Source organism: Trachinotus anak, unplaced genomic scaffold (assembly GCF_046630095.1).
Source record: "Trachinotus anak isolate AG129_WGS33_773 ecotype Australia unplaced genomic scaffold, CSIRO_AGI_Tana_v1 ptg000021l, whole genome shotgun sequence".
Lineage (NCBI taxonomy): Eukaryota > Metazoa > Chordata > Actinopteri > Carangiformes > Carangidae > Trachinotus > Trachinotus anak.
The window spans coordinates 25154782-25226870 of NW_027273872.1; the positions used below are offsets into that span (position 1 = coordinate 25154782).

The window sequence follows — 72089 nt, forward strand, 5'->3', positions numbered from 1 at the left end:
TTTGATAAAAGAGCCTGATGAAGACAGGAGATGAAATGCTGTGGCTCACTTCAATGAGTTCACTGATGCTCTAAAGAACAAATATTGATATGAAACAGGTGTCATAGCATTTTTTTTGCTGTTATGAACTATTTCCTGAGAGTTGTCTAAAAATATGCCTTCCCAAAAGAATGGAAGACCAGTACCTGCTTCAGGAAAAAAAAAATAACCGACAAGGTGAAAAAAAAAACTCTGAAATGTTGAAATTATGCAGAAATGTTGTTTCTTTCTGGAACACAGTAACTACGGCTACAGCAGCTATAATCAGAGTCTCATTATTTTGGTTTTCTGATGCACACTCTTGCTGCTCCCATCAGTGTTGTTTCCAGTAGCAGCAGACAGCTGGTTTCAGTAAAACAGCTCTGGTGCTGCACACGACCTTCCCAGCAGAAAGGCAGACATTCGAAATTAGTGACTAGCTGCTGAGCACAGTGGAGCATTTAGTAGCTAAAGAGCCAGACTTTTCTCTCAGGAGTTAGTGAAGTTAGTTAGGAGTCAGTGAAACAGGCCTTAAAAGGAGAATGAATGTTGGATTTACATTTGCCATTTGGCCGGAAACACGAGTCCAATTGAAGGCCGATGTTGCTCTGTGTCTGTTGGGTGTAAGACTGCCCTGTAAAAAACAAGCCCATAGGTCATCTTTGGAGCAGGTTATTATGACCCATAGTTATGTTCTGTTGACAGAACATGACAGGAGCAAAGGTAAAAGTGCAGTGACGTAGTTTATAGCGCAACAGAGTCCACGCCAGAAGGAGGTTGAGGTGATGGATGACACAGGAGAGCTGTTACAATCCCACGCTCCCTATTATCCATCACCATTCCCGCAATGTTAAACACGTTGTTATTATTGTAATCATGATGACAAAGATTGTCCAATGTTGAGGAAGTACTTACTTTAACCCAAATCACCATCTTTTCCTTAACCTAACCAAGTAGTTTTTGTGCCTAAACCTTACTAAGTCATGACCATCACTATGGTAATCATGGTGACAAAGGTAGGGATGCTGCTGTTGGTAAAGTACGCATGTTCACTCTTATAACCATGACAACCAAGGTCTGGTACATCTGCCACCGTAGGGGATGCTATTTCAGGAGACACTCCTATGGGTGATATCAGAGGGTTGAAAACAGGTCGAAGGACTTGTAGAACTGACAGTAATACAGAAAGATAAATTACCACTTTAGTGTTACAAAATCACTCTACAATGTAGCTTCACTAGTGTGGGTGGTTACTGACAGTTTTCCTATTGGGTTTTGTGTAGCTGTACAACCCTCAACTGCTTGCTGCCATCAACAAGTTTATTCTAAAACTTTGACAGATTTGTTTCTGTACTAGTATTAGACACTGCAGTCAGTGCTCATTAGGCTGTGGATACTATTTGTAGCTGCAGGCAAAGTTTGGCAAGATTCACTGCCACAGTTTGGTTGATTGTCTATTGTGTTTTAGAGTTTAGCGTTACACTGCATTCATTGATTATTTCTGATACAACACACATAAGTATTGGTCTAAGACTCCAAAACTCTGAAGTGTGACACATTCAGAGGTCCACACTCAGCTGTAGTGTAGGTGACGGAATTCGCTGCCAGATTCAAAGTGGTACTTCACTTGCCTGTGCATGACGTATGTAGAAGAGCAATGGAATCGGTATGAATAAGTGTTAAGCTTATCAGTTTGAAGAATTTCTGGCATTAATATAACTAACAGAATTCCCTCACACAGTGGCATGCAGGTTTTTGTGGTGAAATTTTTGCTGTTTTCAAGAGGCACACACAGAAGATAATTGGTTAGCCTTTATATTTCAGCTCCGGCTGCATTACTGTCAAAAACTGTATCTACTGGGTGTAGATGTAATTTTTCTTTTTTTTTTTTTTCTACATATATTTTATTTTTTACAGTATTTAGATTTATCATCGGTTGGGATGTTACTTTTTATCTGTAGCATTTTCTCGCCTGGTTAAATAATGCTTTTAAATCAAATATATGTGTGTGTGTGAGGGCGTAGGGGGAGAGAGGATGGACTGTGTAGTGAGAGCACACAGCTTTTCACTGCAGTGCAAATTTGTGTTCATTTTAGAAATAGTGAGATATTCGGTGATGTAACTGGACTTATTTAAATTTCTAGAAGCTTCTTTGGATGGAGTTAATTTGAATAAGAGGATGCAACTCTAAATGTAATGATCCTTCCTCCAGCTGCTCTGCTGTCACAGCAATATTTTCCCTGTCTTAAGTCTTTATCTTGCAAGTAGAAAAGCTATTCAGAAACTTGGTAATGTGTGAACATGATCAAGCAAAAAAAAAGCCCTCTTGGGTTTCTTTAATCCTCTACACCAATTATGTAAACTGTGTACATAAGTGTAAAGACATCACATCTGCGTCTATTTTTCAGCATTAATTCATATATCACAATCATACAACCAAAGGTCAATCAGGATCAATATCTTCTGTGGGTTTTGTCCTGCTGTCATTTTGGATACATACATTTTAAAGTTTATTCTGTAAAAAAAAAAAAAAAAAGCTGTAAAAATCAGGTAAAAGGTGTGGTTTAAAGGAGCCATTTGTAAGTTTTGCTACTGCTACATAGCCAGCATTACCATTAGCAGCTGTCATTGTTGCTCTGTCAGAAAATGTCAAGACAGTCCGACCGGTGCTAACCTCTGTGAGAGGACCAGAAGCAAAATGAGACTGTTGCTTTGCATTGCAGTACACAGCTCTTGGAGAGTAAAGGAAAGAAGTTTGATGCTGAACTCACAGCCTTTCTTCTAGACTGGTAAGTAAAGGGGTAAACAGCTGTTAATGCTAACAGGGGCAATGTAGCAATAGCAAAACTCACAAACACCTCCTTTTCTTTTATCAGTATTAAGATAATTGTCAATAGATCATGATAGGGCCAATGTTACATGCACTTCAAGTACAGTGTACCTCTTGGGGTCCATTAGACACACCATTAATAAAGTTTGGCAGGAAGTCCAGATTTTCTGCTGAGGGTGTCACAGACTTAAGCCAGTATTTGCCATACTGTAAATCATATGTGCATTAGTCTCTTATACTCTAAGCATCATTTTAAACAAAATAAGAGACAAACAAAAACCAGACTGTCAGTATATGAAGAAAAGGTAGCAAAGGAAACAGAGACAGGCTGAGAGCCTGCACTCCGCCAGCCACTAGTCAGTAATTTGAACTAAAAAGGTCAGAACAGCTGATGGCTCCATCCATCTAAAATGGCAGCTGACCTGTGAGAGTGGGTTTGGGGTCAGGGTGGATTACAGGGAGAGAGTGAGAGATACACAGCAGCTTCACAACAACGGGTGTCTACTCCTGTAGCTCCAATGCAGATCATATTGCGGGTGTAGCCATTGTTTTTGCTTAGAAACCTGAATGTGTACAGCTTCTGACACACAGGCTTGTCTTTCTTCATTTTCTGTTTACTTTTCATTAGGTCGATGACGCGTCCTAATACCTCTCCTTCATCTCGTCTCCAGTGAGAAGTCACAACAGGCTTCCTGATGGCTCAATCCATCTAATATGTCAGCTGACCCCTATGAGTGTACACCTAAAGAGGGAGGTGGGAAGAAACAACAAGAGAACACAGATGCACACCTCATGTCAAAAGATGGAGAATAAAACATGAAGAAGAATCAGTACAAGAAGAGTCAGCCAGTTGAACATGAAACAAAATCTCCTATTTCAGAGAGAGATGTGGATTTTGAGTTTTGTTTAAAGGTGTATGTCCTGCACCTCCATCATAACTAATACCCCTCTCTACCACTGGCTGTCTGCTGATGGCGCCATCCATCTAACATGACAACCAGCCTCTGAGAATTGTTTTGGGGTCATGATGGGTCAAAGCCAGAGAAAAGGAAAGACAGAAATGCAAAGGAAGAGAATGAAGAGTTAATTGTTCTGCAATCCAGCATTGATAATGATTCAACCAAGGATCAGAATTAACATGATGGGGTCATGTGAAATCTGGTTAGTGTTAAATTAATTCCCACCTTCAAAAAGAATCTTAGAGTCTACCATTTTGTAAATAGCATGGAAAAACCGTGGAGTGCTGGAGGCGTTGGTTTCATTTTTAATGCCAGTCTTAACCTCTCCATAAAACTAAAATTCTACATTCTCATGTGTTGTGCTCATTATGTCCACCTCAGGGATCATGTTGGTAGTTCTCCGAGGCCACTCCAATCAAACCATGGTCAGTCGAAGTCATGGAAAGAATTATTCATGAACAGATGAAGAGTACATATTAAGTCATATCTTAATACGAATTACACTTTTTAGAAGGCAGCACTGCGTTTTGTAGCTGAGCAACCAAATCTAGAAAAGAGGTTGATACAGGCAAGCTCCGTGGCATGTTCATGTTCACTTATAGCACATACTTTTAAATCATGGCAGTTCACTGTGTAAAATAACCATTGGCTCCTGTGGAGAAGCCATCAAATATATTCAATCCTTGATGACAGGTAGGTTTTTAAAAATGTAGGCTTTCCAATTCTAAGTCTGTAACTTGTGGAAGAATCCTGGAGACATGGTCCTCTTTTGTTGATGATTTTAAATCTGCCTGCTAACATGATCTCTCTCTTTATGCAGATGATGTTACTATAAAAGCGTTATATATAAAGATGAAACTGAGAATGCATGAAAAGTGATATTTTAGTTTCATATAGTGGCTTTTACTTACTCAAATGGAAGAGAATTAAAGAGTATTTTCAACCTTATCATAGAGACATATTTTTAGCTATATTAGCTATAATAAGCATTATTAGGAATAACTTTCATACTGTAGCTCTAATAAGCAGGGGTGAAAGTATTTTTTTACTTAGTGGAAAAATCAAACGCCCCAGTACAATAGATCAAACACACCGATCCCCTCAGCAACCGCTGTGTAGACGCAATGTGCAGTCACGTACTGCAGAGAGTGAAATGCCCGATCGTTCGCTCACACACAGCTTGTTCCAGCTGTTCTCTGTGTTGTTGAAACTGAACGAAATAACATGAAACACAACTGCTTATTCTGCTGTTGATTTTACTTGGGACATTTTGCAATGAATGGAAGGACATTAAACGTAGTGTTTCACATCTGAAAGGCTGGGCTCATAGGAGACCACCGGACTCCATCCAACATGGAGCAAAACACAGCACGGACGGTTCAGAAGCAATTCAGAACGAGTTAAAAGCAGTTTATAAACAGATAAAGAGATGTTCAAGACCGCATATTGCTAGCAGATCTATTTTCTGGCCTAAAGTGTGGCCGTGACTGGTTCTGAATTTGGGCTTTAGCAGGCAGCCGCTCTCCCCTCTTCCTGGTACTTCCCACTGCCACTGAATCTTTTAGTGGTACGCTGTACCGGACCATACTGGCTTACTTTCACCCCTGCTAATAAGTAAGTGGCATTTATCTGTTTGTGCTTTTATACTGTACCTCTTATAGAAGAATTTACAGCACATTCAGGGCTTAGATACAGAATATTGCAATATAGCTCAGATAATAAACATTTTTTTTTTTTGTCCTGTCCCAATATCATTGGCAAGCAGTATGAGTGGTCTGGATGCCTTGTGTTGTTGGGGCAGATTTACTGTGCGAAGGAGGAGTGTGGGATACTCCTCCTATCGCATATTTTAACTATATTAAGACAACCAGACCGCATCAGGAATGAGAGTGGACAGGAAAAGGAAAACAGAGAGAGTATATGGGGAAAAGGAAAATGGGAGTGGGGAGACGGGGAAAAACAACAATAACAACAACAGAAAAACAACCACAGTAACAATAACAATAACTAACAATATCCACATTTATGGTCACTCTATAGTTCTTAACCATTAGATGCTCCGTATGTGTATTTGTGTATATGTGTGTGTGTGTGTGTGTGTGTGTGTGTGTGTGTGTGTGAATCTGTGTGTGTTTGTATGAGGGGAGGGGTAGGTTTGCGTGTGTGTATGTGTGTGTGTTCATGTGTGTATGCAAGTGTGCGGCGATTTGTCATTGGATGTGGTGGGTAATTGATGTGGGGGCTGCAGTAACAGCGCCCCCCCCAGACCAAAGGCACAGGTGGCCAGAAACCAGGCCACCGAGACTCCCAGCCACCCCCAGAGCCCAAGGACCTGCAGCAGCATGCCCCCCCGGCAGCCACGTGCCCGACCCAAGGAGGAGCACGCAAGGGAGTACAGAGGCAACAGCCCCCAGCGCGAGGAGGCCCGCAGAGGGACAGGGGGCAGGAAGCCCCAGAGCCAGCCCGCGACCACCAACCCCAGCGCGAGCCGGACCGAGAGCCAAATGGCCCCGGCAACCGAAGACCTGCCCGCACCCCCGGCGGAGAGCCACACACCGGAGAGGCCCCAACCCCCCAGCTCCCGTCCACCCAGCAGGAAAGACCCCAGCCAGCCGCAGTGGCCTGGTATTCTGGCCCCAGTGAACCTGCAGGACAAATGGGGGAAGGAGGGCAGACGGAGTCCCCACCCCCCGGCCAGGAAGCCAAGCCCGGGGGGACAGAGAAGAGCAGGCCCCCCCGCCCAGCCCCAAACCCAATCCCCCAATTCCGCCGGCGGGGCCCAGGGCATCCCAGAAATGCCCGGATTACCTGCCGGAGCCTCGAACCCCCGCAGCATGGCCACAGCCCCCACCCAGCCCGCCATTTTCTTCCCCCACATGGCAGGCTCCCCGCACATACCACATGGCACCAGGGACAGATAGACAGGGGGGCCCACCAAGCCACCCTCTCCCCACCCTACGTCTGGTGTGGGTGCAAAGTGTGTATGTGTGGGTGTGCGTATGAGTGCGTGAGTGAGTTGGGTGTGTGGGTGACTATAGTGCCTTAAGATTGGGGGAACGGTCAGGGCATGGGCGCCCCACCGCTAGCAGGCAGTTGGGTCCTACCTTGCCCTTCCCTACCCCCATAACCCTAGTGTCGTATGGCTTGTGGGTCGTGTGGATGACTAAGGTGTATTAAAATTAAGGGAGCAGATGGGGCATGGGTACTCCACCGCTGGTAGACAGCAGAGTCTTTTTTATGATTTCCTGTTTTATTTTGAAAGGATTTTCCTTGAATCCAATTACCCTTCCCTCCCTTATGTATTTAACGCTGGCCTTACATCAAACAACCCAAATTCTCATGCCTTCATGCCCCCTGTCAACTCGAGCAACATCCACGCAACTACATTTTCATTTACATTTCATTTACATTTCAAAACGCATCTCTCTTCGCCTCTCATCCACACTGCTCCGCAGTTTTCAAGCCCTGAAAACAATGCTGGCCCAGTTTTAGTTTAAAAACTCTGGGGCTGCATTATAGTGTGGACGGGCAAAACAGACCTTTGAAAACGATGACGTAGTCACACCTGGTCGCTCATTGATTGGGTCTTATCAGCCTCAACTACCAGTGGTGAAAGCAACATGGATAATAAATTACAAATGTTACTGACCTTTTTGCCTTTGCCAGCAGCTGTTGTGCAGTGAAATTCTGCATGTTAACCGTAGAATTGCTTCTGCTGTTCCTCGTTCGTAGTATTTTCTGCAACTAATCAGCTGAGTACAACTGAGAGTAGACAATCAGCTTTCTGTTTACACCGACTAGCACACGCCCAGTGTATGTGAATAGTCACGTTAGTCATGTGTATGTATGTGAACACAGCTCGGACAATCATCCTACAGCAAATGACCAGGATGAGGGGAGCACCCTGTAACTCTCGTGTCTATGACAGTGAGATTGCTTGAAAAGTTGTTCGGTGTCAGGCCGGCATTAGTCCACTATTTCAGTTTTATCAGAGTGCAGATATTATAGAACAAGAGGGAGCTAAGCGTTAGGGTTATATAGTACATGGGCAGTGTTCGGAATAATATCAGATAAAGGATTGTTTTAAAGTATTGTTATTAAGTAAGGAAACTGAGTAACCACCCTGACATACCATCACTCAAAGTGTTTCACTTAAAAAAGGACTCCAAAACAGTTATGTATGAATGTACAATAGTAAGGCTGAGTTGTTTATAATTGTCTGAGAGGTTTTTTTTTAATCCAGTTTCATCTCAGGCCCTTTTCACTATTACTGGCATTTTAATTATTAAAGGCGTCAATATTAATCTAAACAATGCATCTGACCTCCTCAGTGAGCAGGTGTCAGTTATCGACCCATTTGTCTGCAGTCAATTTGTACGTGTAAAAAATCTGCTAGTACCTTTGATCTGGTCCAGGCTCACAGCAAAACCATTTCTGATGTAATGGTTTCATATCCTTCAGCTCTGTCTGACCATGTTTTCATTCATTTTTGATTTGAACTTTGATATCAACCATAAAATCTGTTTAACACCATAATCACTTTCTCACTCATGTAGTTAACAGGGCTACAGGTTTTAAATCTCTCTAAATCTCTACACCAGGGGTCAGCTTTTTCCTAACCCATTACACGTCAGGCCAGAATATAATCAAAGGCTAATGGTAACTTAAATTTACTTTATTGTGTGGCCACAGTCACACACATACATTTGACTGATTCATTGAACTAGTGTTATTTTTTTCACATCACATCATTTGTCCGCTATTTCAGAGGTCTATCAAGCAAGCGACAGAACCTCTGGAACTTCCTGTCAGAACTTTTTATAATAAAAGCTAAAAACTTGTGTGAACCATTGAATTGCAGAAAAAAAACAAAAATTCTTGCACTTTTATTTTGTAGACAAAATCGTTGAAGAGGAAGTGATTCTGTGGATAACTGAAAACAGAGATCTGCTGTAGAACCAGGTGCTGTGCCTGATGTGACACGGTCGTGTCTGTCATTCACTCTCAACATGGATAAAAGTATAATAAGCATCTTCAGGTGGGGGGAGATTCTCTATTTCGACATTAGCTACAGCTTAATGTGAGACTGTCAGTTCGATATTGTAAGGTTAAAAAAAATCAGATTATCAAAATAATACGGTGGGCCTGATATTACTGCTGGTGGGTTAGTTTTGTTAGTTTCTCATCCGAGATGCTCACCAGAAAACAACAAGGCACTCATCTCATCAGAAACTAAATTTTTAGAGCATTAAGTCACATTAAAGTTTAGATTTCATTTGCTGTTGCGTTGTCTTCTTAGGTGTTTATCAATCAGATGAAAATTGTTTTGTAAAGAGTATGTAAACCCTTTTAGAATCCAAACTGTGATGTTTAGTGCTCTAAAAATAAGCTTAAGTTATTTAAAAAGTCAATAAAAACAAGATACAGTATGTTCCTATTATCACAGGATTACGAAGGTAGGTTGATTTTTATTTCTTTTTTAACAACTGAAGATGTAATTAAAATAGCATATTAAATATTTATGATCACAAATTTAATGAGGAGTTCAGCTTGAGTTAAAATGACTCTAACACTAATGAATTTTTGTAACAAATGAGTGTAATACTTACATTTGTGATGCCATTTAAGAAACAGAATCACTGAATTTATGTGAGCATGTTAATTTTAGCCCTGTGGGTATGGGTTTTTAAACTTTTTCATTGCAAATGTCTGGGTGGCTGACACAGAGCATAGCTAATTATCATTGCCTGAGAAATATTAAATCCAGCCTTGCAGGATCATGCAACATAAGTGAAAAAAACATTAAATTACAGAAAAATAAAATATGATCAAAGGTGTAGTGAAATTGCCTTCAGCTAACCAGCATGTGTTACTTCGGCTGTGTAGCATTAAGCGAAAGTACAACCTTGTAAAGTGAGCACCCCTGGAGACACAATGACCCCAGCTCGACAGTGCCAACATTTCACAACAACACTGCATTTGCATGTAAAAATAGATGTGTGCAAACTGTAAAATGTATTTAGGAACACAAATGAAAAATATCATAAAATATGGTCCAAGTAGCCTCAATGTTTTTTTTTTGTCTTTTTTTTTCCTTCAACAAAAAGGTTAACGTTAACATTAGCCCCTGATGGTTCCATTTCTGTTTATATTAAGATAATGCACATATACACACAGAAGCACACACACACACATTAAGGGAAGTAAAGCTATTTATAGCCGTACAACACAAAAACCACTTTTGTTTATTTACACAAAACACAACTTTAAATGTAACAACCTGACAAATATACAATTATGAAGACACTAGATAATTAGATACATGAGCCCTGTCTATGACACAAAATGAAAAAAATGCCATATCTAAGTGTGGCGGCGCGAGCCCTAGGGGGAGGAGAATACACACACACACACACCTCTAGGTTTTATACATTATAAATACGGTAATCCGACAACGCCACCCTGGGAATTTCACCCAAGGAATTGTGAACCCTCAATTGATACCAGATATTTTAAAAAGGCATACAGATTCGTTCTACTCAGGAGGCCGGAGACGTGGTTCCATCCATCAATAATATTTATTAACAATTTAGTAACATAAGGATGATCATTAAAAACACAATTCACTCAGTAGCAGGGTAACTGAAAGTAACTGGAGCTTAGGGGCTTACTAGTGGTAGGGTAGGCCCAAAAAAAGGGAGATCCCAGGAGAAGTCACCCGAAAGCACACGTACATACACATCCACACAAGTGGAGTCAATACTGGGAGACTCAAAACACTGCACACAAAAAGAGGGCTCCACCACCGAAGAAGGACACCAGCCCCACCACCACCACCGCAGGTCCCCAGCTCCTAAAACAAACAAAACATGATTAGGGAATTACAACTTCCAACATAAGATATAAACCATTCAGTGGCCAAATGCTGAAACCTTGACACTGGTTATCAGCAGCTCTCAAAATGGCCTCATGCCAGTGGTGTAACCAGAGAAAAAAAAAAGGAAAGTAAACTAATAGAAAATAGACTAAAGAAAAGAAACTAATTAGTGCTAAATGATCAATTCAATTAATAAATCAGCACATATATAACGATACATAAATTAACATGAAATGAAAGGGTAATCCCACCTTACAAATCATATGTATAACAAAATAAACTACACAAGACTATTTGTGAATGAACAGCTGTGTGACTGCACTCACACAGCGTAAACCATACCTGAATAAGGCTGCTTAGATGGCAGCTGTATTACTGAAACGAATAATAAATCACAAATAATACAAACAATAAGAAAAGTAAACAACCATACGGAAAAGTAGATACAAAATTACAAATAAATCAGAACATCGCAAAATAGAATCCTGCACGATCACATTTCTTACCATTCACACTTAAAAACGGGCCCAAGTTAAAATAAACACAAAACAAACATTAAACGATTACAGGCCGAACAACAGCCAGAGGCAAAGCAGCAGCGTCCCTGTGTGTGCGCCACGGCAGCAGCCGTCGCTCCAATAAGGCTGCGCACGCCAACAGCAGCCAGTTCCTACAATGCATGCAGATCAAATTAGACCACAATAATAAATAAAATAGAAAACTAATGTTAGAGTAGGCTACATACCAATCGGGCAGCGTGAGGTCTCACCCGCAGGAAGACAAGGGAATCTGCAGGCGCTAGTCTGATACAGCAGTCATTACCTAAAGCACAACTGTTTGTAAAATGCCACCGGCAGGAAGTTTGCGGCACAATGAAACTGGGGAGGAACCTACCAGCGGTGATCAGCAGAAAGGTCACTGCTCAGAACACGGGAAGCAACAGCCAGGAGATCTATAAAGTCATAAGCAACCAATATAAGCAGCCTCGCAACAAGGCCATGCCAAATTGCAAACGGAAGCAAGGGGCACCGGAAACGAGGCGCGCGCTCTCAGCAGGAACGAAAGAGCACCCGAGAGTGACCTGCTTTTATAGTGCGTCCCCTTATGGTGATTGGCCAATAATTACCCAGTGATCTAACAGAAAGATCCTCTTAAGCCAAAAGCCGCTACAACAAATCTTTATTCTGCTACATAAGGTCATAAAATGTCACTTAAGTATAATAAAGAGTTTGCTTGGTAGTTTAAACCGTTTTATTCGTATCAAAGGGTGAGGTGTGCCTCCTCGGCCAAAGTAAACATCTATGAATGGAAAGTTAGAAAATAAACACACCATAACAAACTGTAGCAGTGTTTGGTCTACATGTAATGAATAAAACATCAATGGGCATGCTGGTGGACTGAATTAGATATACTGAATTCAATATAATTGGTCTGGTGTCATTATGTTGACATTTCATAAACACAAATTGTCATACCCCCTTTTGGAGAAACTGTCAATCTCTTGCAAGATCTCTTCAGCATCAGGCATAACTCAAAGAGCTGCATTTTTGTGGTTTTGCCATGACAGGCGCAATCAGCATATCGACTTCACTGACCACATTGTATCAGTATCAGCTGTGTCTGTATCTGAACTATCTTACAATTTTGGAGTGTTTCTTTAGCTACATTTCTTCAGTTGGAGTAAATTATTTGATGTTTGCATGTTTAGTTGCATTTACCCATTTCCATTTTTGTCTGTGGAAATTCCTCTTCAGCCTCACTGTCTTCACTTTGCCCAGAATCAGTCAAGCTTATGTAATCCAACAAAAAATTAATGATCTGAGCATCAAATAGGTTTAACATTGGCAATGTTAAAGACAATGTAGAGTAACAAACTTAACAAATAATGATTAATCAAAACTTTGATGAATATCACATTATTACAGTGAAGTTGTTATGAAGAAAACTGTAGATTAGGCATATCTGAAAACCTTAACACTGGCCTACAAAATACAATTTACAACAGCTTTCACTGTCGGGTTAAACGGCAATACTCACTTTCAATCTGTGTTTTGTCCTGAAGATTTGTAAAGAACTGTTTCTCCATAGCAAGAAGGAGATGTGATATTTTGGCCAGCTGGGTTGGAGCCTGTGGAAGCCTGTAATATCCTCTGGATGTGAATATCATGGCCCAGAAAGTCAGCAACTTGTTGCAAATTTATGTGTACTGCAGTGGCCCCTGATGGTCATTCAAGAGCTGTCATTGCAGAGCAGGGAATTTGCCTCAGAGGTACCGAGACGAAGTAGACAGCACATGTAAGTGCTTTGTCTGCTGCAGTTTGAGATCTTTATTTTAACACTATTTGTCCGTGGGTATTTTATCTATTTCCTGATACTATACATGCATAATATATTATTTAGAGCAACATTTTCTGCTGCTTACTAGGTCTAAAGTGACTTAACTTCTAGCTAGTAAAGGTGTAATCTGTTAGCAAGCTCAAGAAAAGTCAAGCTTTGTCGTTATTTCACACTGTTAGCTAACTGTCTAGCTTTGAAAGAAGGTCTGCTTTTTCAGGATAGTATATTTGTGGAGACCTGAGGAGTTCAGGGTTTTGTGCACCACACCAATTTGCATACATCCTCAGACAGTCCGGTCCTCTGGATGGAGTCACACAGTTGGGACTTTCAGCCAGCAATGAGTTTCCTTCTGGGGCTTCACGCTCTTTTCATCTGCTGAGTTGTGTTACGGCATCAACCATTTCTGGTCATAGCAGCACAGCAACCTCTTTACCCCTGATTTCCTCCATCTAGGAAGCCTTTTAGTTGCATCTTTGCAACCTCTCCTCCTGTCTTTGGTGAAATTATATTTGTCAAAGTTGCTTTGCAAAGTTCTCCATGGACTTATGCTGATGGCATCTTTTTCAGGTTGTCAGATGCAAACATACAATCGTTTCAAGATGCTTGTGGAGGCATCGCTTATCCTCTGTGAGGGGAGCACTGATGGCTTTTTCAGGTGCCCCTCATTCAATGTGGTCAAAGCTGTGTATGAAACAAGTTCAGATTTGAAAGTTTGGGTTGCCTTTATTAGCTCACTGTCTTCTGCCATTACAGATCTGCAGTGTATGATGTCATATCCTTTTTGCAATGACTGGCCCAACTTAAGAGCAAGGCTTGGAGTTTAGTAGAAGAGCTTTTCTTTATCAAATCCTCACATGTTCATGACAGCTTGGATATGGATACAGCTTGGTATGTATTGAAAATTCTCTACGGAGTGTCACCATAAGTTTCCAACTTTGCATAAGCTTGAGAAATACTCTTATTTTGTGGAATCCATGTTAATTGAAAAATGTCGGGCCAGCAGAAGCAGAAACATCACTGTCTTTCATCACAGTTAATAGCTTCCAAACTTCCTGGGATATCTGTTGATGTGATGATGATTCCAACATCATGGCCAAATGGAAGACTCTAGTTCCTGATTTGCCTTTTGCTGGTTTTGAAAGACATTTTTGAATGTGCTGCCAATGATCTCTGCAGAGAAATGCAGCCAGTACAATACACAATACATCCAATGCACATACCCTTTTGGACCATAGTTTAATAGCAGTGTTTTGGCAGTAACATCCAAATTGTTCTTCACTTGGAATTTTAAATGACACTCAAAACTGACTGGTTTTCCACAAATGTAGCACGAACAGTTGTTATGTACTGAAGAGGATGTGTTTGAAGACTGTGTGCGTGGATCTTCTCCAGCTCCTGTGCTATCCAGATGTGTTCAGCATTGCTAATCCAAACTCTATCGTGAACTCCCTACAAGACTTTTCAAACTGTGATATGCTGACTGCATTTTTAGGCAATGGCTCTTCACCACTGAGGCTTCTGTGGTTGTGTCTGTTTTTTTTTTTTTTTTGAATTTCTGAAGAGTCACATTAATATTTTGTACTTGTGGGCTCATACTTTGAAGCCTCTGATGTGCTTTCTCCTGAACTGTCTGAATGACTAAGTTTTGCTTTTACCACTTGCCTTTGTTTTTCCCCTATTTCTTTTGTTTTTTTATCCTATTGCTTTTGCTATTACTTTAAGGGCCAAGTTGTCAATCATCTGCCTTTGGGCAAGCTGTCCTTTATTTTGTTGTATAGAGTCCTTATCTAACAGGAACCCATCACTTGAAATTTGATTTGCTCTTTAGAATACTGATAAAAGAAAAAAAACAAAACAAATAAATGAAATAAATAATAAAATGTAAATTAAGGGTATTTCGACAAATACAGACTACTTGCCAATGGTATGGGTAGAAGGAAACATTGACTTTGGAGTTGGTGTGTGTGCTTCACTCTACATATATTTACATGCATTTAAAGGATATAAACTATGCATTTCAGAGAATATTAAAATGTTAAATATTAAAAATATCAGAAATACTGTATAAATATATGAAGTAACCACAGGTTCCACTCTCACAGGCAGTAAAAAACAGCAGCAGGCAGTTGTTGCCTTCTGTAAAATATAACACATTTGTAGAAAACTGATTTTATTTATTTAGTTTGTTTTTACACAGTCTGTCTTAAAACTGATGTAGAGTTTCTATTGGATTCTGTTGAACCAAAATCTTTTAAAGAAGTCAGACATTGCCACCTTTACTGAAATAGAAAAAATAAAGAATCATTTATATCCCAGAACAAAAAACCTCACACCACCAGTCCACCTAAATCAGAAAAAGGGTACACAACAGCTGGCACATTCATCCAAGCTTGATACCACTGATGAAAACTAAGTAATATTCACAGTTCTGGTTGTGAGATTTACATTATGAATATACAATGACATTTAATTAGATCAGGTAAGGAAACATGTAACATTTAGTGTCAAAATCAGTTTTTTTGTGGGTGATTAAACTCCTGAACAGACCTGCAGTAGAGGTGTCCTAGTATGTGACTAATGTGTTTTCAGTGGTCATGGTATTATATGTGATAAGCCATGCTCAACACGGGTGTGGTCCCCATAGGATAAATAAGGCAGTTGATCAAATAAACTGCTAATTGAATCAGGTCCGTATTCACATACTGCAACAAATGTGCTGAAGGCATAAAAACAATCTGTAATTGTCTAATGAGGAAGGGTCCTTTCTATCTATTCTAATTCTGCCATGTACATCAGCCATCCTTGGGCAATATGACAGAATGTGTGGTGTAAGTGAGTGTTGACATCCACATATGCCTGGGAGCCACACAGGGAGATGATATGGGAGGGAACGAAGGAAGGAGAGGAGGAGATAAGGGGAAAGCAGCAATAAAGCTTTTGCTTAGAGGGGGGATCAAGGAGGGAAGTGCAATGGAGGGAGGAAGGAAAATAAAAAGTAGATGTAAAATTCCTCCTTGGACTGGTTAGAGGTAGCGAGGGAGGAAGATTGATGGAGAAAGGAACAAAAAGAGGGAGGAAAGAAAAGCAACACAGTCCAATAAATATATGTGAGAGGACCATAAACCTTGTAACATATCAATGAAGGAAATTACTTCTTGAAGTATACAATAATTTCAAGTCCACAGCTCATCTTCGGCAGTTGTGCCAGTGGTATTTCAGGTAAACAACTGGTAAGGGTTTAAATTTCAGCAATCAAAAATGTAGTTAACAGTCAAACATTTAGTAAAATGTAATTCTCATTGTCTTAGAGTCAGATCTGAAGAAAGATATCATTTGAGTTAGATGTGTTTATCCTCACATAGCACAAAGCCAGGAACCTGCAAAACGGCTAGCCTAGTAAAATAAGTAAATACAAATTCCAGCGCTTCCAGTGTCTTGATGTGCTCATACTCTGGGCCTATCTCATTACTAGCATGGTATTTGCTAATACATCCAAGAGTTACTGAATTGTTCAACCCTAACTATAAGGGAAGGACTTCTGAGAATCTGCACATAGCCAAACTGTCCTCCACTCAATTCTTTAGTTGTGGTAAAATGTACCTTTTTCATTTTGTGCAAAGGAGACATTGCACTGATTTGTACAGTCAAGAAAAAAAAAAACAGAAGGTACAATTGGGAGGAAAAAAAAAACAAGTGGAAGCAGGATGGTTACTTGATGTCCCAGGAGAGCGCGGTGGCTGCGAGGACATGACAGTCGTCTTGGAGGAACGTTTTCAGTCCGTATGTTGCCTGTCAGGCAATAAAGCTTCACCCTGTTGCACACACACCCAGGAGAACAGACATTTATGACAGAGCTTCTCTCAACATGGAGAGCACACACACACACACACACACACACACAAATTAACGGACTCACACACCCTCATTCATGCATGGAAAAACCATACACACACACACACACACAGGAGAGGAGGGATTTACAACTGAAATGTTGTTAACACGGGGCCTCTTGTGGAATACACACACACGGCTGATTTTAACTCCAGAGCGCTGCTGTACAACCCTGAAGCCATTTCAAATGCTCCTTTTGTGCAGCAGCCTGAGTCTCCACTCAGCTGTTACACGCTGTTGAGTAACAAATTTCACTCTTTCTGTAAGGAGGGATTTTATTATTACATTAGTATAAAGTCGTGTAGTTTTGTAGAACTGTGATTTATCCAGAGAATCCAGGATTCGAGACGCAGCGGCCTGTCAGTCATGACAGCGTCACACACCTTAGAGATATCCTTAATTGGAACATATGTCTCCTAATACTGAGCCAGAATCTGTCTTTCTGTTTTTGTTCTTCAGCCAACTGCAAAAATAAATGTTTTCCATATATGAAGCTTCACTGATATCATAAAATATCATACATGTCTGTATTAATATAGAATATAATAGTAACAGATTAATAAAAGATTACGCCTAGCCTACATCAAATCTGTTGCCTGTGTGTCACTGCGGTAGGATTCCAGCACATTTAAAAATATGCAAATTAAAGTAGAGGATTGTGGGATTAAAAAAATAATCAACATAACTTTAAACATTAATTACTTTCGCTGGAATTGTGGAAAAACGTAAATAGCAGGCCTGGCAGATGGGAGAACATGCATATTATGATTGACACTCATTTTGTGTGTGAAAGCAGGAAATGCACAGGTGTAAATCATGATATTAATTATTATTTATGCTCCGTTCCATGAAGTTCCCCACTACACCATGTCAGTGAGGGAGAGATGCACAATGCCAGAACCCTGGGACTCGCTCACCTAAATGGAATGGAGCTATCATTAAACTTATAAATTTCACCTGTGATACTCCTGCTTCACCGAGTCAAAACGCCTGCTGTGGAAAGGGCCTGTCAATTGCGAACTGATTTCATAAATTCAAAGTGTTAATTTTGCTTTCACTGGATAATGTGCCTCACTTTGACAGAGAAATTCATCTTTTGTTTTTAATTGAAATAATGAGAGACAGCTGAATTTTAAACAGCATGAGTCACAATTTTAATAATAATAATAATAATAACATATTTGGCTCTTGGTTGATATGCTCTCTGCATGTCGTAGCCTCCCATTAATGCTCACCCACAGGCAATTTTCTTTAAAACTGATACACAAATGACAGCTGAAAAAGTAGACAGTGGGTTATGTGTTGTTGTTGATGTTGTTGCTCAAATACACACTAACAGAACAGCGTGTCCAGTTCGTGAGTAACTGAGAGACTGCTAGGTGTCTGTATTATCTAGCAGGTAGTTTCATCCTATTAGCATATCCTGTCATTACCATAAACTGGTAAATGAAGGTTTTTATTTGCTTTCATAATTGAGATTGAGGCCACTATGTGTGTTAAATATGAAGCTAGAGCTAGCAGGTGGTTAGCTTAGCTTAGCATAAAGAGAGAGAGATGCTAGCCAGCTAGCCTGGTCCCAGAGGAAAGGGAAATACAAAAATAAGATCTCTCATTTGTCTCGTGTATTTCTCCTCGACACAACTGAACTCAATGTAAGAGCTATACAAGATTTTTAGCTTTTTTTTGTATTTCTTTATCTCAACTCCTAAGATCTTAAGAAGTCTGTTTTTCTCTCACTGCTCTGATCTTTACTTGTCTGATATAATCAGCTCTTAAGACAACAATAAGATCTTAAAGAGAACTTGATTGGCTCATAAATGTGCCTACACAACACCTGAAATTGTGATTGTGATCAGATGTCTCCTGCATTTCTTGTGTTTCTCCTGTTATCCTCAAATTGGACAGGATTGGTTTCCCAGATCCTGATCTCTTCTTCAGCTCCTTATTTCTCCTAAGGAGGGGTTTAGGAGAAACAGGTCAGAATTTAGTGATCTCCAAATAAGATCATATTTATTTCCATGAGACAAAGAAAAGACATCATCTCCCTCTGGGGTGCTACCTGGCTGCATTTTGCTAAGCTGTAGTTACAACATGCAGCTTCCCGTAAAACCACAACTTGTTCATTTTTAAATTTCTATTTATTTAACAAACAGTGTAAAAGATGACTGAGCCTTAGAAGTGCTGTAAGGTGTATTTTCTAATTTTGGATAGAGACAGACTAGCTAACACAAAGCTCCAACAACAAACAGTCTATATACTGGGCAAAATGCTTCTCTGCATGCCCTCCCTGAGTGGCATCACTCTCCTCATCTAACTAAGCAAGAAAGTGAAAAGGCAAATTTACCAAAATGTTGAACTAAATCAGCATCCCCGGGAGTCAGGATTAATTCTTCCTTTAATTTGGTTTAAAGTTTAGTTAGAAGTTGATTTTTGTCAAAGTAGTTTTTGCCCAGGGAGGAGCTCAACAACAAGAAACTTTTTTTTTTCTTTTTTTTTTTTCATTTGATTCTAGTCGTTTAGATACAAGTTTGTGATTATGCCTGGTACAGACACAGCTTGTTAACCACAAATTCAGGCCATGAGTTAAATTTATAGAAAATAATCTCAATTTAAACAGCAATATATGTTGAATGGATGTTGAAAAAATACAATTAGGTATCTTGCTCCAATGGTTCACCCTTAGAATGTTCATGTTGCAACTGCAAATCATTAAACACACTTTTAGCTATTTTCCTGCATTAATTGGAAGTGTCCATGGTGATAAAATTGTAAAGTGAATTTCTTTGCCCTCCCCCTCCTCCCCCAAGGTGCCTGAATCCTGTTAAAACAAATCTAAAACGGCACTACAGGAGCATCAATGAGCTGTCAGAGCTTACTTTGTATCCCTCAGCTGTGAATCATGTAACCCTGCTACAGGCTTTAGGTTTGCTGCAATAAAATTAAACGGTTGTGCTAATTAGACTACTTATACTAATAATGTGTAATATTACATGAACAGGGCCATAAATTTTATTACAATAGCCTTCACTAAAGAACTGAGCCTTCAGACATAAATCCTGTTAAACATGAAATATCTTTTAAAATCGCCTGGGAACCTTCAGCCTCCTTTCATTAAGTGCTGAGGAACACTGCTGTCATACACAGTTAATTGTCAAACCAAGCTAGCAGCCATTAAGGTTTAAAATCAAAAAAATCTGAATTTAAAATACAGAGAAAAGGTAGAAAGCGTGGTCAAGAAACCAAAATATGAAACTAATCAAGCCCTGAATCCTGCACTCTCACTATACAAGCTGTAGAGAGCAAACTCACATACTCTCTGACTCACATACTCTCTGACACACACACGCAGAGCAGGGCCCTAATATGGGGATTATTAATTGACAAAATGAGTTTGACGCTGGTTTGATAGATGTGTAGAACAGAGCAGAAGGCAGACCTAATCACTCGGGCCCTAAATGGATTCATTATGACGAACAGCGTGACATGCTGCTGCCGCCACTGCTGCAATGCAGAGAGAAAGGCGGAGGGTGAAGGAGGGAGCTGGAAGCCCTAATATAGCACAATGACAGCAATAAAATCAGCTTTTGCTTTACGACAGGACATTACACCAAGCTGAGAGTGGCGCACAGTGAGGGAGAGGCAGTAAGTACTGGTTTTATATGGTCCCTTGGGCATTTCCTGGTGATGGCATGTAAATGGAACTAATTACCAGTTTATCTGAATGTGATTTCAGCTCTCTGGTACATTATCTGGTACAGTGCATGTAGCCCTGAACAAATGGCACGTAGTGGCTACACGTATTTTTGTGCAATCTGCAGCAGCATTTGGACACACTTCAGATGGGAGATTCGAATCATCAACACAGGATAAAATCAGCTGATTATATCAGCGCAATTTAACACTTTAGCAGTCTGTTCCTGCATTTACATTAAATTAACTTTGATGAATGGCTCCCAGCTTCAGACACTTGCTTCTAATTTTCCTGATATAAGAAAAAACAAGAGCAGCGTAGGGGAAGCTACTCTGAAAGCATAGCTTAGCAAGTGACCAATTACTTCATACTGGAAGATGTTGAATTACAGCAAAGCTACCCCAGGGAGAAAATACATTTAGTTAAGTAAAGCTATTTATAAAAAACAGTGAAAAAAAAATGATGACATTGAAATTCAAAATTTAGTTTGTTGCAAAAAAGTGCCAACTTCTTCACAGGTCATAACATAAACCAAAGAAATAAAATACTCCACTGTTCATGGGAAGGTGCAGGAATGTCATCTTTGGTTGTGTAAACAGTAAAGTATGGTCATGGTGGTTCTTTCACAGGCTGAGATTCAGGAGGTTTATCCATGATGAAGCTGTCGTTGTGTGAGCAACTCAGCAACACCCGTCTTAGGCTTTTACACATGCACCACACCAGTGGGTCTCAACCTTTTTCAGCTCAAGCTCACCGAAGCTGACACAAATTACACCACGGACCCCCATCTGAAAGTTTTGCCTTTAGATGTTTTATTACAAAAAGTGTTTGAAGATTTTTTTTGAGAACCACTGCACAACACAAAGGTTATGTATGTGGTGGAGACTCCGCTGCCTGGGCAGGTCTTCACAGCAGTCAGTGTAATTAACAACACAAAAATGGCAAAAAAGTAATATAACTACTTGAATCACTATGCACATATGAATGTAGCTGAACCATGAGCAAACTGCTGCGAAATGTAGTTAAACGACTAGTTTGATTACATGTATTCCACTAACACTGAACAAGATGTGTGTTTTCTGTTACAAGTTCTTAAAACAGCATTGATATTTCACCTTGCCTTTGAAACTGCCATCTTTGTAATCTGGGTAAAGGAATAAAGGAAATAAACATTGAAGGAATACGTCAACATTTTGGGAAATATGCTTATTTTGCATCTTGCTAAGTGTTAGAAGAGCAGATCAACACCATCCTCCTGTCTGTGGACTGAATATGAAGCTGAAGTTAAGAGACAATTAGTCTTGTCTCACATAAAAGCATGAAACACATAATAATAACAAGCCTGGTTCTGTCCTAAGGTGAAAAAAAAATCTGTCTACTGACACCACTGAAACTCACTAGCATGGAAATGTTAAAACAACAAATCTTATCTGGTTGTTGTCAGCGTATGGTTGCCATGCAACAAGTGAAGACACTAGGAAGTCATTGTCCCGACCAATAGAAATTTTGTTTTTTTAAACTGTAGCATCAGTTTATTAGATATTCAATTAAAGTAAGAGTTGGGTGCAAGACAGGAAAATAACCAAGATCCCAGTTCTGTCACTAGATTAAAAAAAAAACATATATAAGTATTTATAGTGATAATCTGGATGTCATATTACACTTGCTTTACAATTATATCACAGAATAGCAAGAAAACACAATTCATCATCCATCCATTCATTCATTTTCTGCCACTTATTTGAGGTCGGGCCACCAATGCAGCAGGTCAAACAGAGTAGTCCAGGCGTCCCTCTCCCCAGCACAGTTTCCCTGCTCCTCCAGGGGGTTCCTCTGATGTTTCCAGGCCAGATGAGATACATAATCACTCCAGCGTGTTCTGGGTCAACCCCGAGGCCTCCTACCAGTTGGATGTGCATGGAAGATCTCCAATGGAAGGGGCCCGAACTACAATCAATTCTTCATTAACTCATCAAATAATTTGGGGTGGTGGGGGTGACCACATTAAGGCTGAGAGGGTTGAGAGTAGAGAGGGGAGAGAATGGGAAATCAGGGGAGTTATAGGCAGGGGTCTTAGGTTAGACAGGGTAGATGTCCAGAAACTGGATTTGGACGTTTGCCACTTTTGTTCCTCTACGGTCTTCTCCTCTGTTTGGTTTTTCCTTCCCCTAGCTCACAGGTGTGTTTCATTTATTTCCCCATCTTAATTCCCTTCCCCATTTTTAAGACCTATTCTGCTCTTTTCCTTTCCTCCTCTCTGCTGTGGATAACATTTGCTGTGGACAGTCAGCAGGGGAAAGCTAGCCTGCTTCAGTCCAGAGGTTTGTGACAAAATGGCTAACTCTTAGCAAGAAAGCAAATAAGCATGTTTCCCAAAATGCTGAAACATACCTTTAAGTTTAGGTGACTAAAACGCATAAGTTCAGACTATCGCACAGATTGCACAACTATTCTCTATGACTTCATCCACCTCACCACCCATTTTCAGCCATATAGCTTCATGTGGGTGGTAGGTAAAAGATTCGCCTCATGGTGAAGGTTTGAAAGCTGTTATTGCTCAAGGAGGCCAACACTAACACTTAGAGGAAGACTGTCCTGTCTACCACTGCAGCTTGAAAAAAAACCATTGTGAATCCAGGTAACCTGCAAAGTCATCTTCACAACCAACAACTGGAACTTGTTTTGCGATACAGGCCACTGGTCCCACCTGAGTTGGATTGGGCACTGTGGTGAAACCTGGTCACATCCACTGAAACATCAGGAAAGGTATTGACACAGGAGGAATCAGGCTACATCCACACTAATACAATTTCATTTCAAAACAACATTTTAAAACAAAAATGATCTCTGTCTAGACCAGTGTTTTAGCTCCATATTAAAAATAATCTTCATCCATGCTAACACACCTGAGAACACATATCACATGACCATCCACGTACACTGGGCATCCGTGTGTTGGTGTAAGCAGGGGAGCGGTCTACTCTGCAGTTGATTAGTTGCAGGAAATACTACAAAGGAGGAACAGCAGAGGCAGTTGTAGTATCAAAAGATGCATTATTTGGATAGCTGTGGTAGCCTGGTAGCTGTGACTGACAAGACCCTATCAGGAAGTGAACATTGGTGTCTGCATCATTGCTTCAGTCTCAGTTTCTGCCCGTCCAGACTGAAACGCAACCCAGGAATTTTCCGAAACGCAGCCACATCATTTCCAGAAGTCTCAGTTTTCAGGGCTCAAAAACTCAGCACATTTTAAAACTGAAATGTATTAGTGTAGCTGTAGCCACAGCCCCATATGAACACAAATACATGTACCGTATTTTCCGGACTATAAGGCGCACTTAAAAGCCTTTAATTTTCTCAAAAAACAACAGTGCGCCTTATAATCCGGAGCGCTTTATATATGGATTAATTCTGGTTGCGCTGACTGACCTCGAAGCGATTTTGTGTGGTACACGGCGCTCTGTCAAAATGTTTTAGTACGACTTTGGTAAACTACAAAGCCGCACCGCTTGCAGCATCACGGCTACCGTAGTCAGGAGCGTCGCGGAGTAATACATGCTGTGCTTCACCATAATATTACAGTGTGTGTGTATAAGGATCTATAAGGAGTTATTGTGAATACGCTAATGTTTGATTTAGCGGTATCAGACTGTGTTTTTTTTACGTGTTACAACTGAACAAGGTTGGGAGTTATTGTGAACGCGTTTAATAAAGTTTGACTTATCTGACTGTTTTGTTTTGCTTAATGCGCCTTATAGTCCGGTGCGCTTTATATATGAAAAAAGTTCGAAAATAGACCATTCATTGACAGTGCGCCTTATAATCCAGTGCGCCCTATAGTGCAGAAAATATGGTATAACAAAAAACAAAAAAAAAACAACCATCATTACCAGCTTTATATTAGTATGAGCGCAGTTTAAACGTATAGTATACACACATTTGGTACACATTCCTTCAGGTCTCAGACTCTACAACAGATGGATATTAACAGATAAAATAATATTAAGACTTAACAAAACCAATTTATGTTTATATTCTAATTTGTAACCTCAAACATAATGCTGTCCAAATTATAATATATCATTTGGATAGCTTCTATAATTATAATGAGTAAATGTCTGAATGACCATAACTCGTAAATTGCACAATCACAGTGAACTTGTCAGAACAATGTTCACTGATAAAAATGTCATGAGACACAAATGGGACAGGATACACTAATTCAAATACCATTTACACCACAACCAAAGTGCTTCTGTTGCCTAAACCTATCCACAACCAGGACTTTGGGTGTGAACTTCGATTTTCGTTGTTGGGGTCATGCACATTGTACATCCACCCTCCACCCTGACCACATCCAGATGCCATGTGTGCAGTAGATCCATGTAGCCCTCACTCACAGCGTGTCTGAATCCAAAAGTATTTAGAAATTAGTTTTATAGTATTACCCTAGAAGCACTGTAATAGTTTTATATTAATTGAGCTGCGCCAATCTTCTTCTTAAGTATGACAAAAAGGAAGTCCTGGAAAATGAAGCCTGTCTCAGAGAATCTGCATGGACAAGCGTTTGTGGGAGATGATAAGCACAGCTGAGATACAACATTGCTGGCATGCTGCCTTGATCTGATACATCACGAGGACGTGATCTATGGGTGTTTTCAGTGCTTGGTCTGCCCTGACCAAATGAGCTGTGTGTAGAGAAATCTGGCTCATCCAGATTTCATTAATACAAATGGGATATCAGTCGAGATAAATATAATAATTTTTTTTTTTTTTTTTCAGAATTTGGTGGATTTGTTGTTGTAATTAATGACTGGAAACCTAATTAAGATTCAAATATTTACCACAGCATTTTGTGTATCAAGTCCTTTTTTTTGCACTGTGTTTTACAACACACACACAAAAATATAACTGAAAACACAGACAAACTCTAATTTGGTAAAGCCTGGGGGTAGTAACTTTGGTGTAAAAAGAAACCCTTTTTACACCAAAGCTGTTTTTTCAAATGGGTAAACCTGCTAATAGGCTATTGACTCCTTTTGCACTGCCAGCTGAGTTAGCCAGAGAGCACACAGACACACATCTGCAGGGAGCAATGCGCTGTATGCAAAGCTCACGGAGCACACACACAGACTCAGAGGAGAAAGAGTGACCTGTTAGCCGCCGTGCAGACTGGTAAAACGGATCCATCACGTCTCATCCCCGGGTTGGTGCTGCTGTCAGTGCTGGAGCCCCACGGGAGACGCTTCCATCGGTGACTGTGCGTTTTTAAAATACATTTCAGGGCTGCACACTCTCGCAGGCTAGAGCGCAGTGTAGCTGTGGTGTTTGTTGTTTAACAGACTTTTACTGGGCATGTGACAGGTCTGTTTACAGTGTCCGTGCTCTGAAAGACGTCACAGCATGGAAAAGGGGCCAAAATGAGCGTGTTCAGTCAGATGTTGTGTTTACTGATCAGAGCTGGAGCTGATAAATACCCTCGACTGCTGAAGAGTCATTTGACCAATTGTGCCCTTTTCCGTTGCCGACAAAATGTTAGTGGGTCCTGTTTTTTGAATGGTGGAAAAGGGGCTTGAGCGTCACAGCTCTGGATCTGGCTGAGGTGGTTTTCAAAGACAGGCTGTGTCAATGTAAAAAGAATGCAACAGAGACTTTAGCATGCAGTTAGAGGAAGGAAACAAGGAACAGAGGGGGAGTGAGGGAGAGGCAGTGGGTAGTGGGTACATCACAGCATTATTTTATCAGTGTGCAAGGAGAGAGCCTGTTTTTGGAGCAGCAGCTCTGGGACTAGCTTCTTACACTGAGACATCTGCTCAACAGTGTGTGTGTGTGTGTATGTGCATGTGCATATAAAACTTGTAAACTCCACATTCGAGGCGCTATCTGTCAACAATGACAGGACAGGTTTGAGAACAGTTGACCTGAGTTTGACACTCTCCTACACTGTTTCACTTGTTAGAGAAGACAGATCACATTTGTAGCGAGCTGAGTGCGTCAGTCAGTGTTTGAATTTACAAAGCTTTTTTTTTTATTTTTTTTATTTTTTCAGCACAGAAGACAATGTGGCTCATCCCAAACTGGGATGAGCGTGTTTTATTCAGATGGACAGAGAAAGGTTATCTAGAGGATTATGGGTAAGAACAAGTTAGAGAGAGTGACATTCTCAGCAAAAAGTTCCTCCAAGCCGCAACCTTTGTTTAGGAGACAAGAAATATGTCAGTGTTTAAAAGATTAAACACACAGTAGGTAGCTTTTGCCACAAGGGGTCTCTCACTCAAAATAATAACAAAGGATGGTGTTAGGTGACGTCATGAAGGGAAGCAGCATGGGATCATGGGAGTTGTTGTCTGCTTCTCCTGGTTTGGATTCCTTCAGTGTCAGTGGTTCAGGAGGTTTTTTACCAGGAGCTGATTTATCCGCAGTGTCCTCCTCCTCCAAAATTACAGAGCCGGTGATTATAACCAGTGAAAACACTGAATAAAGTAGTTTCATATTAAAAATCAGCAGTGAACACAGGACTTATTGGAGTTGCTGGGGCTGAGCTGTCGTAACATTTAACTTAGGATCCAGACTGATGACTAAAATCTTTCATCCAGATCAAATATGTAGTTGAAAACGACCAAAGTGTAAAAAATATATCTTAAAAATGTGACTTAAAACTGGATAAAAGGCAGCCTCTGGCAGGCAACCACAACACATGACACATGCAAAAAGGGGATGTGACGTCATTGACAGGCGACCAAATGAAACGAACCATTACCATCATGTAAGTAGACAAATCAACAAAATATCTAAGCTTTGACAGCAGAAGCTGTCCGACCATTTTAATGTGTGTCACACTCTCAGTCCCACAAGTCCAAGTCCCTCACTTAACTATAATTTTAATATATGGAAATTAATTGTATTATTATTATTATTTCTGTATGTACACATTTGCACACATTTCACCTTGTTGAAACTCACTAAACCAACTTTTCCTGCATATTTAACGTTTTGGTCTCATTTCATATGAAATGCTTCCCTCATGGTTCTAATGGTGTTTCCTGTAATTAATAACTCTGCCACATCAGTGTGCTCACAGCTGGATAGGAAAACCCACAGGAAGAAACCAGGTGATAACCAGCTTCATGATAATGTTTACTCAGGATGACCAGTTTTGGGGAATTAATTGGGGGACTAATTGGGAAAGCAATTTAGACACAGCCACTGCATCATTAGTGTTTCACAATCCAGAGGGCGATGCTCAAGAGTGCGGCCCTTGAATTGGGACACATAAGCAGCTGCTCGGGGCCAAATGTTTGTTTTTAGCTAAGTGCCAGTTCATTGTCATGAAGTATCAGAAGTAGGATTTATACATGGGCCTGAAAGAGATTAGTTCAAGGGGGGTCCTTTTCCCATGCTGGTTGCTCCCCAGTGGCCCTTCACTACAGAGCATCACTTCACATGACATCATTCACAGCTGTGGAGGTGGGTGGGTACAAATTTATTTATGTCTTTATTCAACCTTTTGTAAAATCTTAACTTTTTGGACCCTTTGGTTCTGTTTAGGTCACATTGAGCCAGGACATCATTGGGCTTTTAAAAACAGTACAGAAATAAATATATTGTCTTTATCTCAATTCCAATGACTATACATAATATATATGATTCATGTAATAAAGACCTGGGGCAGCATGAATCCTGCTTATCTTGGAAAAATAGAAATGAAAGAATGTTTTCATTGATGTTTATTTTTTTTAACTGATATTGTCAATTGATTTTCATATTTATCTTATTATAATCAAAGCTGTAAAGCAAATACAAAGTGATAAACAACAATGGGAACAGTAAATAATGATTGAGTCTCAAAAATAATTTGCTGATGCAGATGATTTATAACGAATATTAACACTAATTCACACTTATTTGATACTGTTGATTAAATACAGTACATCTCTGTCCCTAACCCTCACCCATCTCGGTGTCTTACTCTCTTCCAGTATTAGCTCCAAGGCTTGTAAGCAGAGAAACTTCTGCTTATACTGCCAGTAGAGGATTGCAGTTGAAGTGACCTTAACACTGTGTTGTAGTTATTTATCTGTTATGTCCCTTCACTGAGAGAGGTGTGTGAGAGGTACAGCGAAAATGTTAAATGTTCAGACTGAGGCCATGGAGTTCCAGGTAAAAAAAAAAAATTCTTATATCATTTTTCTTTTAGTAAAAATTTGAAACATGTCAATTTCACATGAACACCACAAAAGGGTTAAACTTGAAAAATCATTGAAGGTTTGGCAATGATGTTAAAAAGAAAAAAATATGAAAGAAAACAATCAATTACAATCAGTAAATAGGGTTAATTTATTTTACTTTTATTAAGACAAATCTATTAATACAGGTACAAACAGAAGCTGAATGATGTGACGTCATGGATTTAAGTAAACTGAACAAAGGTTACCAAAGAATTAAATGTTTTGTAAAGAGTTCCAGGTGGTTGGAGCATAGAAACTAAAAACAGATCTTCAAAACTGAGTCCAGACTGGAGGGACATCTAGTGACAGCCTGTCATTAGACCCAGTTTGATATGGTCCAGAGCACTAGGAAGTAATATAGCATGGCAGATTCCCAATAAGGCCCTTGTAGATAAACAAATACATATGTCTATCATGTCTCTCAGACTGAGAAGGACATCCAATGTTTTCATACAAGATGCAATGATGAGTGAAATGTGAAGTAGCTACATAAAAAGCTGGTCAGTGTAAGAAGGAGGGGATCCACTTTCATCATCCTCAAAAATGTGACCAGCTGCTGCAATGTGTTCATTTAAAAAACAGAAAGGATCTCAGTGTGATCATATACTGATCAATCATCAAACTTCACATGAGAAGGTAGGGAAGCAGTTATTAGATTTTACCACCATTCAGGATTTTGCAGGGTTTGAGTAAGAGCTAGAGACCAAGTTCCAGTAATAATCAGATTTAGCTTTTCTCATAAGGGACATGCATTTAATTCTAATCTTTCTAAATGAAGCCCAGTGGGATGCATCTTTAGTAGGTCTAGTGAGAGACAAAGCTTTGTTTCTTGACAAAAATAAGGTTGAAGAATATAAAGCAAATCAACACCAGGAATTTCAGATATTATATAAATGCAACTATCATAGAGGTACATTAAGACTTGCACATCTCTTAGCTATAATCAGTGATGAAGGTCTCTTCAGGTGTGTGTTCCTAATACATGCAATAGGACAATGGTCACTAATCCATAAATTGAAAACACCACTTGCAATGATTTTGCCACTCCTCTCAGAGAATTAAATCAATTAGAGCAGATCTTAAAGGCTTCTTTAAATTAGGCCTGGTGGGTTCATTGATCAATTGAGATAAATCGAGGCTTTAAATAATCACAAGCATTAGTCAGCCAATCAATGTTAAAATCTCCCAAGACTATCATTTCTGAGTTAGTATACCAAGAGAGTAACTCTGCCAAATAAGCAATAGACTTAGCATCAGCTGAAGGAGTTCTATAAATCCCAATGACAACAATGGGATTATTAGACCCACAATTTACCTTCAAGGCAATGAATTCAAAACATTTGGGTGCAGCAACATGACGAATAGAAGCAGAAAAACAGGATTTGGTATAAATAGCCAACCCACCAACTCTCCCAATTATATCAGTTCTAAAAAGATTATAATCATTTACGGCCATCTCAGAATCACTAATGATATTCTTATGCCAGATTTCTGAGAGACCAAAAATATCTGTATTTGCTTGAAAAACTAATATATTAAAGTGATCAAGCTTCTGAAGCTGAAGTGGACTCCTAATGTTCCAATGAATCAACCCTAAACTGTTTCTGGTCTTAAATGTTTATGGATTATTTAGACAGAATGAAGAAGACATTTAGTCCGAGAAGGAGTAGAATTTCAGGGAATAGGCAGATTCATGTGAGTAAGGGGGATATAAGGCAAGGCAACGACTTGTCAAGCAGTCTTCAATTGGGGTATGGGGTAGTGGAGAAGACATAGACAAGCAAATGTGAATGAGACTGGATGGTGTGTACTGAATACCTGTCCATTCTGTTATTGGTCACAACAGGAATGGTATTTGTAAAATCATAGAACAGGCCAGCAGGACCTTTACTGTTGTGAAACCTGCTTTTGTGAGGAAAATCTAAGATGTGGAAAGGGTCATGTTGAGATGTGTGGCAGAAAGCATTAAAAGCTATAAAATGTATAAAATTAGATACTAGTTGCATGGATCCTTTGGTTCGAGACCATGAAAACTGGAAAAATCAAGGGGGGCAGGGGTGGTGACTCTTGACCATTTTGGCTACACTGGGTGACAGGCGACAAGGACAAACATCTTTGTGGAGTGAAGCAAGGGAATTGTCTGAGGAGCTGGATGAAGAAGTGGGACCAGAATGCTTCTGGCATCTGCTCTGGTATAGTGAGTTCAGGTAGTGGTAAGGAAGGCATGTGGTGATTAGAAATCTGAGCTTGGTAGATCGTCAGTGATTGGACATTCACCAGATCAAAGAGGGGAGGCACAATTCTTCAGTGTATACCTTTTACAACCAAGACCCAAGGGCAGCTTCTCTGAGAGCTGGTGGAAGGCTACCTGCATCTGGAAGACCACCACCAAGCAGGTCCAAGGAGGCCAGGCAGTCTAGCAGAAGTCACTGTTGCTGATCATTTATGAGAGATCTAATGGAGGAGAGCTCAGTCTAGCGTTTTTGTTTTTTTTTCTCTAGTTTCTCAAGGTTTTTTTTTTTTTAGCTTAATCTGTTTTTTTCAGCAAGCAAACCACTTTCATTTGTCCTGTTTCCAGCAGCAGCAGCAATCAGCTGTTTTCAACAGACGAAGTTAGCTCTGCTACCTGGTGAACATGGTGAACCAGATATATTTCTCAGAAGTTGGTGGAAACCAAAAACAGAGCTAGAACAAGAGTTTGTACTGGGCTCTTCAGGCATGAGGCTGACCAGAAACATAACTCCAAATGAATACTAATGATGCTCTGTACCTTCCACATGTACAAATAGGCAACTGTTTGACAACTTAATAAGGTCATCTGTTCATAATTTCAGCTTGGTCTGCTGCCACCAAGTGGTCAAAAATGTAAAAATAAATTCCATAATGCAGCTTTAAATTTAAATAATTTCTTCCTTCCCAGACCGCAGGATCCTGCTTTAGTGGAATGGAATGTTGTATTGCAGCAGTAAACACTCCCAGTCAGAAGGTTTTGTAGTGCCTTTCCACTCCTGTCTAGCTGCTTTCCACGCAAATGCGCAAACAGAGCCAGAGTGGATAAAGCAAGGATGTATTAGCTCAGTGAACCTGAGCTACTAACCCACCAATCAGAGGCTTTGGCTTCAGCTGTGTCGGTCCTAGGAGGATGACAAAGGACCTAATCTTGCTCATGTCATTAATTTGATTAATATTTTCTCTGATGCATGCCTTCATGAAATGTCCCCTTAAAAAATACCACCTGGTGTTCAGTCAAGTGCCTCCACCTTGTCCAACAAGAGCAGTTACATGCTTTATCTCATGACTGGGTCTCAACAGTCACAGCTACCAGTCAGTGGTGAATACAACATGGATAGAGACCAAAGGTAACACCACTGAGTTGTTACGTACTTGGAACACAATCACATTGCCAAATATGAAGAGTGCTTTCTCAAAAAAAGATAAAGATCAATAAGTAAAAGTAATGGTCCATTAATCGTAATCAAGGTTGAAATAATCATGATATTGATTTGAAGTCATATCACCCAGCCCTTTATCACATTTATGTGCCATTAGGTGTTGTAGTAAAGACTCATCCCACTTTGGCAGAAAACCATCTAAGTCACTGCTTCCTTGTCTCTCTCCTCCTGTTGTAAGACTAAGTTTGCTCTCTCCAGTCTAAAGTTTAATCTCAACTAATAAAGTTTGAATTAAGTATCTGCTCTGGCAGCAGAAATTAACCAAATGAACCTTTTTTTTTCTTCTTCCTCTTCCCATTCCATTCATGACAACACTGACTGCAGTCACTGTCCACTGTTTGTTCAAACTGACCATTTGACCTAATAATCACATCTGTTCAAAGATCAAATATCAAGTTGTCAACATGTGAATTATGGTTTTTCTCTCCTGAGTCATCACATAATTATCATACTCATCAGTCTTTTAGCATCATGTGCTGTTTCCCTCACTAAGTAACAATCATAGACTGCACTTTTTGTCCCATGTTCAGAGACGTTTCATCGCTCTCCTTGGATCAGAGCCCTCTATTTCCCAGAGGCTAATAACCACTTGGCTGTGTAGTGATGTGTGGCTGCTTTTTGTGGTTGTTTATACATTTATTTAGCAAGTTGCTCTTATCAATGTTCTGTGTAATTCTTACAACTCCGAAGACTTTGGAGTGCTGTTAGTGGTGGTGGTGGACTGAATGCATTTTTATTCATTCAGGCTGGATTCAGGGGAAGATGATGTTTGGAAGTGATTAAGAAAAAGAACAGCGTTAATAGTTCCTTTTCTCCTCTTAAATTTACACAGCACTTCTGAAAAGTCACAGAGCATTTTAAAGAGAAATAAAAAGAAGTTAATAAAACTTTCATTAATTTGACTAATGCAGTGGAAAATAAAAGTAGAGCAGAAAACAGCAGAAGAGGAATAAAAACAATAAAGATTACAACTGGATGATGAAGTACGACAATTATGGGTACTTATCTACATTCTCCTTGAGGAGTAAGGCAGCGGTTGTGGCCTCAATAGTTGGAGTTTTGTGTGTAGTGAGAAGTCATCCATATAGGATACACTCGTCTTCATGAGAGGGCCAGTTTGATGGATTTAGAGCAGCTGCAGCAGAAACAACTGTTGTCATCCAGCCTGAGCTCAATGTTGTTGGCCAGGAAAATGTTTACGAAAGACCTCTGCCTTCCAATGATCTCCATCACTTGGCGAAAACACATTCCACATTCCACTCCTTCAGGCATCTTGCGTTCACACCATTGACTCAGTGTTCTCTGTGCAACACCCACCTCAGAAGAAACAGGGACCAGACCTGCAGGGTCTCCAGTGTATCTTTTACTGACACCATCTCCATCAAAGAAGCCACTGTGTCCCTTTAACTCGAATGTCCCGACATCTATAGTAAATGGTGAGTGGATGGCACTCATATAGCACTCTTCTAGTCTTGTGGAGCACTCAAAAAGCTTTAAACTACAATTCACAATCAGCCATTTACACCGCTTTTCTATAAATTCAGTGGTTTTCTATTCAGTTTAGGGTTCAAGGACACTTTGACATGCGGACTGGAGGAACCTGGAATCGAATTGCCAACCCTCTAATTAGTGGATGCCCTACCCTTCTACATCTAGCCCTCTACATGGTAGATCTTGATTGGTCTTTGGTTAATGCTCCAAAGAGTTTGACCAAAGCTGGATAGCTGTCCCAGAGAGCCTTCAGAGATGTGCAGGATGAGGACAACCTGCATGTGTCTAACTCCTCTTCCTATTCTATATGAATGACTGAATATTGTAATTAAAGTGTCTTACAAGACACTTAACCATAAATCCATTGATTATCTTGGATACAGCGTCCTCTGTCTCAAGCTTCTCCTACAAAGCTTGCCAGAAAAAAAAGTCTCCATATCAAGAAGCCAACTCAGCACATCAGCATCAGACAGCCAAAATAGATCAGGATTCTTTGATTGAATCTTGTCAAACAAATATTTCCTTAAATCAGAATACAGAGGGCAGTGGAATACAAAATGAAATTGAACCTCAACAACTCCAAGATCACATAAAACATACAAACATTGCTCTTCAGGAGTGCCTTTGTATCTGCCTAGCTCAATTGCCAGTGGTAAAGTACCACTTTTTAACTATAAGTGTGCATACCTGAGTCTGAAGCTGCAGCTCTCTCATATTCTTTGGGTTTTGAGAGGAAAATTAGTACAGAGAGTCAGTGAACATCTGAAAATGACTCATCTATAATATGATCCACAGCATCATTGGCTGCAAGTTCAACCTTGTGAATCATACAGTGAATGGCAGGTTAGGGTTTATCTTCTCATATACGACTCTGGCTACTCCTCTGTATTGGCCCATCATTGCAGCGGCCTCATCAGTTGCCAAGAAAACATATCAAGGCTTTGTCACATGATGTCACAGAGGACTGCTCCAGTGGCAGCTGAAAGAGGAAGTTGCAGAGCTCACCTTCATATGGAATTCTAAGGTAGATGATCAGACATATTTTCTTTTAGACTGTTGTGCTCTCATCAGTGAGAACACTGAACTTATCAGATGATTTTCTGTGAAATCCACTAGCTGAGCTGTCATTTAATCTCCAATAAACATGAGCATATTACAACACGCCTTGTCAGAAAGCTGCAAACAGAGGAAAGTTAACACCGTTGAGTGATTGCTGCTCCTTCCCCTGTGGCTGGATTTGAATGAGAGGTAATTTTAATGGATCGTATAGGCTGTACACATAGATTCTCAGTTGCTCTTAAACTCTGTTTATTGTGTTATCCATTGTCTTTTCAATCGTGGTCTCTGATCTTCTCTGCAAAATTTCCATGCATTTCATGTGGGACTGGCACTTTCCATGTTTACATATTTTGTCATTTATTTCTTGCTTTATTTATTTTGCTTACTTCTTCTAGAATACATCCAGTGGATGTGCTGGGATGCATCTTCAGTGATGTATCCTGGGGTCATAAGGTGTTTCGGGTCTGTTTGAGCATCAGACACCCTCGCCCAGCCGGAGCTGATCAGTCTCCGGCTTGCATCCCAGCAGCAGTTGACCACAGACTCTCCCTCTTCAGCCAGAGCCACCTTGTAGTTCTCTCTGCGGCGTCGGTGACTGATTTTATGGCCCTCTTCTTAGCCAGCCCCACTATCCCCAGTTTGGTAAAGAGCCTGCACAGTGACCAGCCTATAAAGCTCTAACATCCAACCTTGATAGGTACACACTGGGTTTTCCAGCCCTGCCTCACGCACTGCTCTGCCAGCTCCTGGTACTTAGCATATTTTCTCTCCTGGGCTTCTTCCATGCGTTCCTCCAGGGGACATTCAGCTCCGCCACAATCATTTGTTTGGTGGAAGCAGAAAAGATGATCATATCCGGACAGAGAGTTGTTGAGGCATTGTGCTCTGGAAACTGCAGCTGGGTGCCAAGATCCACTCTGAGCTGCCAGTCGGTTGCTGAGGCGAGGAGGCCAGTTGCTGATCTTGCTGGGTGTTTTTCTCTCCAGCCTTGAAATGAGTGCAGAGTTGACATTGGAGTTTCTCCATCATATGAACCTTAATCTCTAATGTCAGAACAAGCTGTATGCTGAACTGACCCGTCTGCTGTGACGGCAGCCAGTCTTGACCTTCTTCATTTAGTAAAGAGCACTGATTCGATGCAGCCTCCTACCATTTCCTCAGAAGGGTTTTGGTTTTTCTTGCTTGCTTTCTTCACTCGTCTTGGTTTTTCCTCACATCATCTGAGTCAGCGTGGGAGTTTCCCTCCATCCTAACAACTGTAGTTCTTGTAGTCTCATTCTCAGTTGTAATATTTCCAGAATTTCTTTTGTGAGGGTGTAAAATATGATGATATGCTGCTCTGAATCATTTTCCTTTCATTTGGTTAGGTACAGTACCTGTAGTTATTGAGCTGAAATACATTATTTATGCTTGTGGCATGGATCAAGGCCAAAGGAACAAGTCCATTTCTGATTTTATTATTGTTTGTATTGACTGCTCTCACATTGCAGTGCTTTACCTAGATATAAAAAAAAAAAAACATTTTTATTTTAGGTATTTCATATGGTCTGTTGTATAAATAGCATTAACCGCTCAGAGGGGAATATCAATAATTCAGCAGCGGGGGGTGAGTGGGTGAGATTTGCCAACTGACTTAACTATATTTTATTTCAGTTTTAAGGCACTGCTTCAAAGAACATAATACAGGGAAATAATCTGCTGCTTATGCTTCATTTCCATGTTCAAATGTGGCTGTTTGACATGTGTTCACTGATTATTTTACCCACTACACAGCCATAGTGCACCCACCCAGGGAGGTGTTTTCACTTATTTCCCTGATGAGATCACTTCTCTGCCCTGTACACAGGAGATATTGTGTTTGATCTTCACCTTTTTTTGTTTTGTTGCACAGGAATGGACAACTTATACCATAATCATAGATTTTTTCCACAGCAGACAACAGATTTGTTTGAGATGACAAGATCAGATGACTCAGGCCGAGGTAAAAAAACAACAAAATCTTCAGCATCCAGAAACAAGAGGACGCATAAACATTTGCATCAGATCTCGACTTATAAAATAAATAAAAAGAGACAAATCTATTCAGTTCATACACAATAATAGTCTACGATATTTTTTGTCTGAAATAACATTGTGTATGATAAGGCTTTACAGTGCCCTGTATCTGTCATCATCATCATCATGTCAACATTATTATTACAATTAAAATATCATATTATTCTGACGACATATCACAGCAAGTCGGGGTCGAGTTTGACAGAATTCTCAGTAATGGGTTTCTGTTATAATTAATTTCATTGTTCACACCTCTGCTTCTCCCACTGTGACATGTCAAAGTGTCTTTGGTGAAAAAGGCCTGTTGTATTTACACATATGGTGCAAATTTCCTGCACAGCTCTGCACAGCCTCGCCTTCAGTACAAATCTTATTAGCCATATAAACTGAAAACACCTGTGTGGGTGAGCAGGACCTCAACCCGAATGTTAACCTGTTTGGTTGTTTCCTTATGGGGCTAAGGCCCTCTACCACATGACTGCAACAGTGACCCAGTGGTAGTTCCAGTCCACCATCATGAAGGACGTCTCAGTTCTCTTGTTGCTGTCTGGAGGAGCAAGGACGCTGCGAGAATATAAAGAGAAATCTAACTCACCCATCATCAGTTTTATTAGTTGTAGCTGTGTTGGTCTAAACAGATGCAGTGGGAATTGATTAAACCAGTAAACCAGTGGCTAGCCAGCCCAGTTACACAATAATTCAAGCAGTCTTGGGGGCCAGAGGGCCTCAAGCTGGCCGAAAGAAGTGGAGACATTTTAAAGTGCTGTGAAGCTCTCACTGTATCTGTCACTTTTTCTACTGGTTGCACAATCTGGCTAAATGCTAAACTGCATTTAGTTGTACTGGTTCTGTGTGCAATGACCAAGTTGAATCTAGTCTAATCTAATCTATGTCCTCTGTCAGTCAGTGCTGGCAACATTGTACTCACCAACTAACCAGTAACTTTGTATGCTCTGACCTGAGGCTGTAGCTACTCACACAGTTACTGTAGCATAGATATGTTGACATATAACATATGTGCTAATTGTAAGTTTTGCTAATTCTAAATAGCTAATGTCAGCATTAACAGCTGTTCATAACAATCTAGAAGAAACATTGTGAGTTCAACATCAAATTCGTTCCTTTACTTGCCCAGAGCTGTCTGCTGTAGTGGAAATATTAACTCTTGTTTCTATCACGTCTTTTCTTCTACTGATGTTAGCACACTAACCAAATAGCCCCAGCCGGCCTCGCCACTCTCCAATAGCGACTCACTGTTGCCTCCAGTCTGCCCTGAAGACGTAGCATAGCTCAGGGGCATATTATGACCTCTTGTATTATAAAGAAAAAACATATAGCCCCTTTAATAAACTGCAATACAGTTACTGTTGTGGTGTTGGAAAAATAACTCTGTCTTTGGAAATAAACTCCTTCACTTGTCTTATATCTATGTATATTTAATACAAAAGGAAAAAACACAAGTTGGGAACCCAAACCAGATTCTGTACCCGTCAAAACACAGATCTCAAAATGCCCTGATCGTTTTAAAAGACTGCTACTGTGGTTTTTACATTGGATACTATTAGACTTTTGGATTTGAAATATAACACATGAGCAGCCAAATTGGACAAAAAAGATAAACAACAGAATGAAAAGACCAAATATTACATCTGGCCAAGAAGGAGATTGCAATCTATTTTTATTACAAATGATTAAATTTGTGTGTCCGTGTGTGTGTGTGTGTGTGTGTGTATGTGTGTGTGTGTGTGTGTGTGTGTGTGCACAGCAAAGTCCTGAGAATTATATCAAGACTTCATCAGTGACAAAGGCAGATGGATGAGTTCATGTACAACATCTCTCCTCTGACAATTACTTGAAACTTGATAACTGATCTTGTCCCCCCGCCCCAAAAAAACTACCCCAATTTGACAAGAAACACAGATTTGGTTGCTTGTAATTCCCGGTTATGGGGGTGCATGATTTGATTTGTCAACACATTTTCCTCCAGCCCCATTACTACTCACGCAGACTCGCTAATGACTTACGGGGCCCTTGCCGTGGAGTGGAGCCATTTCTCTGGTGAAATGCACCGATAAAATTTACAAAGTGAGCAATAATGGATGAGTAGTTTTTACTGGGTGATTAGGCTAATGTGCTTTTAATTGGCAAGAGGGAGCTTATTTTGTTAAGGTATGCAGATTTAGTGCTGTGGAGTCGAGCGGAGGTGTTGAGCACCATGCTTTTTCAAACAAATAATGAAAGGACACTGTGCACCGGCTGCAGGAACACTCATCATTTCTATGTGAATTTGGAAAGTTTTTTTTTTTTTTTTTTAATGCTGCTTTAATCATGCAGATTTCCTTTCAGCATGTTCTCAAATGTCATTCACATCTCATTTCATTAATGTATGTGTGAGTACATTACCTTACACCTCCTCCTCTTTATGTTCCATCCAGGTTCCACACATTTTAGATTAAATGAGTGGCTTTAATACGTTAATATGCACTTTACCTATGATCAGATCTGATGATATGCTCTGAACCTGGAGTGTGAAGCTGGAGCAGATGAGATATTCACCTAACTAGACTAGAGTATATGTCTGCAGCCCAAACAAACCCACCTGGAAAAAAAATGTTTTACAGCATAATAAATGACATGAAACAATTGCAAAATTCTTCTAAACTCTTGGTGCCATTCTGCATCCCTGCAGTTAAGCAGTGGTGGTGTAGATAGCCAGACTTTTAATCTCTATGTCAAGCTCCAAAAGCACTAAATCCTGCTATTCAACAAGTGCAAAGAGATCGGGTAAAGGTGTGCAACCAAAGTGCATAGTAAGTTCTAGCTGGGTGTGTTAGTTCGTTCACTGTAACTTAGAGCGGCTAGTGTGGGCACCCTGGTTTCAGAAGTGAAAATCCCATTCATTTTTTGGATAAAAATATTATGTGACTGACAGTTAAAGCTATTCTACAGATTGAATAGAAAAGAAACTCCACAGTAAAGAAGATAAACACCTATGTCACAAAATATCTGGTTTAAGACTGTGTTCAAAAAGACTTTGAGGAGGAAGTTAACTACGATTCCCAAGATGCATTTTGGCCAGAAACAAATAAACATGGAGCTGCTTGGGAAAATCAATAACAATCTTGATGAATGGATGGAAACGCTCTGAAGTGCAAACACCAGAATGGGGAAAAACACGGTGGAACAAATGTATTCTCCCACTCTGAAAATCTATAGCAGGACTCTAGTGACATGTAAACTGATCTTAATGTGCAAAATGGTTGATGTTCCCCTTTAAAAGTACAGGGAGGTGTGAATAAAACTATAAATGACAAAATGCAACCCAAATAGCAAGATACATCTGGCCTATACTCCAGCTGTCAGTCAACACCAGAGAATAACAGCTGGAATCTGCCAGATCAAGTAAATGGGCCAGACTCGGGCCATGGAGCCAGAGTATATGCTGGACCAGAAGTGTCATTTTGTATGAACATGTTTGTACAAGTTACTGGCTCTAGGACAGGCACTGTTGGCCATATAGTTGGTTTTGATATACTGCATTGATAAATAAGACTCAACTTATAACAAACTGGATCTGTCCTTAAGAAACACAAACAGAATCTCTGAAGATGTGTAACAACTTCTGTTCTCACAGAGTAAGATTCATAATTAGAGAGAGAGAGGAAAACATAAGAGCTGGAGTCACAATTCATCCACTACTGAACATATGATGTGGTTAACACTGTAATCCACTGAGCTGCCAGGATGTCCCTGTGCTGATCAAATGCCCAAACCAAGCAAGAATGGATGAGTAGTTTGCACTGGGTGATTAAGCTAATGCCACATTAACTGGCAGGGGGCAGCTGCTACAGTTAAGGTATGCAAATGTGAAAGGCAGAGGTAGAGTACAGAGAATCTGTAGTCTCACCACATAGACACAATGTTTCAGAGGAAGCTGAGATCATTTTAGATTCTGTATCCATTCAGAAATGTATATTTTTAACGATTTTTAATTGTTTCATTATCAAGATATGTTTCAAGAAGCATGTGCTTCAACAAATCACACAGTGACTATTCTGTCCACTGCATGTGCGTGACTGCACTGAGTAACAGATAGCTAAACAATTGGTGTGGCGTGAAGGCGAAAGGATGACTCAGACGTAGAAGTAGGACGTTTACTGTTGGTCTTTGTCAGCAGCTTTACAAAGCCAGACACTCTCTTGTGAAACTAAAAATAAAAATACAGAAAACATTTTTATGAACATTACATTGTTGTTTGAAAGAAGTTACATAAAATGAATTGTACAAATATAAAACTCACAAACAAAGTTTCTCCAGGGCTCAACGGCGGTGGATTAACAGGAGGGATGCTGCTCTGGAGCACATTTCCATTAACCATGTAAGATGGCCGATATGACCTGACCTTGCCATGTGACTTTAGCAACCAATGGAAATTACAAAAGTTTCAAAATAAAAGAGCATATTTCACAATAAAGTTAGTCACTGCTGAGCTACATCACAGTGACATAATCTCTGAGGACACAAACAACCACTGCCTCTCCTGAGATTACATTATGAAAAAAATAGCTATATCTTGCAAAGAAGAGTTTTGGATGTATTTATTATATATATATATATATATATATATATATATATATATATATATATATATATATATATATATATATATATATATATATATATAATTATTATTTTTTTTTAAATATGGGAGATAGAGAAGAGGCATGTGCATAGTATGTCAGTGGTTCTCAACCTATTCGAGTCACAACCGCCCAGAATAATCAAGTTGGTGTTTGCGAGGTGGTGTTAAACACAATACTGTGGGACAAAACCACACTCAACTCATCTGCTCTAGGGCAAATTATATCAGGTGTGTATCAGGTGATGTAGTGTAAAAACCATCCCCCACTATTTTATTTTTAATATTTTGGGGTTTTTTTCTTCATAACTGTCTGGCGAAATTATCTCACAACCCTCTTGGGGTTTGGGACCCCCAGGTTGGGAGCCACTGACAAGTCACCTATCACTTTCTAGCGCTAAGTTACCTACTTACTCATTTAACTGTCATAACTAAAGGATAAATCCACAAACCAGGCCGACAACAAACAACTAATTAACATCATTTTTGTGTGAAAGTGTCTGTGGTTCCAGTCAGACGTAAAGTAAAGGTGCTGATGCAACGTCGTGGTCATTTTGGAGACTGCAGTTTGTGATGTTGCTTTGTTCGTTTGTTTTTTTTTATGTATTGTCTAATACATAAGGTGGTTCTTATATTTTATACCTTATCAATGAGGATAAGCTAATTGACAGCACTGCAATTCAACGGCATCACAACCTATATAAGTGACTGAATCCACACGTCTCTGAAACAGTTTAAAAACAACACAACATTTTATCCTTCATGAGGAGGCTTCACTGCTGGGCGAACCTAACAAGAAAGCAAATGGGTGCATGTTCCAACCCCAACCCTATAATTATCATACACAGATACAAGCAACCAGAAGTCACAGGGTTCATTCTTGTGTATTTGAAACCCCAGTCGGGCTGACAGTTGTATGTACATCCATACAATTGGCTTGAGTTGTCTGATGGTGTTAACTCTCGCAGGTCATCCTACACAATGTACACCTGGCTTTAAGGGCAGGGTAAAGACCTCAGGCATCCAGAAGCTGGAGTTTGTTTGGACATCTGATCTGAGGAGATATTTCAGCATGTTCCTCTGGGCAGACACATCAGTGCTACATGTTTTATCAGACCTGGGAACTATTAGAGAGAGTCAAAGAGGAGCTGGTGGAAGTAGTAGGAAACAGGTGCACCAACGCTACAGTCAGCAGGTCATCTGAAATAAACAACTGAACAGGCAGTTTCTCTGTCTTAAAAAACAAGAATAGAACAATGTTGTAAACACATTAAACTACTTGATTAGGGTCAGGAACACATAAATGTGGACTAGTAACATCACTTTACTCCTGCCATTTGACTGACGTCAGGCAACATAAGCATTAGATGTATAATGTTTATCACTAAACAAATTATACTTAATAAAGCATTTTGCTATTTAAATGTTGATAAGAGACTGTCCTCCTGTAAAAAAAAAACAAGCTCATAGGTCGTTTGTGCAGCAGGTTATTAAATTAGATGTCGCCTAGCATGTTTAGTTGCTAGGTGACATCTAGTGGTTGTAGTAATTATGACAGGAGCAAAGGGAAGAGTGCTGTGATGTACAGTAGTTTATGGGCCAACAAAGTCCACGTCAGGAGGAGGTTGGGGTGGATGGATGGGTCAGCAAAACACAGAAATATGACACAGGAGAGCGGTGTTCGATTCCCATGTGAAAGAAAGTTAACCACGCTGTTGTTATCATAACCATGCGAACAAAGATCATCTAATGTTGTTTATTTTAACCCAAATCACCATCTTTTCCTAAACCTAACCAAGCCATGACAATCATTATAGTAACCATGGTGATGAAGGTAGGCAGGCTGCTCTTGAAATGAACGACCTGTATGATTGTTCAGGTTGGAGGACTGGTCAGTTGATTATCATATTACACTGTTCCCCTTTTATAGTTGTTGTCTTTTTTTTATTATAAATAATTAATGGATAATTCATGAGGGCTTCCTCCCACTGTCCAAAGACATGCACGTGAGGTTAATTGATCACTCTAAAATTCCCCGTAGATGGTTGCGTCAGGAAGGGCATCCAGCATAAAACTTGAGCCAGACTAGAATATGTGACAATCTGCTGTGGCAACCCCTGAGGGGAGCAGCCAGATGACAAAGAAAAAAAAATCATGAATAATTCATGAAATTGGTGGAACATGAGAGAACATGGTACTGTAGCTGATTTTAAAGCACCAGCTACACACAGTACCCTCCAAAGGCAACACAAGGGGTCATGCAAATCCAAGCCTGAGGACCTGATGATAAGACAGTCAGTGGTGGTTCTAGCTTGTATGGAGCCTTGGGCAAACCCCCCCCCAACCGTTCTTGCTTTCCTTGATGCAAAGTCATCAATTACATCTTTAAATGAAATCTGGCCAGCAATTACATGGTGAATAGAGATACTGAGATAGAAGTGCGCTATTTGTTTGGAGACCTGTGGTCAAACTACCCCCTGCCCCTCTCTCCCACCACCTCTGAGAGTGAGAGATGAGACTTTCTCAGCAGGCATGATATGACATGATATCATTGATGTAATGTGCAAATGAGCGACAGAAACCCGATCGCACAATTGTCTTTTCTTTTTTTTTTTGGCATGGGTGGGACAGGGCTCATATCTAAAGTCGCCCATATCTAAAGCTGCCATTGGGCAGCAGTGCACATTGTTTGACGGAGACAGTTCAGGAGACAGCCATGTCTGAGGGCGTCACTGGGAGCAGTCCAACAGACATCACATCTGCTTACATCTCAGCCTTGGACAGGGGGGACAGATACAGAGCACACCATCCTCTGAATGGACTCATAAAACAGGAAGTGTCATGACACCACTACCAGGAGGACATCAAAATAAAACTCCTGTGGCAGGTTCATGGTAGAAGACAGCTTTCACCCTGGGGTTGAGCAGGAGATGAGATTTTTGTCCGGCGTCCGGCTCCGATGCAGAGAGAGCTGACGTGACAGAGATCAAGACCACAGATGTTTTCCTGGAGAAAAATGCCTCTCACTCAAAGGTACAGATCAAGAATGTGCCAAAGCAAGTTCACTCGGCACAAAAAGCAGGCCGGGAAAGGCTCAGCACAAGTTGTACAAGAGTTCAGTGACTCCCCGAGGAAGACCTCCTCTCTGCTGAAAGCTCTGATCCCCTCACAACAGCGGCCAAGACACACTCTGCTTGTTTGTGTCAGCGTGGAGGATGAACAGTAAACTGAGGCTGTGACCCTGCTTCATCCCAAAACCTATGTATGTGTGTGTGTGTGTGTGTGTGTGTGTGTGTGTGTGTGTGTGTGTGTCTGAATGTGTGTGTTTGTGAGTGGATCTGGACTTAAAGGAACAGCCACATTTTTGGAAATACGTTTATTTGCTTTCTGACAGAGAAAATCGTTGCCACTCCTATGTTTGAATGTTTAATATGAAGCTACAGCCAGGAGACAGTTAGCTTAGCTTAGCATAAAGACTAGGAACAGGGAGAAACAGCTAGCTTGGCTGTGTCCAGAAGTAATAGCTCTAAAAAAAAAAAACTACTCAAAAATTAATCCATTCTTGAGGGGTTCAATAAAGTTACTGCACCTGGATTAAAACATGGATTAAAATGTCAAACTGTTCCTGTCATGATTTGTTACTTGGCTTGTCAGGCGCTTTACATGTGTTAGACGTGCTGTAATTGGTAATAATGTAATAATAAGAGGAAGACAAGTGTCTATAACCACCAAAAGTTTACATGATGCACTTCACTTCATTTGGTCCTAATGTAAAGTCCTGTGACTGACAGCAGATCATTCTGAGGGGGTGGGGGGGGCAGGATATGCAACCAAGATCCCCTGGCTGGGAGTCGAACAGTGGATGTTGTGTAGTGTGAGCAGCAGCAGCAGCTCCAGTTCTCCATGTTGTGTCTGCACAGAAGACGTTCAGGCGCAGTATTAAGATGTAGATCTGAAGCGTTCAGAGCCCATTAGACAATGTAACACAAAGGAAAGTCAACTTTGAGTGTAAAATGACTTACAGGTGTATTGTGCGAGGTCACTGATAGGTGGACTGCTAATTCATAGGTTACAGGTCCAGGTCAGGATAGAACAACATCTGGGTCCACACCTGGAGAGGTTCTATTTTAACCGGTGTAGCTTTTTTTGCCTTTACAGCACTGGTCATGTGATGCTACCCAGCCAATCATGATAGCTTATGTCAGTGAGTGAAACACACACACACACTCACGAAACAGGAGAGGCAATTATGTTCTGTTGTATCAAGGCTGCTTATTATAAAACTGGTTGAGACCGTAAGTTGTGAAATGGTTAAAATAGAAGAAGAAGAAGAAGAAGATTTTTTCTAAAATTAACTACTTTAAAAAGCACATTTTTGAAAAGCTCTCTGTTGTGTATTGTATATTGTTGTATTGTGTATTGGTGCATTGTGTATTGTGTTGTTATTACTTTGTTATGGTTTAAAGGGAAAAAAAAGACCCAGATAAGGACAGATGTAGAGATGAGCTGGATGAGTGAAATAAACTTCCAGATGGCAGCCAGGAGCACGCAAAACAGAAAAATAAGCACGAGGGAAACTACAGAGCTCAACCAGGAATATTGCATTTCCCTCATCTCCATGGCGACTGGCTTTTGACTCCACCTTCCAGCGTGGCCGTTCAGACCCGGTGTGTTCCAGTACAGCCCGGATCAACACCACTGCAGCGTTACTGTGCTGGGTTAAAGTGAGAAGTGCTTCTACCTTCCTCCACCTCATTTATACCAATCAGTCTGTCCCACTCAGGCCGACACAGGGAATCTGAATGAGTTATCAATCGTCAGCCGATCCCCCTTCGTTACCTTCCTCATGACCACGGTGAGATGGGGGTCTGCTTTCAACCCAAACAAATCACACCAGGGTCAGCTCGGAGCAGACGATCACCCTCCCTTTCAAATGGTCTCGGTGCAGTTCTTTGGTCCACGTCAGTTTGATTGACAGTTTTCACACTGACCTTAAAGACCTGAGTTAAATGGGCAAACACACACCAAAGCAAACAGGTTAGGAGTGAAAGCACCCCACAGCAAAAAAAAGATTGAAACTGACACACAGACATCATCCGTGCCCATGGTCAGAATACTTAGCAAATAAACAGGGACGTGTGTTAAAGTGCAGGTGCCACTCTGAAACTGCAGATAACAAATGTGCTCTTTTACCCTGAAAGCTGATGTTTGCACATCTGTCTTAATGTGTAACAAGTGAGTAAATAAAATGGTACAAGCAAAGAAAACACTGAAATGAAATGAGGCTGATATGAAGAGCTGTTTCTCTCTCCCACAGTAAAGCCCAGAGCTGATGGCACTGCGCTGTAGAAATAACCTGTTGATCACAGGAGCCCGAGGCCCCAAGCAATAATAAGATAAACATCAGCTGACACAGAGAGGGCAAGACAAACAGGAGATGGAGATGAGGGAAACGGCGAGGAAAGGAGGGCATAGGCAGGCACAGCTGATGCTGCTTTTAAAGGTTTGTAGTAATATTAATAAATGTTTAAATAAAACTGCTGGTAGCTAATGTTTGCACTGAGGTTCAGTATCTTTAAATGGATGTTTTACAGCTTCATATTGTTTGCAGTCAGAGTGGAAAGGCCTCTGGAGCAGACCACTCACTCATTCACACTCTCTATGGCCATTTTATAGAAATTCACATAAAAGTCTAAAAAAAAAATTAAAATACCCTTTTTCTCTTTAATCCCATCTATTAGACTAAAATGATATTTACTAAGGGGGGTTTGGATGTTTTTTTAGACTCTGACAACCAGTGAAATTGCCTAAAAGGGACTGTGCTGAGGTTCTGGAGCACTAAATCAGCACTGTGTCAACATCTGGTGTTGAAGCATGTGTAAAATCTATGACACTGTTTAATGACAGAGAGAGTAAGTGAGTGAGAGAGAGCTGGACAAACCGAGAAAAACACATCTTAGTTACTGCGATGGACTTAAATCCACTCAGCACCACAACACAAGACAAAAGTGCAACAAAGCAACAACCTGTGATTTCATCACACGTTACCTCCCTGTCTTCCACTGTTTCCGCCTGTTTATTTTTCCTGACTTACTTTTCCTCTTGCTCAAAGCAGCGCTAGTCCAGTGTGATGGAAGCAGCCGGCAACACTTTATGCCTTTTATACTATTATTTTTTAAATCTATTTACAGAAATAATCCAGTCAAAGGAGCTTAAATATTTTACCAACAATGCCCTTCTCTAATTTTTCATCCCATTGATCTTTTTTTAGAGCAAACAGCATGTTGTTGTTTTTTTCAATATTTCCTCACACACAGCCTTCTGCTTGTGGGATGAAGGCACAGCTGTGGTTTCATAAATGTCTTCTGTCTAACCAAATTCAGCAGCAGAAAACACTTTTGTTTGTGCTCCCTTATTTTCCAGACATTTGCAACACATTGCACAACAGGGAGTCACAGCTTACTTTGTGAGACTGCAAATCTTTAAAGTTCATGCATCTTATTTACTGTACATCAGTAGTCTTTAACAGCCTGCTTAATAAAAAAACTGTGGTGATTTTTGTATTTACTATATTGATTATTCAGGTTTGATTCAATATATAGACTTCGATCAATAAAAAAAAAGCTTCAGTGTCAAAAATATGGACAAAACACACAGAGAAAGCTGCACCGCACAGAATGAGATAAAATTAATTAATGAAATACAGTAGTGTGTGTGTGTGTGTGTGTGTGTGTGTGTGTTTGGGAAATAACTTCTGCTACCCCGACTTTTCAGCATGCAGCCATAGCAGGGAAACGTGTGTGTTACTGTGTGTGTGTGTCCTGCAGGACTACCTACAGGGAGTAATGGGATTTCTGCCTTTGTGTCTGCGGAGAAAAAGACCAATTGTGTGGATTTGCCCTTGACTGCCACTGCTGCTGCACTACTTGGTGTTTGAAATATAGCTGTGTGAGGGAACAGTGTGTGTGTGTGTGTGTGTGTGTGTGTGTGTGTGTGTGTACAGTTCCTAAGGTATTGAGAGAATATCCTGTATATTTCCTGTGTGTGTGTGTGTGTGTGCATATACAGTGCCTTCTGAATTATTCAGTTTTCAGACCTCTTCATATTTTGCACTCCTTTGTATTGTAGATTTAATTGAAAATGAATAGAATTGTCGGTTTTGTCATCAATGTATTCTCGATAACCAATGACAAACTGAAAACATATTTTTAGTGTTTTTAGTTGCTTGCTCACTTGAGCAGTTTATTCCCTTCTTCCTGGCAGATCCTCTCCAGCTTCATCAGATGACTGGGCCACTTCCTGAAACCGCTCCACTGTTGTCTTGCCTGTATGGCTCGGGTCATTGTCGTGTTGAAAGGTGAACCATTAGTCAGTTGTGTGGACCACTCCTTTTTTGGCTGCATTCATCTCTCCCTCAGTGCTGACGCTGCTGATGCTGCCACCACCATCCTTCACTGTCGGGATGGTGTTAACAGGTGATGAGATGTACCTGGTGCTCACCAGACATAGTATTTGGAGTTCAGCCCAGGGGGTTAAACTTCACTTATTTCACTTATATTGGAGTGATATTTGATATTTATAGTGATATGTATTCTATACTCTGACTCAAGTGATATGTGGGTATATGTGTGACACATGGCAGGGGTTGCACATGGGTATCGTGGTCATGACAACACAATAGATAAACCCCAGCATTTACGTGCCCACATACCCACACTTTTGAACACCTACCCACAGTCAGATACTAATAATACATATTTACTGTCTGGACATTGAGTCCCTGGAAGGTGAATAGCTTCAACTGATTTTCAAACTTGCTTTACATTTCAGAGGCTTCTTACATAATATATTCAGAGAGATTTTAATTTAATAAGTTCTGTGTTGTCCTTGAGCACCGAGCCAAACACCTTTGTAGCTTCAACCAGCCAATACTGAGTGAAAGTGTATAAAGTCAGCAATGTTCAATCTAATAAAAAATAATGAATATGTCTGAGAGATTCAAGTGGAAACAGAGTGGAAACTAAACCTCTACTCTAATGCTGCCTTCAAATGAATCAGTTTCAGATCCCCTGTTGTTCACATTCAACTGTAGACAGGCATATTAAATAAAACTAGCGTGCGTGATCTTGCAAAAAGATCATATGACAGTGTTTTTGGGTAGAATCACAGTCCACACTCTTAATCACAACCTGCTGTTTCTGCTCTTATTTTATTGTGAAAGTCCTGACTAGAAGGATGCTGTCTTCTGTTTACGAATCATGTCATATTTCATATCGAGTATCTGTTTGGACACCGCTGTTATTTATCTATGAAGTGCTATATGTAAGTGTTTTTTTGCTATTTTTTTTCTTAGTTTTTTATGCCTTTATTTTTTAAAGTGGAGAGAGACAGGAAGTAGTTGAGAGTGGGGGAGAGACATGCAGTCAAGGCTCGGGTCGGCCGGGAGTTGAACCAAGGAGCCGCTGCTCAGCCCTCAGTATGACCATATGATATGTGCCCTAACTATTCGCCCATATGTAAGTCTTTTGATTTGAAAGTGAAGTCACTGTGGACCACCTAGCCCCAGCTCGTCCCGCCTCAGGTGTAATGTGCTGGTGATGTAGGTTCTTCTTCTGCTCTAGTGGAGAACTCGTACAGGTACTGCTACGCTAAGCTTCCCCCCCCCCCCCCCCCCCCCGTCCAGGTAGCTCCACATCTCACCAACACATGAGCACATAAGTCAAAATCAGTCTTTCTGCACAGCCCAGTAGAAGGTATACTATTGTAGGAACCAAGAAAGCCAAGAAAAATATAGAATATCTCTAGACAAATCAATTACTTATTTTTTATTTATTTATTTTTTTTCCATAAAATGACTTTCAAGAAAAGGCAATATCACAGTACAATTCACACAAATCAACCTCTACGTCTGTAGGGGCTTCACCTGTTTCCCCTTCCAGTATTATTTCCACCCTGACAGACATGACATTTGAGTTGAGTTTATGAGTATCTCCAGGTTGAAGCACTGACCTGAACTGTGCAGACACCTGTAACAGCCTGCGACTGCTGCTGGACCCTGATTTACACCCTCAGGGAGACACCTCCAGTCAAGCGCTTACTTTAAGGACATAAAACTGGATATAAAGTGTTTTTACAGCAACAGGAGGAGAAATGTCTTGACTTGATAGATTTCCGACCTTGAAATGAGATGAGAAGCCAAATAATGGTGGAGATTTCAGTATTTTAGACTCCTTAATGTTTGCTTGACCATATTTGCTAAAATATAATGTTCTCTGTGTTTAATCTGTGTTAAAACAAGTCTTTTAAATGTTTAAATGTGACCGTACTGATACTCCACACACCCAGAATAAACTGGAAACAGACACTGCTGTAACAAAATGTAAATGCATTAACAATACATGAAATAAAGAGCTTGTCTCCACACAACAAGTGGCAAGTGAGCCTGAGTGTAGGCCTTACTAAAGGAGTGATGGGGTAAAATGTACAATTGATGTGTAAATCCAGTCAAACATTAAATGAACAAGGCAAAGAAATAAAAAATGTGGGGCTAGACTGCACCATAAGGAAGCCTAGTGCATAGCGTTATAAAAAAAAAAAAAATATATATATATATATATATATATATATATATATATATATATATATATTTAAAATAAAATAAAAATAAAATAACCAAAAAACAATGAAGATACTAGCACTACAAATAAACTATTCTACAACAATCAAAATTGCCCATTTCACATTAAGTTGAAGTAAATCAAACCACACAGAAAAACATGTCAGAAAGCTACTTTACCACAGCTCATAAAATAACTGAAAGCCACAAAATAAGACTTATGATGCACTAGTACTTAAAGAAGGATGTTTATCTGAAAGCAGAAAACAATAGGTTGATGGTGACTGCTCTTTAATTCTGTACTTGAGGAGATTTGATGTGTTAGAAAAATTCAAATTAGCTTAATTAGCAGGTGCAGGTGCATCTGTCTCAGCGAGGTGCCGTTCCCAGTAGAAACACAGCAAAATAAACAGCCTTAGATTACAGAGTGTGAGGTTTAATACAAGAGTCCTAACTCCTGCACCACCCATACCTGCAGGCTGCACCCGTCAGACTGAGAAAGACTGGTTTTTACTCGATTCCACTGCAGAATAAGATATAAAAAAAAAAAAGAAAAAAAAACAACAACATACTATTTAAACGTATTATTTGGAAAAATAGCGTACCAGTAAATAGTTACAAAAACATGACAAATGTTGATCTTGTGATTCTACTTTTCTTCTTCAGGGTTGACACTCAGCTGTGATTTGGTCTGCTGCTGATGAGCACTTTGGATGGGTGTCACTCATACAAACCTCAGCTGACTGCAGGACACTGTACTGACAGTTCATTAGCCCGGCTGTCTGTCTGTCTCCCTGCCCATCTTACCTTCCTCAGATGGAACTATATGTACTCTCTCTCTCTCTCTCTCTCTCTCTCTCTCTTTCTCTCTCTCTGTTTCTGTCAACATCACATCTTTACCACTTGGCTAAGCTGTCACTCATTCAGCATTCAGTGCAGTACCAAAGTGAGGGGGTGTCATGTTATGTGCAGGACTCTGACATTACCACATATACAAGAAAGACATCCTCAGTACTCATTAAATTGGTTACAATTTTCAGTTTGTGTCACTGTGTTGTGGACACAGTTACGTGAGGGTTTGTCCACTGTTATTTAACAGCACTACATACGGACATATTTTCTCCAGTATCATGAGGTTGGTAATAAAGGTCAGTGTTCACGATGAAAAGTAAAGACTTCGAATGAACACAAACAATAAAAACATCCTGCAGGTTGGCTTTTTTCTCTGAAACGACCAAGGTGTAAAAATGTATGTTAAGATGAGTCAATTTTGAGCTTCTGGCAGGCAACCAAAACACTGACACATGCATATAGAGGATATGACATCATTGACAGGCGACCAAATGAAACGGACAGTTACCATGATTAAAATCACAATTTCTCTGGTTTGAGAATTGATGGAAACATTTGGGATGATGTAAGTACACAGCTCAACACAATATATAATGTAGGTCATTTTTTGACATTTTAATGTGGAGAAGTTACATATTGTAACTTTAATGAATGCACATGCAATTTCAGACATCCCCACCTTCTGAACATTTCCAGTGGGATATGATCAACATAGTGACAAATGCAGCACTAATATCAAGCAGAATCACCACCGAGCATTCACTAGAGTCCATCATGATGCTGTTATCTTGTTGTTGTTATCATCTTCTCTCTGTAGTCTGCAGATGCCAGATTGGAAATGATCAAAAATGACACTGTTTTCCACATATAGCACTCTACAGTTATGGCCAGGAATGGAAGTTACATCCAATGTTTTTTTTTTTTTTTTTCTCAGTCGAGGTGACATGTAAGCCTGCATAAAGAATCAGGGATACAGCCACTAACAAGAAGGTTATTCATAATTGAATGTAGCTGGGACCAATATATTCAGCAACTGTCTTTTCTCAGAGAAATGTCTGATATGCTGGGAGATGGCTTCATACATACGAATCAAATGACAAATTGGTACCAGGAGAAAGAAGGGATATCCAACACATAAAGGATTTATGAGTCCCTATTAGCATTAATATTTGTACTTTATTAAAACACATCTACTCCTCTAATTCTTTATTTTCCATCCAGTATTACACCGGCCTGTTTCTCCTGGTCTGAGCTACTGTCTGATTAAAGAGGCCACCCAGTAACTGATTAGATTATTGCCCTTATCCCTCCTTCCATATATGGCATATTCAATCACCTCCGTGTTTTCATCCACAGCCACTGGAAGATTAGCCCTGGGCTTCCAGTCTGTGATTATGGCCACCTTTGAAATGAATCTCCACTAATCATGTTAGCAGGAGCCAGTAACCTTCTGCTGCTGCAAAAAAAGCAAAAGCCTAATGGAGCTGAAGGCTGGGAGAGCAGAGGTCTAAAATTGTCTGGAGGGGATTTATGATTAAAGGAGCACAGAGGGGATCCCAGCCTATGGTGTTAAAGACAGAGAGGAAGACAAACACTGATAAAAGAAAATGGAAAGAGAATAAACATAATATAAACTGAAATAGGCACCAAATCTGGTGTTAGATGATCTCTCAGTGGGAAATGTTTGCCAAACACCACAGCTGTAATCACTCAGTGCCAGAGACGAAGAAAAGAGGTAGCCTATAATAAAAGGATTTCAACAATCACCACTTATTTAAATTAACGATTTGAAATGAAATTACAGACCATTAGTAAGCAGTTGTGTAGGGAATTAACTAGCTTCTAAGACAGTAAAGAGTGCCAACAACAGGGAGGTAATGGATGTGGAAATACTGTATGGAAGCCTAATGCATCAAGAAATGATAACCTTATGGCCAAGACAATGGCAGAAGGCAAACAGACACAGGATCTGTTTCTCAATACAGACAATAATGAAACATACTCCAAACTTCAGCTAGGGCAACTCTGTAATAACTATACTGACACGGAGTCAATGTGCAAACATGAGCTGGCTCTGGTTGGAAAGCACCCTGCATGTCAAGTACAGCCGTAGAGAGGAAGAGACTGTGAAACATGTTTTGATCCAGTGCTGCAATTATCCCAAAGAAAGAAACATCTTGCAAAAACAACTGTCAGAGTTAGGAGCTACAAACTACTCTCTGAAAACCATACTTGTCAAGGATGACAAGATTAACAAAAACAAAGAGCTGTGGATTTTCATCATCTCACTGGAGTCCACATAATACAGTCATCAATAAGGATTTTGATTAATCAGTGGAATTCTGCACATGACCTGTGGAGGTCAACAACATGCCGTGGCCACAACCAGGCTGCCACAACTTTAAAACAGAGACAGAGGGATGTGCCACAGTTTTGTCTTTACTGTCGACTGGCATGAGAAACTTGTCGGAGAAAACACAGTCAGTACAGTTTTCATGGTCCTCGTGCAGTGGCGATACTAGACTCTGGGGGTCCCAAGCAAAGAAGCCCATCGAAGGGGCCCCCACATGCAGACTATCAGTAGACTCTACAATTTACAGACCTCCCCTCAACAGCTTACATGCAGGCTACCTGTACTACACTACAGGGCAACAGCAGTTCAGTGTATCGTGTCTTTATTGGAGGTTTAAGGGGGTTTGTAAAATGTACCAATAAGAAGGGCCATCAGGGGCCCCTTTTGGGCCCCAAGCATTTGCCTGGTTTGCCTCTCCTGATGGTGCGCCTCTGCCCATGTGGCATTGTAGCCCTGATGTGCAGTTCTGTTTTTGAGGAAGAGCTCATCATGGAGCCTATATACCCAGCTGCTGTGTAAATGAAGCTAATTTGTTAGCAAACAATTTCCTATTTAGATATCTGTATCTATATGATCTATATGACATAACATCAACCTTAATCATATTTCTGGCCACCTAATGAAGTCACGTCCAATGTCCATTCTCCTTTTAGTTCTGGTTTAGTCTTGACCAGCTCCTGGTGGAATTATCTGCTACAACTAAATTCAGCAGCTAGTTGCTAACATTGTCCACTACTTGGTACTGAATGGATAGCTTCCTGGGTTTATAAAAACGTTTTTGCTGAACCCCCCCCAAAAAAAAAACAAAAAACAAAAAACAAGGTTGATAAGGCTGTGAATATTCTCATTTGTCCAGGTCATAGTATCTCAAAGGAGTTTTAAATCGAAAGCAACTGGACTTGGTTATTTGTCTAGGAAGACGTTTCACCTCTCATCCAAGAGGCTTCATCAGCTTCCTAGACAAATAACCAAGTCCAGTTGCTTTCGATTTAAAACTCCTTTGAGAAGGTTGATAAGAAACTGAAAAACCAAAGATAAGAACCTTCTGAATTGCTAAATGCTTCACGATGTTCACCAGCTCGTCACTGATGTTGTCTGCCATTTGGAGCAGGTCAGTTAGGGTAAAATGGTTTTACCATTAAAGTTGCCTGCTGTGGTTGGAGGTTGATGAGAGTGAAATCTGCAAGTCAGGTGACAACTCTCTGTGGGTTTGTCACAAAGTTTTGCACCTTTCACGTTATGCATTACAATATCAGCTTTAACAGATGACTTTTTACAGTACAGAGTGCTTAATCCTCTTGTCTGAGTCACCTGCCAAATGACAAGGCAGTTTGCCATCGAGTCTGCTGTCCAATGGAAATCTCCTTCCTCGTCCATACATGACAGATTTTTAATCAGTTCAGTGTTGCTAACCCTGTGTGTTGGCAGGATGGCCCAGGGGTTCCTGCTCTGTGATTATAGCTGCCTTCAAAGTGTAGCTAATTATGTTAGCGCTGACTGCTAATGCACTGCTTTTAATTTGAATTGCCAGCTTCAGTGAATCATAACTGTTAGACTTAATTACCAAAGGAGAGGAGGCCATATATCACGGTGATGGCGGCACTAGGGCTGTAAAATTTGGCACACTGTAGCTCACCTGTACTGGAGAGAGAGAGAGAGAGAGAGAGGGAGAGAGAGAGAGACTACACACTAAAACATTGGAATACACCTTCATTTATATGCTTTGTCATTACTATTTATCCTACACCCATGCCAATAAAACAGACACAGGATACTCAAAATGAATAGAGTGTCACGGAGAGACATAATGGATCATGGAGGAGAGAGGGCTAAACTTGCAGACTCATCACTTCACAGCTCATTGATCCAAACTTTATAAAGACATTTAATAAATGCAATGGGATAAAAAAAATAATATACAGCAGGGAAATAAGCGATGATAACTGATTGAGTGTCTGTGTGCACAGAAGACCTGTAAAGATAGCTCTGACGTTGTTGTTTTATCATTAACTATAGAAAAGAAGCATCCAGGACAGTCTTTAACTCCAAGGAGACTGACCTCTCCTCTATAAAGCTGAAAAACCTCTACTTTTCAGCAGCCAACTGAAGTTTAGAGTTTCTGATTTGAAGTCAACAGTAACTGCTATGTTGTAACAACTTACAAAGTCTCACATTATGCTTCTCTATGGAATTATGGTTCTGTAAAAAACACTAGTTCACTAGTACACCTTCCAGATCTCACCAAAGCATCACGTGGACCTGTCATCAACTGGTTGATTCAACCAACAGACAGTTTTGTCTCATCTATGACTCAGCTCAACTTATGCTTCCACACATAAACTAGCTAAAATATGCTACAACAAGTTGTATGAGTAATATCACCTTCTTATTTAACAATTCAAAAGCCATCTATCTACTGTTTTGGTTGTACTTAGGTTTTACTGCAGTGGAGATGGCTGCAGCACGAGTCATTAGTCTCAATGTGCTGCTGGTGTGATTACAAAGAAACTTTTTTACAGGCTGTACCATTAGTCTACCATCTCTCTGACAGTTCTACCACACTTAAATGGTGCTGACTCAGGTGATGTCACGGTTGGGGCTACAAACTTCAAGTTTGAAAGTGAAAAGCGAAAGATAGATGGGGAAAGAAAAAAGTGAGTTTACCAGACCCTTGTATGCTAAATCAGTGGAATACACTCTTAACTCTGTGTTGTGGCTAACTTGTATGATGCAACCCATTTTAGCCCACGCTACATTCAAGCTAAGCTACGTCTGAACCATACACTGCTTACTAAGATGCACGTAGCCACCATCACCCAGAGGTTTCGAAAGAGCTTTTTGACGCTCAGAGTGGGCTGCTCCGCTGTTGCCATCTTGGCAGTGCCTGACTCTGCATGACTCCCAGTTAATTCAAAAATGAACTAAGAGGTGGGACATGTGGAGCCAAGACTTCAGTGCATGCTGGTTTTACTAACTATGGCAAGCTTTAGCTCCCTTAGCATCATTAGCACAGCTAGGCGTATGGCTGTCAACAAGGTTCATTGATTTGCTGGCTAATAAGCTAGTGAACAAGTTAATCTAACAAGCCAGCTATGGTGATCACAGACACTGGCACCTGTTAATTAGTGCCAAAATAAAATAAAATAAAATGAAAATTAAATGAATTAAAATAATACTAGAATTGCACTCACTTCAAAAAATGGGAGCACAGACTTCCTCATGTTCTGTTTGTCATTTAACCACATAACAATGTTATTGCCATATTATTTGTCCGATATTGGCATGAAAAAGCCAACAAAAAGCACCAACACCAAAAACAGTTGAGAAGAGTGGTTCAGTGAATTGTATTAGCTGATGCAGACAGCTAGCTGTTACATACAGAGCTAGCCCAATGAGATGACACCCACCTGTCACTCAAAGAGGCCAGCTCTCAACCTACATAACTTTAAGCCTTAATAAAATGTGATAGGTGAGTTATATAAAAATTCAACCCCCATACAATTAGGAAATTAACTACTGAGGCAAAAACGTTTTTTTCTCTATATATATTCTGTAAAAACGTGGACATTTTAACATGGGAGTCTATGAGCCTCAAGTGGTCATTTGAGGAACTGCAGTTTTTGAAAATGTGTTCCTTCATGTGTCAAACCCAGGGGCCAACACTTGGTCAGGTTGTCTGGTGCAAGCCAACCTGGAGGAATGAATCAAAAATACCTCTCGAGAGCAGTGATACCTCTGCTAGCAAGCTACTCTGCTTGTATGTTTACTGTTAGTTGTCATTGCTACTGACGTGTGTCTGCATCATAGCAACATCAAGGTCCTCTGAAACTCATTTGACTGAGCGGCTAAAACTCATTATCTCACACATGCATGAGAACATGAACACACAAAAGTGCCCATCCATAAAAAGTCATCTAAGGTTCTTGTACAGTATGTGTGTGCAGCATATGCATGTGTATACATGCATATGCTGTAGCATATGCATGTGCATGTGTGTGTGTGTGAGAGAGAGAGAGAGAGTGAAAACATTCAGTGATGGTGCAGCTAATCTGTAGCCAAAATAGAAAATCTGTGATTCATATTAATCACATCATCATTGTCTAAGACCTTGTGTTGGTAACTTATCATCAAGTGGGTGTTAGTTTGCAGGGTTATGAATCACTTCCTATGCTGGAGACATGTCAGCCGTTACCTCCTAATAAACTCCACTGAAGATACCAGAGCAGTGCAGGAAAACAAAGACTCACAAGGACGCATTAATGCCAAGGTCAAACACACATTAAGACCATTCCCATCAGCTGCTGACTGGCTCCGTCTGCATTGCATCATGGTATTGACAGATACTGACTTTGTGCTAATCTAATTTGGAGCCCATTGCAAACAATCTGATGGAATACACATGGGCAGAGGGTGTGTGTGAGAAAGAGAGAGAGAGAGAGACCCCACTCAACCCCCTACCCTCTAGATGATTTGGCAGCTCTGGGTGATGTAAGTAGTAGGTATAGTGTTGCCTATAGTCAGTGTGGTAGCTGTGAGCAACAACTTGAACAGTTAGAACTTTTACAGTTCAGCAGTGGTAAAGTATACCAAGTTGGCTACTAGTGGTTCTTGTTTGCATTGCCCCATGGATGTACAGACAACTGCCTTTACTGATACTGGGGAAAATGAAAACTCTCACAGAAGTTGTGGGATTGTAACGAGAATCTTTTTCTAAGCAGATGGACGTTAATTCACAGGATGGAGGTTATGATCTAATCTGAAAGCGTGCGTCACATCCAATCTAAAAGCGTGACTGAGTTATGACTCAGAGAAGGAGGACAGATTTTGATGCACCTGTCTCTTTGACCTCATGCAGTATCTTTGCCTCCTGTCTCTCCCCCCATGCCAACTCTCAACTCGCCTGCACACAGCAACACAATCTGGCATAATGTAAATGAACTTGAAGTAGAACTGGAGTGTGATGGGCTGTTTCACCAACTTTTCTTTTATATCATCACACTATCACAGGACGGCTCCACGATGACACAGCAGTGATAGCTTCTTTGCGGGAAGTGTAATATAACTACCAACACAGCTAAATTTGTCATTTTCCTGCTGACTTCCAAAAACAAGCCTATAAGCTGCACAGTGAGGGTTGCCAGAATAGGTGGTTTCCCACCTAATTGGGTTGATTTTTATTGAATTGAGAAGGTATAGCATATTTGGGTGGCGTACAATAATTTGGGCTACTTGTGGTGCACTTTGGCAGTTACAGTTACTGTCAATGGATCACACCCTCCTCTCCTCTGAGCAGTGGCTATGAAGGGGCTTGAAAGGGCACAGAGTTCAGTAAGACCTGCTTGACATGCAATGATGGTAACTGATGAAACTTTAAAACTTTTCTCACTAAAATTATTATTCGGCAATAGTTCTGTGAAAAAAGACTTAAAAGCTTCCATTAGCTCAAATAAGTGGAGACTTTTAATGTTTCATAATATTAGGAGATAATTTTTCGGTATTATAACCACAGTTTTGGGTTTGTCTAATTATATTTAAAAAGGAAACCAGAGGAGTGTCCATTGACTAAATGTTATGGTTTTATTCTTGCACTCAAATTCAGTTTCTTCCCAGCACCACACATTGTGTCAGTCAGATGTAGAAAGACTTTCAATCTTTTTACTCTTGGGTGACATCTTTCATCTTGAATGAAACGTGCCGACGAACAGAGCAGAACAGTTGTCTTTATTCTGCAGTCTGAGGCCACTGATTATGCTAACGATCACATCTGATGAACGCTCATGTCCTGGTGGCATTCATCAGGCTGGAACAAGGCTGCAAAGGTTGTGTGGTTAGGAGAACATGGTGAATCTGTTTTAAAAAACGGGGCGGCCCAGTAGTTGAGTGGTTAGGGCGTGTACCACGTGAGTGCAAGACGCTCTTGGTAGGCAGTCGCTGGTCCGACTCCTGTCCAGTCTGACTCTTTCCTGTATGTCACACCCCTCTCTCTACCCCCTTTCCTATCAGTCTCCACTGTTCTATAATAAAGGCACAAAAAGCCCCAAAAAATAAAAAAAAAACACTCATGGAAAAATACAGAAGTGTTCCTGCATGAGGCCCAATGAGCAAACTTCACCGAGGTGATGCCAGTAACATTTGCAATGCTGAAGACCACGATTCCCATAAACCCCCGTGTTTACTGTTGCAGAAACATCCTGTGGTTGTGAGGTTTTCATACAAAATAAAGTATATGTGATGAGTGTGAGTGCACATGTGCTGAGCCAAACGCTGGTTTCATTGGTCTTATTGATTGATGATCAGCAGTCTGTTGCAGGATTTTACATATTGATCAGAGTAAGTGCAAGGTATTGATCACTGAGGTTCTCTAACATGGTTGATAGTGACCTCTGTAAGATTCTGCACTTCCACTCCTGCTCCTCCTCCTCCTCCTCCTCTTCTTTACAGTAATTCTTCATTTCTGTGTCAGACACTTTCTCTGTATGACTCACAGTGACCCACGTAATGCCTCCACTTCCACTCCTCTCTCCTTCAGTCACTCTCTTCCCCGTCAGACTCTTTTCCCCTCTGTTCTCCACGGTGATGCCCTTTCTTCACACACTTCACCTCATTTAATTTTTTTTTAATTTCACGTTCAGTCTGATAAGTGAGGGTTTATTTGTCATCATAATTGTAATATTATGACTGAAATTGAACTTGCTCCTCAGCCACTTGCTCCTGAAAAGTACATTATAACACATGAGTGAATATCACGTTGCCACCTAACACAGAAATCAATGATGCATAGTGTTTTATTAAAGTAATTTGTGACCCAATCATCACCTTGTGGCTCTCTCCATACCCTTGCTCTAAATCTCAAATAACCTGGCCTCTCGCCAGATTTTGCCCAAATGCACTCTGCTTGCTCTGTCCTCCGTCAAGTTAATGGGACATAGTCTTTACCACTGATCTTGACCCATAACTAATTTTCCTCAATAGCTCGCTCTGTTTCTCCTCTGTGCTCTTTAGCTGCTGATGTTCTGAGTCCCTCTAAATTTAATGCAGCGCAGCGCTTTACTGGAGTTATCTTGACTCATAACCATTCGCCTCGCTCTCTCGCTAAACTCAATCTCCCCGTGTGATGGATCAAATGTTCTCTTCCATCGATCTTTGAGCTCTAACAAACTTCCCTTGCAGTTTTTCATGGCTCACTATCCCCCTCATTCTTCTCTTGTCTTTGCTGTTGCCTCCACTTGCCACGTTGTCCAAGGTAACTGACTGCAGTGCGTCCTATATCATGCTCTCCGGCTCAGAGCCGACTGCTTGCAGATGTGGAATACTACGGGTGCAGAGTACTGCTGATGTGCACAATGGTCATGGGAAATAAAGTTTTATATATATATAATTAAATGGGCGTTCTCCTGATTTTACACATTAAAGGTTCTGTAAATCAGATTTTAAACAATAATACAGCAGTAATGTTAGGGCATGTGAGTCGTGCTCAGGTGAAAGCAACCTTCCAGAATTTTCTCCACTTAATGAAACCATGTTTTGGGCTATAAAGGCTCTGAAGACCAGAGCACAGGCCGACTGGCCGTGGGCACAACTGGCTCAAACCCCGGTCAGCCGGTGGCCCGTCAAAACAGCCATAAACTTCTAAAAGATTTTACTCCATCAGTGTCATAACATTAACCCAACAACAAAACAACTATTGTTTTTTGTTGAGTTTTGTGTCTTTCTCTACAGACTGGACATGATTGACCCCCATTTCTACCAGCTGCTATGAGCAATATAAATCTTTCTCCAACCTCACACTCTTCTTCTCTGCCGTCACCCTGTGTGCTTGAGTCCAAACTATAAAGAATCCAATTTTCACCTTGACCGTTTCTCTCTCTCTCGCTCTCTCTCTCTCTCTCTCTCTCTTTCTCTGCCTGTATACTTTGCATATACACTGTAGCTCAAGGTTAGCAGTCACATGATGCCCTACGCCTTAAATTCACCTCCAGGGCCCATGAAACCTCTAGCTGCGAGAGAAAATTAGTTTACCTTCAATTAGCATATTACTCCAATTAGCATGTTACCCTTCGCCCCATTATCGCTTAAGTCTAATGAACAAAGGCTAATTAGAAATTAATCTGCTTTTCTTTTTTTAATACAAACGACCTTTGAACACTAATATAGGATAAGACAAGGTTTTTGTTTGGGAAAATGAATCAATAATTGTTTCAAAATAAGAGACTGTTATCACTCAGGCACGGAGAAAATCCACAACAAAGCCAAGTTTCATTATACAAAGCACAGATTATTAGGAACAAAAATGTACATAGTAGGAAGTTTGACAGGAATTGCATGTATTTTACAAGAGTTTATAAACCCCAGGGCTTTAAAGTGAACTCCTGACTGATACTGTGAACAAAGTCATCAAAAAAGTCGTGCAGCTGCTCTACTGACAGTAGAACGCAGCCTCAGTTTTTATGGCGGTGTCTGCTTTATGAAGCTGTTAGGTCTTGTTTATTTTATAGCTGACAGGAGAGGTACTGGTTTTTGTTGACCTGACCATGTAATTAAATGCTAATTAGGAAAAGACACATTAAAAGCCTCTTTATGAAAAGGTGCTGACATGTTTTGGAGGGATAATTATTGCTGTTATCGTAGTCGAGGAAGGTTTGGTTTGAGAGCAAAGACATTCAAAGATATTCTGCAGGAGTCAAGGAAATACCTGTCTGTTTGTGTTACATGAGGCAGAAACAAACCTGGATGTTGTCAACAGGATTACAGTCTGCTAACTTCTACCTTAAAAAAAAAAAATCTGCTATTCATCTTCCAACTCTCAAATCTTGGAAGATGGCAGCACAAAAACAACAAATATGAGCCACACATGCAGAAAGAAGCCAGCAGCGAAGTTTTCCAATCAAATGACAATTCTGTCAGGAAAAACACTTGATTTATCAAATGAAGTGCCTGTCGTCACCTTCAAAAAATTTGAGGTTTTGAAAAGGTTTTTTTTTATGCCAATGATGGAATGACATAAAAAAAATTGTAATCAAACCAGATAAATCTGGACTTTTTTCATGTCTCTGTGTGTGTAACTATGGAACATGGGATGTAAACTAACTTTATGTGAAATATGACAGCAGTGATTTGGATAGTACTCTGAGATACATAGAGTTATTATATATATATAGAAGCACACCTTTCTATATAAGGTCTCACAGGAGACGATGCAGATCAGAGCAAAAACTAAACTGAGGTGGAAGGAACCGTGAGACAGGATTGTGTTGAGGGATACAAAAAGATTCTGCTGGTTGAGCTGAACAATCTGGGGAGAAGGGCCTCGGTAACAGAGGTGACCAAGGGCCTGATGGTCACTCTGGATAGAGATGTGAAACATTAGAAATTAAGTTTAAATTTCATGTATCATAGCAAAATGTCTGATTTCTTACATCAATGTCACAGTTCAGTTTTTCCTTTCTACTGTAAAAAATGTTCAGAAATTTCTAACAATTTTCTGTTTTCACTGTGTTATTATAAGGTATTGAGAGTAGACTGGTGGGGGGAAGATTAGTTGTTTATTATCTCAGCATAAGGCTGCAACATAAAAAACTTGACAAAATTGAGGGCGTCTGAACACTTTCCGAATGAAGTATATGAGCCCCTGCCATTTAGAGTGTGTGTGTGCATTAATAGCTCCAGTCTGGATTATGGACCACAAAGGAGAAAAAAACAAACATGTGAAATATGCATGTGATAAAATAGTCTATTTGTTTCCCTCAAATAAGTACAGGATTGTATAGTGAAGTAAGAGTGAATTCTGTCTAAATGCACAGCAGTGCAGTGCAGACATGCTGCTTACACTGCTCTGAGTGTGAATCAGATAAAGAACTAAATAGAAGAGTGTTAATTTCAGTATTTGCAGTTATCCACATCTGCCGTCTTCTTATCTTCTATGTTCAGTCTAGCTTACGCATTGGATTCTGTGAAACATCTTACTGTCATATTTTATTTCCACATTTAGCTTGGCATAAATAGATAGATAGATAGATAGATAGATAGATAGATAGATAGATAGATAGATAGATAGATAGATAGATAGATAGATTATTCATCCCCTTGGGGAACTTCAATCATCTTTAGAATAATATATAGTCTTCTCACAGTTTCTAGGTATGAAGGCGTTAATAAGGCAAAGGTTAAGTGCTGCATTTGAACTCCAACCATGAGGAGTACAGACTACAATACTCTCAAACATTCCTGCACCCAGCAGCAGTCATCAGTGTGGCTTTCTACAATACTGCCACTTCAGCTGCTCTGGTTCAGTCTTGGCAGCAGCTCAATAATAGACAAGTTAACACTCCTCTCTCTTCCCCTATAGCCATCTTTCTTTGTACCTGCCTGCCCCTCCTTCCCTCTCTATCCTTCTCTGAAATGTGTTGACACTGTGTTCTGAGTCCGTACTCCCCCCTCTCCAATCCAAAAATCAGTTTAGTGCCCCCTCTCTGACCCCTCGCCCTTTTTGAGCTTCTTCCTTAAGTCCCCCGAAGACAAACTGCCATTATTTATCCTTCTTTCTTTCCGGCCTCCCTCTTTTTCTCTGTCTCTCCTAAAAAGTTTACTCTATGGTGCTTATCATTGACCGAGTCTGGCTGTCATTGCTGTCAGATGGACAGGGCTTGTCACGGATTAGATTTACAAGCATGCCAAGGACAGGAACATGCCCCTGCATCTTTCTCCTCCAACAACCATCCATCCATCCATTCATGCATCTCCTCTGTGTCTTCTTCACAAATAGCAGAGCTGTATGTCAAATCCAGGTCTCTCTACCTGTCTATCTAATCTAATCTGGATCTCCCTCAAGTCCTGTCTCCAAACATTCATCAATCCACTGAGTGCTTTTTGTCATCTTTCCGTTTTGTAGTAAATGTTTTATCTGGATACCACGACCCCTATGCATCATCTAACTGTCTCCTTTGGCCTTTTATTAAGGCTTCATACATAAGTAATTAAATGTTAGGTTTTGCTGCTCGGTTACTGGTACTGTATAAAACAAATGCAACTTAAAACCAGATGATGAAAGAGGGTAAAACATCTTGCATCTGGTAAGTAATTGTTAGAAACAAAACCAATGCTCCATGAGGCTCTGAACTAAATGCTAACGTCAGCATGCTAATGTGCTCACCATGAAAATGTTAAAAGAAGAGGTTTAGGTTTTTAAAAAGCCCATCTTAATACAAACTTTAGAGTTATTGATAACCTTACTGTGTATCTTGTGCTAGCACTATATTTTACATTTCCTGTTCCCTGTATTTCCTCTCTTAACTGTGGCAGGGTAAAGATATAGACTTGGTTCTGCTAATCTGGATTCCTTCTGCCTCAGATTAGCTTTGGCAAAAAACACCAGAGTGCATTTTGCTCAGAACCAGGGCTGTGGATTCTGTCCACCATTTCTGATTGGTGAGCTGCGCTGCAAATGCACACTCCGAAGCAATGTTTTAACATGCTAACATATATGTTCATCATTGTCCCAATTTTTGTTTAGTTTGTTAGCATTCTAACATTTGACAAACCACTACAGCTGAGGCTGAAGGGGATGTGTTTGGACCAAGTACACCAGAAACTGAAAGAAACTGAAATTTGGACTTGATAATGGTGTAGGACAAAAGTGAGGGTACCACCAATGTTACTACAATTAATCGGATGGCGAACATGAATATCCATGACAAATTTGATGACAATTACACAACAGGTTTTTAGATATTTCATTCTGAAATTAAAAAATAAAAAATAAATTACCTGCAGGAGGAAAAGTCACCAAAGTCATTACAATATGTCATCTGATAAGTATGAATGTTTGTGACAAAATTTGTACAAATCCACATATTACAATAAAACATGGCTGGATAATTGAAAACTTTGACCTGCTGGGAAAATGTCAAGAAATCACAAAAGGTCACCCAAAGTAATTTCAAACAAACTCAATTGAATGGGAGGCTCAGAGAGTCATTAAGTTAGATTTTATTTGCTGTAGTGATAAATATGAGAAGAGTAAAATCATCATTTGTTTTAGGGAGATCAGGCAATGAGCAGTACAGGAACACTCCCAGTGGAGTCTAGACACTGATGGTGGTGGAGAAGAGGTGAGTGATGGCTGAAAATCTGGATGGTTATAATGTGGGGCAGGATTCTGATGAGCTCAGTGGAGGAGCCACGGAAATTGGATCGGATAGGAAAATAGTGGTGATTGGGGTTGAGGGTTTGGTCTGACACTGAAACGACAGCTGACAGCAGCAGAGTGAGGAGCAGTTTTTAAGATTTGACAGCAATGAGATGACTGGTCTTTCTGATTGAACTTTCACTAAGCTTCATTAGGTTTCATCCTCTAGAGTCCTTGGATGTCTGAAACAAATGTATCTATCTAGAGGTCGTCAAGATATTTTATGTAAAATAAAAGCCAATGTGCTGGTGATGCTAGAGGAAAAGTCACAGGATCATCAGGCTTTGTTTTCTTGAGACCATAAACATCTGTATAAAATACCATGACAATGTACCTTCTGGCTATCAGGAAATTTCAGTGTGAACCAAAGTAATGGACCAACAGACAGGGTGATCTTGCCATATATAGAGCCACATGGCTAAACTGTCCTCTGTCACTCTAGAGGGGAATAATTATGTTCCCCCTCATCATTGATTGCTTTGTTTTGTGTAATTACAGAAAATGAAGGGACAGAACCTCCATTAGCTCCTCTGGCTGAACAGACAGAAGAACACAACATACAGAAACTCATACCTCAGATTATCAGAGGAATGGACCCAGAACTAGAGCACAGACTGTGTAGATCATGACCTCTTTCAAACACCATCCAGCCTTATCTTTCTCTGTGTCTGTTTATCCCTCTATCTGTCCATTCAGTTGTGTCTCACAGCCTTCCTGTAGCTCAATCTCTATCCATCTACTTAGTTATCAATACCTGTCCCTCCCGCTGGCCTTCCCACAATCAATCCATCTATGTATCTCTCCATCTCTAGATCTATTCATCCCTCCCTCTGGCCCTCTAATTTGCTCCATCATCAATCCCCTTTGTCCTTTTAGTGAGAGTTGCATGTATGTTGCCCACACCCTCAGGCCAAGATTACTCTCAAACCCTTGTACAATGTGGGAAGTGCTAACAATTGTTGTGCACTAGCATGAAAAAAGCATGAAAGACTAACACACCTTCAGAAATGTGGTGATAACATTGGAGAAATATGTGGTCTTCAGCACAGACCAAACCCTCCTATGCATATGTCTCTCCATCCTCCAGCCCTTGTATCTGTCCATCAAGTTATCACTCAACATGTACCATCATATTCATCACAGTATCACAAATAAAATGTCTAATATATTGTTGGTTAATTGTTGATTAACACCTATGACCGGTCCCACGTTATCAAGTTACCAGTATCAAGAATCAGAATCAGAATCAGAATCAGAATCAGTTTTATTGCCAAGTATGTTTTCACATACAAGGAATTTTTTCTGGTGATTGGTGCAATTGATCAGCAACAGTGGGGCTCTCTAGCCTTGTTGATGAGGCTAATAGCAGATGGGAAGAAGCTATTTTTGTGGCGAGAGGTTTTGGTCCTGAAGGACCGCAGCCTCCTGCCAGAGGGGAGTGTCACAAAGAGTTTGTGTCCAGGGTGGGAGGAGTCAGCTACAATCTTCCCTGCACGCCTCAGAGTCCTTGAGGTGTACAGGTCCTGGAGGGATGGAAGATTGCAGCCAATCACCTTCTCAGCAGAGTGGATGATACGCTGCAGTCTGTTATTGTCCCTCTCCGTGGCAGCAGCGTACCAGATGGTGATGGAGGAGGTGAGGATGGACTCAGTGATGGAGGTGTAGAAGTTCACCATCATAGTCCTTGGCAGGTTGAACTTCTTCAACTGCCTCAGGAAATACATCCTCTGCTGAGCTTTTTTGATGAGGGAGCTGATGTTCAGCTCCATTTGAGATCCTGTGTGATGGTGGTTCCCAAGAAGCGAAAATGCTCCACGGTAGCCACGGGGGAGTCGCACAGGGTGATGGGGGTGGGTGGGGCTGGGCTCTTCCTGAAGTCCACTATCATTTCCACTGTCTTCAGAGTGTTTAGCTCTAGGTTGTTCTGCCTGCACCAGGTCACCAGACGGTCAGTCTCCCACCTGTAGGCAGACTCATCGCCATCAGAGATGAGTCCAATGAGAGTGGTGTCGTCTGCAAACTTCAGGAGCTTGACAGACTGATGGCTGGAGGTGCAGGTGTTGGTGTACAGGGAGAAGAGCAGAGGAGAAAGAACGCAGCCTTGTGGGGATTCAGTGCTGATGGTCTGGGAGTCAGACACGTGCTTTCCTAGCTTCACGTGCTGCCTCCTGTCAGACAGGAAGTCGGTGATCCACCTGCAGGTGGAGTCAGGCACTCTCAGCTGGGAGAGCTTGTCCTGCAGCAGAGCTGGGATGATGGTGTTGAAGGCAGAGCTGAAGTCCACAAACAGGATCCTGGCATAGGTCCCTGAGGAGTCCAGGTGCTGGACGATGAAGTGGAGAGCCATGTTGACGGCGTCGTCTACAGACCTGTTGGCTCTGTAGGCGAACTGCAGGGGGTCCAGGAGTGGGTCAGTGATGGATTTGACATGGGACAGGACAAGGCGCTCAAATGATTTCATGACCACAGAGGTCAGGGCAATGGGTCTATAGTCATTTAGTCCTGTGGGCCTTGGTTTTTTGGGGACAGGGATGATGGTGGAGGATTTGAAGCAGGCTGGCACGTGGCAGGTCTCCAGTGAGGTGTTGAAGATGTCCGTGAACACTGGAGACAGCTGATCAGCACAGTGCTTCAGGGATGATGGAGAGACAGAGTCAGGACCGGCTGCTTTGCGGGGTTTCTGCTTCTTAAAAAGCCTGTTGACATCTCTCTCCAGGATAGAGAGAGACGTTCCTTTGGTAGGGGAGGAGGGGGGTTCTGATGTGGCTCTGATGTGGAGGTTGGTGTCAGGCTTGTCCCACTGTCTTTCAAAGCGGCAGTAGAACTCATTCAGATCGTTGGCCAGACGGAAGTCGTTAATGGAGTGGGGGGGTTTAGGTTTGTAGTTTGTGATCTTTCTGAGCCCTTTCCAGACAGAAGCAGAGTCATTGGCTGAGAACTGGAGCTGAAGTTTCTCAGAGTACAGTCGTTTAGCTTCTTTCACCGCTTTGCTAAACCTGTACTTGGACTCTTTAAACTTGTCCCTGTCCCCACTCCTGAAAGCTTCCTCCTTTTGCCTCCTGAGCTGACTGAGCTTAGCTGTGAACCAGGGTTTGTCATTGTTATAACTCACCCTGGTGTGTGATGGGATACAGCAGTCCTCACAGAAGCTGATGTATGACGTCACAGCCTCTGTGAACTCATCCAGACTGTTGGAAGCAGTCCTGAACACCTCCCAGTCAGTGCAGTCCAAACATGCCCGCAGATCCTCTATGGCTTCACTGCTCCACTGCTTCGATGTCTTCACGACAGGTTTACACAGTTTTAGTTTCTGCCTGTATGTGGGAATCAGGTGGACCATGACATGGTCAGAGTAGCCCAGTGCAGCCCGGGGGACGGCGTGATAAGCTCCACTGATTGTGGTGTAACAGTGGTCCAGAGTGTTCCCCTCTCTGGTCGGGCAATTAACAAACTGTCTGTATTTGGGCAGTTCATGACTGAGGTTATCTTTGTTAAAGTCACCAAGGACAATAACTACGGAGTCCGGGTAGGTCTGCTCCACACACAGTATCTGCTGTGGCCTGTGGTGGGATGGAAACACCGACCAGGATGATTGAGGTGAACTCTCGGGGGGAGTAGAAGGGCCTGCAGTTTATGATGAGAGTCTCCAGGTCAGGAGAACAGTGCTGCAGGATCACTGTCACGTCTCTGCACAAGCCACTGTTTGCATAAAAGCAGATTCCTCCACCTTTGGTTTTGCCGGACAGCTCTGTGTCGTGATCCGCTCTGAAGAGCTGGAAGCCGGCCAGCTCCAGCGCAGAGTTCGGAATCGATCCACACAGCCACGTCTCCGTGAAGCACAGGACGGAAGATGAGGAAAAGTCTCTGTTCTTCTGCACCAGTAGCTGAAGTTCATCCAGCTTGTTGGGCAGTGAACGCACCTTGGAGAGAAAGATACCTGGGAGCGGTGTGCGGAGTCCGCGCCGGCGGAGACGCGCAAGCGCACCAGCACGTTTTCCTCTCCTCCGGCGTTTCACTGCGAGAGCAACGGTCAGTGACCTCTGACCAAAATGTCCAATAATCCCACAGATGAGTCGAGAAAAGTAGGAAAAAAATCCTCTGGAGTTGTTTCTCTGATGTTAATGAGCTCTTCTCTGGTGAAAGAGCTCCGGAAACCAAAGCAGAAAACTGGATTTATAAAGAAAATAAGGCAAAAAAATGCACACCAACACACCGAGGCAGCCATCCGCGGCGCCATGGCAACAGAATAATTCATCCATTCATTCAAAACCATTAATTTCAATTATGTGTTTGCATTTGCTTGTTTTGCATCAAAACAAACACAAAAGGTAGATGGGAGGAACCTGTGAGGTCAGTTGTGTAGGGAGTGACTAGGTGAAAATGTGCTGTGTTGTCGGTGTTGTGCTGTAAGAACAAAGAAAAAAAACCCAAAAACCCCACACTGCAGAGTTGGAGTGTGGTGGGGCACACCGGGCCCAGGTGTGTCCTGTCACTACAGCATCATTGCACATTTTTATGGTTATGTTTAGACAGAACTTGGTTAAGGTCAGGGAAAGATTGTGATCTGATTTAATACAAAAAAAGTTCACAATGACTTGAGGCACAACATGTTTATTGTCATTTGCTAATCTAAACCTTACCACAGACAGGACTGTGGATGCAAACTCCACTCCATCAAAGTATCAACTTGGATTACACCCTGCTATATAGACCATCAACTGGTTTCTATATTACAGCTCTTCAACTACAATAGTTTATTCGAGCATAACATGAGTGAATAGGGACTATTTAGCAGAGGCAACAAAAACCAGTAGTTTGTGGTATGTCCTTATTAGCCCTCAGGTCTTAATGCTGACTGACATTTTGTCATACTTTAAAGGCATCAGTGGAAATCAGTGCAGTTAGAAGCTACGTTACTGGATCACAGCTCTTAAAGGCCACTTTAAAAGTGTTATCATTCTGCATTCTTCTCCAGTTTCTCTCTTTGCCTTCTTACCTTTTTGTCCCAAAAATCTATCACTGCCCTCCTGATTCATTTTTCTCCTTTTTTTCTTCTTTCACCTGTCCCTCTTTTTCTCACTTTTTTTTTACAAATACCTTTCTCAGACTGAATTTATCATGCAATGTGTGAATTTATAGTCTCTTCCTCTCAGCATTCTGACCTGAACCAGTGGGCTCCCATCAGCACTTCATGACTCGCATAGAAATTACATTTATATATTTATATACAACAAAAACAACGACAACAACAAACAAATATAATTCACACTGACATTTCCTACAAAATATATTAGTTGTAAATATAATTTCTAGGGGAAAGGGTTGCACAATGGTGATTTACTAAGCACACATTTAACTTATTTAACTGTTCCCTGCTAGATTTGAATATTACAATACAGTTATGGATGTGTTCTATTTTCTTTTTTTTTTTGGAAACAAAATTCCAGTATCTGCTCTGATTCTGAGTCATGCACTTGCAACTTTCATTCAGGAAATGGAGTGTACTTAAGCTTTCTGAATAAACTTACATTTTACGTAAGTGAATTCAAACTCTTGT

The 72089-nt window shown here is 40.7% G+C and overlaps 1 long non-coding RNA gene across 1 annotated transcript; it reads right to left on the minus strand.

The window, feature by feature from the left end:
• Positions 1–2790: 2790 nt before the first annotated feature.
• LOC139605994 (uncharacterized) lies at positions 2791–25995 on the minus strand. The gene is made up of 3 exons (XR_011684522.1): positions 25757–25995; positions 7457–16833; positions 2791–3590 (listed from the first exon to the last, which is right to left on the minus strand). It is a non-coding gene; the product is annotated as an uncharacterized lncRNA (long non-coding RNA).
• Positions 25996–72089: the final 46094 nt, after the last annotated feature.